Source organism: Dermochelys coriacea, chromosome 2 (assembly GCF_009764565.3).
Source record: "Dermochelys coriacea isolate rDerCor1 chromosome 2, rDerCor1.pri.v4, whole genome shotgun sequence".
NCBI lineage: Eukaryota > Metazoa > Chordata > Testudines > Dermochelyidae > Dermochelys > Dermochelys coriacea.
In genome coordinates this window covers 78392631-78451084 of record NC_050069.1, presented here as the reverse complement: position 1 = coordinate 78451084, position 58454 = coordinate 78392631, and the positions used below count along the sequence as shown (strand labels likewise).

Genomic DNA, 58454 nt, shown 5'->3' with positions numbered 1-58454 from the left:
ATGTGGTAAAGAACTAATAGTGAAGCACAAAGATGTAGGTGACTATTCTTTCTGTGACTGTCTGTTTTTTGTTTTAGGTTTTAACTCCACGGAGAGAGAGAGAAACCTGGGGCCTGATCCTAAGAAGTGCGGGAGCACCCTGCGGACATCTCGACTGCAGCTCAGCATCTTGTATGGGTAGGCTCAAGCAAAATTTCAGTGCACATAAAGTAATACTTTCTTGGAGACAGAAAGCACCTTACTGTATGGGTAGCCCCAGTGAAGTAAATGAGATTTCTTAAGGAGAAAGATGCTACTTAACAAGAGTAAATAAATCTGGCCCTAGCGTAACAACAATATTGTGGTTTACCAATACCTGTAGTTTAAAGTTATTTTGTAGAAAAAACAGAAAAACTTAGCAAGAAGGAGTCTGGATATTTTATATTTATTTTTAACTGACCACTAGACATTACAGAGCCAAACATCATACTGTCTTTACAATTTCTTTGAAATCTACTGGTAGTCATGAACTCATTATTCTAATGTTCATCAGGAGCCAAAATGCCACCCTTACTCTCACTGGGTAAGATTTTTCAAAAGCACTGAAGTGATTAGGAGCATACTCCCATTGAAAATAATGGAACATGTGCTCCAAAGTAACTTAGACTCTTGAAAAGCCCAACCACTGAGTAGGATGTTACTCACATGCGTAATCCCATCAAAATTCACAGGAATACCGAGGGTGAGAAAGATTACTGAAAAAGACAGTGTAACTGGGCATTCACTGAATAATTTACCTAGGAAGTCTTGACTATTCTATACCACTCTTGCAGTTTTTTCTTCTTAACATATTTTATCCTTGATGTTATATCTTTCCTAGTTCATTTCCATTCAGTATTTGCCCAACTTGTGTTATAAATAAGGAAAGAAAGAAAAATATGTTGGACAGATGACAACAAAGGAATAATGGTGGACTCTGTAGTTTCAGACATCACCGGATTTCATTTCAAAGGCTGCACTTATGTAAAATGTGAAAAACAATAATGTTTAAAAGTAAAATTCCAACTTTAACAACTGATAGAATGAAATGCCAAGGTTTATGAAGATTTTTATTAGAGAGCATCTCCTATACACAAAATCTTTCTGATGGCAAATACCCTTTGATAAGTACAGGAATAAGAACCTCCCTGCAATAACAGTTTTTTCTCTCTCCTTCTAGATAATGACAGTATCTTTTCCCTTCATTCTCTAGTAGGACTCCAAAACTTGAAGCCCCTGTTGTGCCTTCATATATTCAGTTTTCATTGTATCTGGTATTTCCTAGGAGTTTAAGCAAACAAATTGGTTCAAATTGTATTTCTTATTCAAATTGCAGTGTAATCAAGTTCTTTCAGATGAACTAATGGGGCAAATCATCCATGGTAAAGTGCAGAAGGAAATCTCTTACTGGATCACATCATGAAGATCCACCATGTCACTCTGTCAGGGCCCTGGGAAGAGATCCCACTAGAAAAGCCATGGAGTCTGCTGGCAAACCTGACTGATCCCCAAAGATCTGCAAGGATTTGGGCTCCCAGGGCTCTCATTGAAACCACACTATCAGGGATCCCTTCCAGCCACAGCTCCCCATTGGGGTGGGGTATATAGAAAAGATAAACAAACTTGAGCTGTATTTACTTTCCCTATAAATCTCCACAGTTTGAAGAGAGGACAATGTGTGTGGTCCTCCAGTCCCTCTGTTCTCCCTCCCTTTCCCCCAAGAGTGGACTCAGTCCCCCAGAGGACTTTCTATATGACCAGAGAGTGGGTGGAAAGTTGCCCTGGAGATAGATTAATCCTCCTTTTGCTTGGAAAAAAATAGATCCACGTGTGGGGGCAATCCAGGCCATTATGAGGGATTTGGGTAAGAAAAAAAATCATAAATTCAGATTACCACCACGGGTACAAATTTCCTGTTCTCCCAGAAAATATTCAGATAAAGGTCCCTAAAATTTTCACCACAGAATCTAGGCAAGAGGATAATTTGGGGTGATTTTGCAGCTCACAATAGTCTCTAGAAAAATCTTGATATGGCTACATTCTACCTGACTGAAAGATAATGGCTCTCACTGTCCTCCACATTTGTACTCTCCAGTCCTTAAAAGGAGATAGGAGTTAGGAGAAAGGATTTCAGACTAAGTGCACAACTTCCAATGCTATCCACCTTCAGACACTGTTCTTTGTCTACTATTCAAATATGCCTTTTGGAATGGACAGTTGGTTTCTGTAGTCCGTTCTGATGTGGGGCTACTGGGATATGTGAAGTTAGTAATGAAAAGCTTGCCATGCAAGTATCAGTATTTAATAGCTTTGGCATGGGACATTACAGAAATTTTTGCTTCAACTAAATGCCAGCTATTATGTACTGCAGAGGAAAAGGATGATCAACATTGTGCTCCTGTCTTCCCTTCAGACCACCTTCATTTAGCACATAGATAGCTGTGTTCCCTAAGGAATAGCTTCCCTGTAGTTAACTCAGGTAATTGGCACTCAGGTCTGAGCACCTGAGTTAGCTTAGCCTAGGTGTGCGCAGCCACACTGCAAAGTCCTACCTGAGTTACTGTGTCCTCACTGGTGCTGCATTCAACCATGTGTGTCACTAGGATTTTGGGGGACATATCCTGTGTTTCTTTTGTGCTGCAGTAAGCTGAGTCACTCTATCATTTTTTCCCAGTGAATTGTGAGAGAACTTATCTGACTTTTGGGGCACACAGGAAGGAATTTTGAGGAAGTACTGAAGATTATCGGCACCTGAGTGGTTTAGTGTGCATCTTCACTGCCAAATGGACAGGTTACCAGCCCAACTGAAAGTGGAACCCAAGTCCTTGCCTTCATCCTCAGCCACGTAAGTTAGCCAGTATTGAAAGCACTACTTACCTTGAGTGAGACATTTTTGTGTGTGGAACAGAGGGGAAATAGGAGCAACACCAGTGTAAGAACCTAGGCTAACTGCAGTGAAGACATATCCTAAGAGTTCAAGCAATTCCCAGGCTAATTCACTTGACACTATGTGATATGTCCTCTGAAAATCTATACAACACTTGCACAGATCTCCTCCTTGAACAAAACATTCTGTTGCATTCAATTTGCATTGGATAGTTCCAAAGAGCGTCAGTCCAAAGAGTGGTTTCAGAGTAGCAGCCGTGAGCTGTAGCTCACGAAAGCTTATGCTCTAATAAATTTGTTAGTCTCTAAGGTGCCACAAGTACTCCTTTTCTTAGTCCAAAGAGTGAAGAAGTGATCAGCACTTCTATGTCTCATTCAGAAGTAGACAGGATTTTCATGTAGTCTTTCACTCAGCTGTCTTTCCCTTTTTCCTCAGCTCTATTGCAAGAATACCAACTCTCTAACCTCTTGATTATTAATACTTTTGTCTGTCTCTCATCCCCTTTTCCAAACTTACTATACAATGAAAATATTATTGCTTGTTTCCAAGCCTTAGTTATTTTTTCCTGGTCTCTAGGTACATTTTTTTCAAGTCCCGTGCCTTTGGCCAGGTATACACTAGAAAAGGGTTTCTGATAAATCTATACTGATATAACTATACCAGCAAACACTCTTAGGCTAAAGCAGTTTATACTGGTAAAAAGTGATTTAGGTAGTATATCTTATACAGGTTTGGTGACCGTAATAAGGTATACTAGCAAAAAGATTTTTATATCGGTATAATTGTGCCTAAACTAGGGTGTTTGCCAGCGAAGAAATGTCACAAAATAATCACCCCTCCTCCAACCAACATTGCTACACTGGAAAAAGTTTCTAGCATAGACATGGCCTTTAACACTAAGGGGGAAATCCTCTTCAACTGGAGTCAATAGTAAAATTCCTATTGACTTCAATGCGAGCAGTAGTAATTTCCTCCCTTATTCAGACTGCAATTTGTTTGCAGAAGCTGTTTATTGAATAACTACAAAGAGTGAACTGATCTGTAAATATCAAAGTCTGTTTGTGAATGATTCACAAACTGAAAAAAGGGATTGATTCACAAAATGTATGTCTATCAATAGCTTTAATTTAGCTTACTCCTTCCAATGTCTGGCTACCCTACCCGAGATTACCCATAAAGAGCATCACTGTGTACTTTAACGAAAGACATTTTAGATAACATACAAATCCATATCAAATGAGCTATGTTGTAGAGTAGATTGAAACATAAATAAATTGTTCTGCCACTCTCTTTTCGGTACAGTGGAAGGGCCTTTCTTTTTCGGACTTCAGTACGTCAGAAACCTGTGTTAAAGACAAGAATTTTGTCAGGTTGAAACAGGTCACTTGTTCAACATGCCAACTAAAATGTGTAATTAGAACTCACATAATTAAAATGAATTATAGTTAAGCAACTTTGCTGTACAAGGGAACAATCAGTTTTCTGTTAACACTCCTGCACAGGGACTGCACACTTCCTTTTCTATATCCGTGCTGCCCAAGCAAAAGCCCGATTCAAAATTTATTGAAATCAATGGGAATCTTTCCAGTGGTTTCAGTGGGCTTTGGATCATGCCATGAAAGCCAAGTTCTGCATTTGGCACCCTGTCCTATAGTATCTCCCAACAGCGTCTCCCTGAATTAGAGGTAAAATTTTCTAGAATTAGCAGCAGCGTTCCCTTTGCAGCCTGCCAAAATCACTGAGCCCAAAGGATCAGAGTATGGCACAGCTGCTGACATCTAGCTACTATCCATTGGTGCCACAAATACAAGGTTGACAAAGAAAAGGGGGAGGAAACGGACAGTAATTATGACAGAGAGAACATAGAATAGGGGGAAGAAAGTTAAGTGGGAAAGAAACGAGACGAGATTGAGTTGAGAAGAGGTAGAACAGAAGGAGGAGGGAAATTATTCCAGCCAGTGAAAGGGAAATAAACACCTGAATTTATTAAAAGATCTGAATAGAGGAGACACAGAAAGAATCAATCAAATACAGTTTATAAACACGGAAGAATCAGAAGCATTTTGTATGTGTCCTATAATCTGTTAGTAGAAAGTAATGACAGTGAACCACTCTTCCCTGTCTACTTTATACTTCTCAACCAATATTCTCACATAGGCCCAACCCTGTAAGCACTTAAGCACAGGCAAAACTTTGTATTAATGGGGTTACGCCTGCTTAAAGTTAAACATGCTTAATGGATCAGGGCTTAATATGAAAGTTTTTCTCCTAATCCTTGAAAATAAATAATAATAATAATAATTAATTTTATACTTAGCCCTTACATACCATTTTCTATCAGTAACTCACAAATCACTTTACAAAGGAAATCAGTATCATTATTCCATTTTACAGCTGGGGAATCTGAGACACAGAGATGTAATATTTAAACTCAATAGGTGTTAAAATTAATGGTAGTTAGAAGCAAATTCTTGTGCAACTCTGTGAAATCTGGACAATGCCCTTTAATTGCAAATTCTTGAACAGATCATTGACAATAGTCACAAGAACTGTGTGGTAAGAATTTTAAAACAATGGACAAGGGTGGAGTGTGATTTTAAGACAATGAAAAATATTCTCATATTACCTTAATATGAGATACAATGAGCTTAGAGCATTTCATCACAGCTAGACACTGGATTTCCTGCTGTAGCAGCACTTGTTAAATACTGTACCTGTTCCATTTAATTCAACAACTTGGTTTTAAAAAATTATAGATGATTGTCAAGTCTTTGGTTTCAACACTTTGAAAGGCATTATAACAGATTTTCATTGATTTCATAAGGAAGAAGGTTGAACCCTGGATGTTTTAATCTAACCTCCCCCCCCACACACACATTCCCTTCTTCCCCACCCCAAGAAATTAATCATATACTAGAATTGTTACTGTAGCTTTACTCAGCAAGAAATGGGACTGGCACTCATGGGTGATCACATGAGAATGTTTCACTGGAAGTACACAGGTCTCATTACTGTCACTCAGAAGATGGCACTGGATGTGCTCATAATAAATACTGTAATACTGTGACTTATTATAAAAATAATATATTTTATGAAATTGTGTATTTGTTGTTCAATCTATATGAAGAAAATATATGGATGTTTAAACTTTTAGAAAGGAATAGCAATTTAGGGCATGCTCCAATGCTCATCGAAGTACAGTAGAACCTCAGCGTTACGAACACCTCAGAAATGGAGGCTGTTCGTAACTTTGAAATGTTCATAACCCTGAACAAAATGTTATGGTTGTTTTTCAAAAGTTTACAACTGAACATTGACTTAATACAGCTTTGAAACGTTACTATGCAGATGAAAAATGCTGCTTTTAACCACCTTAATTTAAATGGAACAAACACAGGAACAATTTCCTTATCCTGCAAATCTTTTTTTTTTCAGCTTTCCCTTTATCTTTTTAGTTTATGTTTAACACAGTACTGTATGGTATTTCCTTTTTTATTATTTTTTTGTCTCAGCTGCTGCCTGATTGCGTACTTACAGTTCCAAATGAGGGTGACTGACTGGTGTGTTTGTTACTCTGCACTTCTACTGTAATTGGAAAGACTTACACAGTCTTCCATGGACTGGATGGGGCTTGGTCATTTGTAGATTTCAATAACAAACAGGGTATTATGCAAAGAAACTCAGCCTGAGCTGAGCTCAGCTTTGGAGCACTTCCGTATTGTTTTTCAGCATGTTTGAACTTTGAACCTATACCAGCTAGCAGAAGGATACAAGCACCTGTATTCTTGTATAGTTTACCTGTATCATGTATAAACTGATTTCCTGAGCCATAATTGCAGACCAGTTTTAGAGCTAACGTTAGTAAAAGTGTTGAGATTCTATTTTAAACATTTGTAATTCTTGAATGGAAGAAGCAAAAGAAGTGCAAATTATTGTAATTTTTAAGGTGTATACCATGTCTTGGAGAACAGGACTGAAGCCCTTAATATTATCTATATTTTTAATTGTGTGAGTTAAAGGTAGATTCAAAGCTCTGGGTATATTATGATTGACTAAGAGCAAAGAGCTCCAGCATCATTACAATGTAAATGAAAGTGTCTCATTATGTCAAAGATTGGTAAGGAAAGATGGGAGGGCTATTTTATAGCATATACCAGTGAAAGTGAGTGGATGGTTATGTGGTGAAGGGACTGGGCTGGAAACAGATAGATGTGAATTTAGCTCCTGAATCTGCCAGATGTCAAATGTGAACTTGGGAAAGTTACCTCCATACAATAGGAATAATATTTTCCTATCTTAAAAGGAAGTTGATATACAGTTAAATTCATAAAAATGTTTAGGTATGTCAATAATGAGTGCTATGAAAATGATAAACAAGAAATCAGGAAGTTCAGCATTAGTGGTAATTGAAAGTATTTGCAGGAGCTTTGACTGACCTATGTGAATGTTATAAACATCACAAGAGCAGGTCCACCAGAAGGAAGTTTCCGGGAGCACAGCTTCCACATACTCCCTGGCTCTAGTGGCTGAACATTCTCTGGCTGGACTCTGGGGGACAGGAGTTACTGCTGCTCCCTGACAGCTCACTATTCCTGCATCTGACACTATTCCTACAAAGGCTTATGCATGTGAAGTCAGTGAGATTACGCAAACGAATAAAGTTGCACACTTGACTAAGTGTTTGCAGGATTGGGGCCTCAATACTTTACATGGGTCTATTATTTTTAATTGATTTTAATTGGAAATGAGAAGGTTTCACTTTATTTTAAATTATTTTAATTAGTTGTAGAAATGTATTCCACTAACAAATGGCCCAAACAAATAATTAGCACTTGCATCAAGGTTCCACTTGGCTACATTGGAGAGCACAAAAAATTTTGTAGTAGTCTATTAATCTGCAAATGAATGAGCTTTCCTTACAAATCTTTGACATGAGACACATTCATTTACATTATAATGATGCTGGAACTCTTAGGCCATCAGTCATAATATACCCAGGGCTTTGAATCTTGGTATAGCTCTCCACTTAAAAATACTGTATAGATCATATTAAGGGCTTCAGGCCTTCAGACAACAGCAGCAGTAATGGCAGGCTGGGAGCCCCCCAGCGAGAACCCTGCTGGGGGGGACATTCTCAGCGCTTTGTTACTGTCGGGTTTTGCACGTGTACTGAAATGTTTTGGTTTAAAAAAAAAAAATTCTCCACTGCACACCTTAAAATTATAATAATTTCCACTTATATTGCTGCTTTCTTTCAAGAATTACAAAACTTTAAAATAGGATCTCAGCACTTTTACTAACATTCGGTAAGCCTCAAAGCATGTTTGAGGAACGAAACCATCAATGCACCCATTCACAAGTAGGTTTCAGAGTAGCAGCCGTGTTAGTCCGTATTCGCAAAAAGAAAAGGAGTACTTGTGGCACCTTAGAGACCAACAAATTTATTTGAGCATAAGCTTTCGTGAGCTACAGCTCACTTTATCGGCTGCATCATGAAAGCTTATGCTCAAATAAATTTATTAGTCTCTAAGGTGCCACAAGTACTCTTTTTCTATTCACAAGTAGCTACACTTTGGCATAGAGAGATTATGTTCCTTGACCAGTGAGACTGTTACTCAAGGGCAGAGCTAGGAATATAACACTGCAGCTGCTGCACTTGGACATGTGGTGTCACTGATTTTTTTCTAAGTAGCAATATGATGTGCCTAGAAAGGCAGCAGCAATTTCTATATCACTATTTCCTAAATCAACAAAAATGAAGACATTCGGAGATAATGCTGGTTCTCTGGCCTCAACTTACCATTTTGTGTCTAACTATTGCAGTTGTATCAGATGGAGTTATTTACGGAGATGCTGCATGTACAATGCAAAATGCTCCTGGGTGGCTATTCCTCTGAAAGAGTCCAAATTCTGTTCATGATACTACAATTGGTTTCTTCAGAAATGATGTGAAAAGGTATTTAACACAGCTGAATCTGACCTAACCAATGCTAATTAATTAGCATCTATTAGCATAAAGGTGTCCAATTCTTGTAAAAGTAGGAAGCATGCTTACCTTAATTGCTCCCCTCACCCCACTGGAAATCATTAGATGCTGGGCTGCTCAGTACTAATTCATCCGGTGGCGTGGAGCAGAGAGCAGTATCAGAAACGGCTACAAAGGAAACGGCTTTCAGGGTATGGAACACAGATTAGGAGTATCCACGCTGGCAGGTTGTGTTGGAGCATTTCTTCCTACTACTTTTCCACGAGGCCATGTTTTCCCCTGGGAAGCCGCATTCCTCATTAATGAAGGCTGCCTCTTTCTGAGAGGAATGGCCGTGAAGCATACTCCGCTCGCTATGACTTGTGGCGTTCTTTCGTGCGGTGGGGGAAACGGAACGAGCCTTCCCTATATTTGAAATCCTCATACCAACACCTGTTCAGCCCAAACCTGCCCAGAGACAAAAGCATGACTGCGTGCGAAGGCTCCTTTGTGAAAGATACTCCCCACTCGCTGCAGGGTAAGACGTGTCGTGCTCTAATAAATGTTAGTCTCTAAGGTGCCACAAGTCCTCCTTTTCTTTTTGCGAATACAGACTAACAGGGCTGCTACTCTGAAACCTGTAACCGATGAAGTGAGCTGTAGCTCACGAAAGCTCATGCTCTAATAAATTTGTTAGTCTCTAAGGTGCCACAAGTCCGCCTTTTCTTTTTGCGAATACAGACTAACACGGCTGCTACTCTGAAACCTGTAACCGATGAAGTGAGCTGTAGCTCACGAAAGCTCATGCTCTAATAAATTTGTTAGTCTCTAAGGTGCCACAAGTCCGCCTTTTCTTGTAACAATCACAGATCAACATAGAAAACAAGATTCAGAGCAGCAGCCGTGTTGGTCTGTAGCCGCAAAAAGAAAAGGCGGACTTGTGGCACCTTAGAGACTAACAAATTTATTGGAGCACGAGCTTTCGTGAGCTACAGCTCACTTCATCGGATGCATTCGGTGGAAACAAGTAACATGTTTATTAGAGAAACTCAGTTCTGACAAGGGTGGGGATTTTTTTTTTTTGGGCCCAGATCCCCATCGGAAAAAAAAGTAAAGCTGCAACATAAAAAACAAAAAAGTTTTATGAGACGTTCTCGCCCTAGAAAAATCCCAGGAGCGAGCAGGCCTAGAGGATAACCCCCCCCCGATCCCCGCAGGACGGGAGGGAAGCATTGCCCCCGCCCAGGCTGTAGCTGTCGGGTGACGGAACAGAGTCGGTCAGCGTCCAGGGCTGGCCCATGCCGTTCCCCTCCCGCAGCTCCGCGGGGTGCGTGTGGCAATACACCGAGGCGCACCCCTGGAAACGGGCCCGGGCTTGCTGGGACAGCGGGGCCTCCCCAGGTACGTGGCTGCGTCGCCTGGGGCCGGCGCTGCCACCCGGCCACAAAACATCCCATCCATCCTCCGCTCCGCCTCCCCGCCCGCGGTAGGGAGCGAGGGGCGGCTGTGGCACAGCCCGTGCTTGAGTTCACAGGGTGTCTCGCCGGCAGCTTGGACGCTGCCTCCTCCCGGCCTCATTTGTGTCTTCCCCGGACAGAAGCCCCGAGGAGCGGTTCCCACCGGGCTCGGCCGCGCCCCGCGGCGAAGGGAAACACCTTCCCAGCGGGACGCCGCGGTCTCTTGAAGCGGCGGCCGAGGGGCCCGGCAGCTTCCAGCCCCTGGCTCCGGCTCTGGTTTGCCCGCAGCCGGGAGGGAAGCAGGGCGGCCGCTGCCCCGCCCCTTTCCCGAAGGGGCCCGGGAGACGTCACCCCCCCCCTCCCCCGCCCCCCGCCTCAGAGGAAGGCGGGATTCACCTGCCCCCTCCCCCCAGGTGTACAAATGTCAGGCCCGCCGCCCCGCCCGGCGCCAGCGCACGGGGGAAGGGCTCCCGGCCCGAGTCTCGTCCCGGGGGGCGGCTGCTTTGGGCCCGGGGAAGCGGGCGGGCGACTCGGCCATGGCGCGGGTGCCGGGAGCCGGAGGGCTGGAGGCGCTGCTGCTGGTCACGGTGAGTCCGGAGCCCCCGCGGTCACGCAGCCCGGCCAGAGGGTGGGGGCGGGGGCGTAGCTGCCGCGCGAGAAGCGCCTCACAGGATTGCCCGGAGCCCAGCGCGACTTGGCCCTCGTCCCTCCCGGCCCGCAGCCTCGCCCCGGCAGGCTGTTCTTGCCTTCGGCCAACAGCGGCGGTAATGGCGGGCTGGGAGCCCTGCTGGGGGGGGAGGGGGGCATTCTCAGCGCTTCGTTACTGTCGGGTTTTGCACGTGTACTGAAACGTTTGGGTGTTTTTTTGTTTTTTTTTTTTTTAAATAGTGGCTGAGTTGCCTGGGGCGCGTCTAGGAATGCGGCGGGCGCGGTTCTTTCGCTCCGTCTTCCAGCTGTTAGATGTGACCGTTCCCAGCCCCAGCCCAGCCCGGCTGGTCTGCCTTGAGTGTTTGGACGGGACTCTTAACCCGTTTCAGAGGAGCAGCCGTGTTAGTCTGTATTCGCAAAAAGAAAAGGAGGACTTGTGGCACCTTGGAGACTAACACATTTATTAGAGCATAAGCTTTCGTGAGCGACAGCTCACTTCATGGGATGCACTCTTAACCCGGTGACAGGTTTCAGAGGGGTAGCCCTGTTTAGTCTGTATCCGCAAAAACAAGGAGTCCTCGTGGCACCGTGGAGACTAACCGATTCGTTCGTTGGTTTATTTTTCACTCCATGCATCTGCTGAAGTGGGTGTTAGCCCATCAGAGTAGCTCACGAAAGCTTATGCTCTAATAAATTTGTTAGTCTCTAAGGTGCCACAAGTCCTCCTTTTCTTTTTGCGAATACAGACTAACACGGCTGCTACTCTGAAAGGCCGGATAAATGTGTTCGTTTCTAAGGTGCCCCAAGGGCGACTCCTTGTTTTAACCCAGGGAGGCTTCCATAACCTTGCCAGTTCCGTTGGTTTTGTTTTCCCCTATCTTGAAGGGATACTGCTAAATGAAACGCAACTTTCCAAATAAAAGAACTCCTTTTACTGACATTATTAATAACTTAGATTTAAAAAAAAAATCTTTTAAGCTAATGTACTTTTCAGTCGTTTTGCTGGCTGTTTATAGTCAGAGTTGGTTGGAAACATAATTCCCATCCTATGAAAGCTTTTGGGGTTGTGGTGGGAGGAGAGAAAATAATCCTGCATTGGGATGAAAAGTCAAAATTTCAAAAAATGCCATGGGGCTGCGCAACCCATCAGGTTAGGAACTGGGTCAACCGGCCTCCCTGCTAGCCTTCCATTAAAAGTTTTGATGCATTTGGCACATTCCCATGGAAGATTTGCTTCCACTGAAATCTCCATTTTCAAATGGAAAACTGTTCAGCTGAAATTTTTTTGACCTATGCCATTTATAGTTTCCTAAGCTTCAGACAATAACAGCAAACTATAAGGACACAGTCAACTTTAAAAAGTCACCTTTGTTGGAAAATGTTTTATTCACTGTTGTAAGAGTTACAATGGGTGAACTTACAAATTTTAACTGGTTTGAAGTTTTCACTAGGGTTTACCAGTATTCCTGATCGTGCTGGGGGATCCACATGTGTGGCCCTGTGTTCTGATGCACAGACCGTTGGCCTTTGCTAAACCAGGAAAAGAGTGCTTTTTCTCAGTTGAGTTAGCTCAAGCCTAGGCAGGACCATAGGCTATAACCCAACTTGTTATAAATCAAGCTAATGGTGCTAAACTGTGTCTATATTAGTGTCAGATGGGATATTCCGTCAAATAAAGCTAGCTCAATTGAAAAAAAGCACCTTTTTTCCTAGTGGTCCATCTGAGCAAATCCAATTGGAAGATCAGGGTCATTTTATAATATTATTTTAAATTTATTATATATAAAGAAGGCATTGAAAGGTTTAAAAATGATTATATATTTAAATTCTACCTGTCCTCTACCTTAGAAATATCAGGAATGTTCTCTCTTCTCTTCCCTGTGTTTGCTGAAGGTATCTTTGGAGAACTGGAAATAATGGGAGATTTCTTGGCTCTTAGTTGAAGGGGCTGGTGTGTGGAATCTGTAACAAAGAAATCTCTTCTTTCAACATTTTGTGTCTCATCTGAGTCAGTGAGGACTTAACAAAAACAAGAGTTTTAAGGAGTGGCTAAATTATGTTCCCAAAACATTTGTTCAAGTTTCACAATCATGACATCACAGGTATCAAGGAAGTGAGAGACAGCCAGGTATCCACAGAGGGTTCTGTTTGTTTACAAAAAAACAGAATGACTCTCCAATGTGAAAAACATTTGGTGGGGCAAACTTTCAGGCAGCCTTCATACATCCCAAGGAAACAAATATGGGCTCTTTCCTTCCCCTCCTTCTGTTTTGTTTTTGTTTTTAACTTTGCAGGGCAAAGTTAGTTTTGTAAAAGATAGTTTTTACAAATTTTAAATTTGGCCTTATGCTGTATCTTTAATAATATTAGTTTCTATCACACTGACTTGTGGTGGGAATAAAACATGATGACTAGGTTGTCCCCTTCTGTGATGAAAGCCATGGGAGAAAACTATTTGCAAAGAATTCCTTGTGGAGATTTTTCCCACAGCATCCTGTCAGGAGCAGTGTTTTCTCCCCAAACCCATAGAAAAGCATCATGCAGCCTGATGGATTTCCCCAAGTTTTTCACAGTTGTAGGGTGATATGTGGGAGGCCAGGACTGTCTGCTTGGAGGCCCTGAACCTCGTCAGGATCTCTGGTCGCTGGCAGCCTGCCCACCTCACTCTTTGACAGCCCAGCTCCACTGGACTCTCTCTTTGGAACAGTAGCTCCCAAAGACTAAAGGCGGATCTACAGAAAAGTTAATACAGTCCTGTATTCCCCATGTCAGTCAACAAGGTGTTAACAATAGTAAAATTTGGCCCCAAATAAAGATTTCAGAATTTGGCTACTATAAGTGATTGGAGCTATATTAACTTTTTGGAGCATCTTCTGTAGGGCTGGATGGAGGATGATGTGCATCAGTTCTCCTCTGTGCCCTTGGCCAGCCCTGTCTCTTCTTACCAGCAGTCCCTGCAATAACTGTCGTGAACAGGTTAGATAAATGTCTGTCAGGTATGGTCTAGGTGTACTTAATTCTGCCTCAGCACGGTGGGGTGGAGATGACCATCCCTTCCAGCCCTATGTTTCTATGATTCAGTTTCCTTGGCTATGCAGTGTCCCAAAGGATGGAGAGAAGTGGCATGTAAACAGAATCAAAGCTTCACACACCAGTCAGCAGAGCGTGCTAGTCATGTAGCAGGCAGACAAGTTCTCTAAACCCACGTAAGAATGTAGCAGAGAGAACATTCCCCTTATACGGCATAGAGTTTGTTCCAGTTTGCTCTGCATCATCTCATTCCCAATAAAGGGATGCATCTAGATGGCCCTTTGTATGTCAAAGTTGGGACTAGATTCTGATCTCAGAAACATCAGTGTGAATGGGGAGTAACTTGACCACAGTTAAGTATATTGGCACTGCCAAGTAACTTTGGAGGAATAAGTCTGTATTAACACCAGTGTAAGTGTACCTCTACACTTGAGCTAGAGGTGTAATTTCCAGTTCAGGTAGATATATGCATGCTAGCTTTGATTGCACTAGCATGCTAAAACTAGAAGTGTAGATGCAGAGGTGTGGGCAAAGAGATGGGCTCGCCACGCAAGTAAGTACCTAGGGTTCCATGCAGTATTATACTCGGGGCAGCTAGTCCATCCTATCACCTGCACTGCTATGGCCACACTTCTGCTTTAAGTGTACTAGCTGGATTAAAGCTAGTGTGCGTACTTCCACCCAAGCTAGAAATCGCACTTCCAGCTCCAGACATACCTTAAATGAGATCAGACTCTGACTCATGGCGTTTAAATAGAGGGCTTTGTTACAAGGGTGGAGTATACTCATTCTCATCCTCCTGAATAGATGATTTTTCTGTTAGCAATTCCCCAGCAAATAATTCTGAGCTTCTGAGTCCACCAACGAAGCTTGAGAACCACCAATGGCAGGTGGTTAAGTGAAAGGCCTTCAGGGATTTCCCTAGAAAATTTGCTTCTGTTAAAGAAATCTTAAACTAACACTGAAGAGGCCTGTGTACTTTGATTTTAATTTTAGATGTTTATGTGAAATCAGAGCAGTAAGTTAGATTTTTTACTACTGAAAAATCTTTACTCTCGACCTTGTGATGTATACAGTTTTCCTAATCCTCCGAAAGCCTTTAATGCAAAGCAATACTTTGGATGTGAAAACAGAAAGTCAGAAGTCAATACCTATTTGGAAACATCACTCTTCACTAACACTTAGAAGAGTTGTAGACAAAGGAAGTGACAATATTAAACCAACAGCCCTTTAAAAGTTTCTACTAATAAAAACCAAACAAAAACCGAAATATCAATCAGATCAAATCTGTGGTTTGGGCTCTTTAAATTAAAAGATGTCAATCCCACTTAGCATATTTAACTGTCTGGTGTTTTGTTTCTATTTTACTTGCTATCCATTGCTTTAAAGGTATTGAGAGGGCACATGGTTATTCATGCACTTCAGAGATTTTATATAATACAATGGTTTGCAAAGGTTCCCTATCAGGGCACACCCTGCCCTTAGCACTCCAATCTAGTCAAAATCTACACAGGACTCTTCTCACCTCCCACTTAAAAATACGGGTAAGAGCAGGGTAACTTCCCTCTTGACACCTATTTGTGATTTCCGTGGTAGGTTACAACCTGGGGGGGGGAGGGAGGAACCAATGGCCAGATTCTGTTCTCAGTGACATCCATGCAGTGTCACTGATTTATAAATAAACTTGTTCAGCAAAGATCCAAAAAGTTTAAGGAAGCAAATTGTCATACAGTTTAAGATTCCGTAGCTTCCATAATATGCATCCTTTATAGAACTTGTTCTCTCACTGTGCCTAACGCCATTGGCATGAATGGTAGTTACGCTGGCCTGTCAAATTTCAGAATATACTCCTTTAATATATGTTAATATAAATGAACCATGACAATGCACCTGAAATCAGAGTGACTAGTTCATTTGTGAACTCAAAACAGTGATTCTCTGGAGGAGCCACTGGGGTCTGTTAAAAGTTTGCCACCAAATGGAAGAGATTCTTTGGGTGAGTTCCCTATCTTTAATGAAGTTCATTCACCTTGTCTTTAGTTACAGCAAAATTACTCCTGCCATAGATGTTGCCCTCTTACTTAGGCGTGGTTCTGAGAAGTGATATTGTTTAAATGGAAATTAATAGTTTTTTCAGTCCTGCACTTCTGGGAAATGGGGTTATCACAGGGAAATTTTGTCAGTCCTACATTGAAATATTGTTTGTATCACTAACTCAATGGAAATAATAACACAGGCACTTTAATCTGATATGAGAGCTAATGTCAGGCAGACCTCCTGAACCCATGCAGATTCCAATTAATTTCAAAGGGATGTCCACAGGCCTAGGACTCCATTTGTATAGAACAAACTTCAGGATTGGGGCTTAGAATGGTCAGTATGTTTACAAATTGTAATTGTAGTAATAAAAGAATATTGAGAGTTCTAGAGATGAATTTCAAATGTGGAATCTGGTTTCATTATTTTTGATAAAAGTTGGCTTAATATTAGTATCGGGGGTGGCCGTGTTAGTCTGTATCCACAAAAACAAGGAGTCCAGTGGCATCTTTAAAGACTAACAGATTTATTTGAGCATAAGCTTTTGTGAGTAAAAACCCCACTTCTTCAGATGCATTTTCACTCCGTGCATCTGAAGAAGTGGGGTTTTTACCCACAAAAGCTTTTGCTCAAATAAATCTGTTAATCTTTAAGGTGCCACCGGACTCCTTGAAACACTGTTTGTGATTGTGAAATAGGCAAATGGTGTCTGTGGAGGATTGTTTCCTGTAAAACAAAGTTCCAACCTGGAACGGACACCTACCTGGGGGTGGATATGCATCTTTCTTCAAGCATGCTGGGGCTTGAGAGAGTCAATGGGTCTATGGTTACACTGACCATGGTGCTAGGCGCAGGGAGATAACAACGGAAAGTGCTTTTAGGTAATGTCAGTTTCCTTAAACAATAGCCTGTAACTAAGTCTTGACATGCAGTGTGTGTGTGTGTGTGTGTGTGTGTGTATATACACACACCCTGCATGTCCGCAGACTCATGCTAGTGGAGCTCTCACTAGTGTGCTAGAAATAGCCGAGTAGATGACCCTTTGGCATTGGCAAGGCCTCTCCCACCCAGTCTTCAGAGCCCAAGCTGCAATGTCACATTGACTTAAATGCAGTTTTAAAACAATCTGTGCTCATGGGTATGAGAACTTAAAAAAATAAATGCAATGTGCTTAAAATTTAATCTTAATCTTTAAAATGTATTGATTAAAAAACCCCTATGGTGGGGATATTCTCAACCCTTCCCCCATTCCAAAAACATAAAGGCCATACTTAAAAAAATAAGATGTCTGAGGCAAACCTATGGTTATATACTTAGGTTGAGTTTCATTTTACTTGCACAAAACCCAAGCGTTCAGGCTCTATGGAAATAGAATATAAAGCAGTTGGGGGGGGGGGGAAGAACACCTGAAGAGCCCAGTGTGGATGATCTGCTGCTGATGTGGCAGCTATTCCTCTATATCAGTTTTGCAGGGTACTGGGGCTACTGGAATACTGCAAGCTCACCTCCCTCGTTCATCCCCATTATAGCTAATGCAGAGACTTTGTCAACAGGATGTAGGAGATGCCCTCAACCTGAGGAGTTCATTCAGCCCTTAAGAGGGGGGTTAGATTTTAGATGGCCTGCCACTTTCCCTAAATTGTATTTGTCAGTTTCACTATTAGTTGTTGTGATAGGATGAAAGCATCAGCAAATGGCTAGCTAGGCAGCTGATTGTAGGAAATGCCTGCAAAAATCTTATACGTGGACCTCGAGCCTCCTAATAAAAAGTGGATCCAAAAGACTTTGTTTATTATGCAATGGACAAGAAGATTAAATTTCTAATTTTAGTTCTTGGATAATCTCTTTATCAAAGGATTTTTACAGCCCCCTCTTGGCACCATCTAATATGCTGACACATGGAGCACAGATTTCACAGCACTATGTAAAATCCTGTAAACACTTATGCATATGACTATCTTTACACGGCTAAGTAGTCCCTTTGACTCTGATCCTGAGCCCAAGCCCAGCGAAATCAAGCCCTCCTTGCAGAAAGTTAAGAACACGTGTATGTGTTTAGCACTATAGTCACAAATTTTGACACACCTGTGAGACTGTGTTTGGAAAGTTCTAATCACAAAGACTATTTAATTATGTCACAAGCTTAATTTTTTCTGAGTGATGCTTGTAACACAAAGCAAATATGAAATATCTAAGTTTTAGAAATGCTGGACTTCTAGATTTAATTATTTTAGGAAAGCGTATAGGACTAAATCTTAGTTTGATAAAACTCTAAGAATTTTTGCCATTGAGATCAATGGGATCGGGTTCTCCCCCATAAAGCAGTCATATTCTTCCCTTCAAACTGCTTCCTTGACAAAAAGCCAGTGATACGGCTTTTGATAATGGAAGCTATTTGTACTGTGTATTTGTAGTGTCTAGAGGCTCCAGTTGAGGATCAAGATCGCACTGTGCTAGGCACTCTACATACATAAAGTAAGAATAAAGAAAAGGCGTACTTGTGGCACCTTAGAGACTAACACATTTATTTGAGCATAAGCTTTCGTGAGCTACAGCTCACTTCATCGGATGAAGTGCACTTGCATTGGATGAAGTGAGCTGTAGCTCATGAAAGCTTATGCTCAAATAAATGTTAGTCTCTAAGGTGCCACAAGTACGCCTTTTCTTTTGGCCAATACAGACTAACACGGCTGCTACTCTGAAAGTAAGAATACAGTTTCTATCTCAAAAATGTTACAATCTAAACAAATGAGACAGATTTTTGGAAGCTTTATATGCCTTTTTAATAAAAGAAAATACAGTCATGACTGAGGCACATTTAATTTTACTTTATAACAGCTTACCCATGAATCTTTGCAAGTGTACATTTTCTACTCATTGGGTGAAATTGTGAGCTTACTGAAACCTGTGGAAAAACTCCCATTGATTTCACTGAGGCTAGGATTTCATCCATCAAGTTTGTATGTGTGTCAAGGTTCTTTCCCCACTCTGAACTCTAGGGTACAGATGTGGGGACCTGCATGAAAACCTCCTAAGCTTACTTTTACCAGCTTAGGTTAAAACTTCCCCAAGGTATAAACTATTTTACCTTTTGCCCTTGGACTTCCACTGCCACCACCAAACGTCTGGGTTTATTTTTGAGAAAGAGTTGTTTGGAAACGTCTTTCCCCCAAAATCCTCACCAAAACCTTGCACCCCCCTGCCTGGGGAAGGCTTGATAAAAATCCTCACCAATTTGAATAAGTGACCGCAGACCCAAACCCTTGGATCTTAAGAACAATGAAAAAAGCATTCAATTTCTTACAAGAAGAATTTTAATATAAGAAAAGGTAAAAAGAATCACCTCTGTAAAATCAGGATGGTAAATACCTTACAGGGTAATTAGATTCAAAACATAGAGAATCCCTCTAGGCAAAACCTTAAATTACAAGAAAGACACAGACAAGAATATTCATTCTATTCAGCACAGTCTAATTTCTCAGCCATTTAAAGAAATCATAATCTAATGCATATCTAGCTAGATTACTTACTAAGTTCTAAGACTCGATTCCTGTTCTGTCCCCTGCAAAAGCATCACACAGACAGACCCTTTGTTTCTCCCTCCCTCCAGCTTTGAAAATATCTTGTCTCCTCATTGGTCATTGTGGTCAGGTGCCAGCGAGGTTATCCTAGCTTCTTAACCCTTTACAGGTGAAAGGGTTTTTCCTCTGGCCAGGAGGGATTTTAAAGGTGTTTACCCTTCCCTTTATATTTATGACAGTATGTTTCATATTCTGTCAGTGAATCGTGATTTCTGTGGGCTGCATTCTTGTGTGCTGCAGTAGATTCTTTTTGCTTGCAAACTAAACTGAAATTAGCAGAGGGGGTAAAACATTCTGCTCTACTAACCATTGTCTTGGGTCACTAATCCAGCTCCCATTGGAAATACTTCAGAATAACCAGATCAGAGCCTTATGGCTCCAATCAGCAGCCCTCTGCATAACCAGAATGCTGTGTGTAGTTACCAGGGAGCAAAGAAGTTTCACAAAGGGGAACTCTGTATCTCCGTCCCTCTCAGAGAGCTGAGGCTCCACACCAATCTCTCTGTTGCAGTAGGGGATTAGTTGGGATGGTAGTAACAGGGCCAATGTGTCAACAAGATGGTTGGATATGCTAGACAATATGTAGGGTGAGTTACAGAAGGCTTTTGTAGGCTACTCCAGTGCTATGGGCATTGCCTCCCAATCCTGGGGGGAGAATGCCATTTCCTGACTCAGCTCAACACATGCATAGTTCCGAACTTTTATTCACTTTCAGTCTTTTGTTCCTGTATTTAAAGTTTTTGTGGGGTTTTAAAGCATAGGGAGATGTTCAGCTATCTCTCTCTAGCTCCTGCCAGCATTTTTGTCACTGTTCAGGTATTGCAATTGCATTTTCTGTTACCCTTTAGCAAATGCATTGGTTGCTACCTCTCCCGATATCAGACTTCAGGTTCTTTCTCAGAGTGGCCACCCTGAATTTATACCCAATTTAGGTTTCTGCATCCAGTTCCAGTTAGCACAAGTTAAACCAGATTTCACTTTGCAGAATTATCTTTCAGGATACATATGCTAGGAAAGACCTCTTCAGGAACAGTTTTTTGGCTCTCAGTCTGAGACAACATTCAGTCTAATCTCCCAACAGCACCCACGACATAGTGTGTGAAAAGAAATAAAGCCTCCTGCAGAAGTTGAAAGAATAGTTGTAGAGAAACTGAGAGCAACTAATTCTGAATCGGAGGAGAAATTAACTTTCAGAACTCAGTCACAGTCTAGATCCCAGTTGAAGAGAAGATAAAGAACTACTCACTGAATGACTTGAATCTGAAATCACGCCTGAGATTGTCATGTGAGGCGTTCTAACAAAGCCAAAAATTATTCCAGGGTGCAAAATCTAGGGGGCTAGAGGAAAAGAGTTAAACTACTCTAATCACCGTCTAAAACACTCAAATTTTCAGGTTCCAAAATCAAAACAATCACACTGTCTCCAACAATTTAACTCCTTTCCTTTTAATTTCTAAATAGCTAATATTGTTGCACCTTGTAGCGAAGCGAAGACTCACCACTGCGGTGCCTCCTAATTCCCAAGACGACCAGGAGCTCTCCAGCCTCCAGAGCACCATCTGCTGGTCAGTGCCTCACCTGCCTCATGGCCCCCATATCCTTCCCGGACCCCAGTGCCTTTGGGGTTCTGCCCACTGCAGTACCCCCACACACTGGGTCTCCCCTCCCTGGGGAATTATAGAATATCACGGTTGGAAGGGACCTCAGAAGTTCATCTAGTCCAACCCCCTGCTCAAAGCAGGACCAATCCCCAACTAAATCATCCCAAGCTTTGTCAAGCCTGACCTTAAAAACTTCTAAGGAAGGAGATTCCACCACCTCCCTAGGTAACACATTCCAGTGCTTCACCACCCTCCTAGTGAAAATGTTTTTCCTAATATCCAACCTAAACCTCCCCCACTGCAACTTGAGACCATTACTCCTCATTCTGTCATCTGCTACCACTGAGAACAGTCTATATCCATTCTCTTTAGAACCCCCTTTCAGGTAGTTGAAAGCAGCTATCAAATCCCCCCTCATTCTTCTCTTCCGCAGACTAAACAATCCCAGTTCCCTCAGCCTCTCCTCATAAGTCATGTGTTCCAGTCCCCTAATCATTTTTGTTGCCCTCCGCTAGATGCTTTCCAGTTTTTCCACATCCTTCTTGTAGAATGGGGCCCAAAACTGGACACAGTACTCCAGATGAGGCCTCACCAATGCAGAATAGAAGAGAACGATCATATCCCTCGATCTGCTGGCAATGCCCCTACTTATACAGCCCAAAATGCCATTGGTCTTGGCAACAAGGGCACACTGTTGACTCGTATCCAGCTTCTCATCCCCTGGAACCCCTAGGTCCTTTTCTGCAGAATTGCTGCCAGCCATTCGGTCCCTAGTCTGTAGCAGTGCATAGGATTCTTCTGTCCTAAGTGCAGGACTCTGCACTTGTCCTTGTTGAACCTCATCAGATTTCTTTTGTCCCAATCGTCTAATTTGTCTAGGTCCCTCTGTATCCTATCCCTACCCTCCAGCGTATCTACCTCTCCTCCCAGTTCAGTGTCATCTGCAAACTTGCTGAGGGTGCAATCCACGCCATCCTCCAGATCGTTAATGAAGATATTGAACAAAACCAGCCCCAGGACTGACTCTTGGGACACTCTGCTTGATACCGGCTGCCAACTAGACATGGAGCCATTGATCACTATCCATTGAGTCCGACGATCTAGCTAGTTTTCTGTCCACCTTATAGTCTATTCATCCAGCGCATACTTCTTTAACTTGCTGTCAAGAATACTGTGAGAGACCGTGTCAAAAGCTTTGCTAAAGTCAAGGAATAACATGTCCACTGCTTTCCCCTCATCCACAGAGCCACAGAGTTATCTCGTCATAGAAGTCAATTAGATTAGTCGGGCATGACTTGCCCTTGGTGAATCCATGCTGACTGTTCCTGATCACTTTCATAGAATCATAGAATCATAGAATATCAGGTTGGAAGGGACCCCAGAAGGTCATCTAGTCCAACCCCCTGCTCAAAGCAGGACCAAGTCCCAGTTAAATCATCCTAGCCAGGGCTTTGTCAAGCCTGACCCTGAAAACCTCTAAGGAAGGAGATTCTACCACCTCCCTAGGTAACGCATTCCAGTGTTTCACCACCCTCTTAGTGAAAAAGTTTTTCCTAATATCCAATCTAAACCTCCCCCATTGCAACTTGAGACCATTACTCCTCGTTCTGTCATCTGCTACCATTGAGAACAGTCTAGAGCCATCCTCTTTGAAACCCCCTTTCAGGTAGTTGAAAGCAGCTATCAAATCCCCCCTCATTCTTCTCTTCTGCAGACTAAACAATCCCAGCTCCCTCAGCCTCTCCTCGTAAGTCTCCTCTGTGCTCTAGACCCCTAATCATTTTTGTTGCCCTTCGCTGTACTCTTTCCAATTTATCCACATCCTTCTTGTAGTGTGGGGCCCAAAACTGGACACAGTACTCCAGATGAGGCCTCACCAGTGTCGAATAGAGGGGAACGATCACGTCCCTCGATCTGCTCGCTATGCCCCTACTTATACATCCCAAAATGCCATTGGCCTTCTTGGCAACAAGGGCACACTGCTGACTCATATCCAGCTCTCGTCCACTGTCACCCCTAGGTCCTTTTCCGCAGAACTGCTGCCGAGCCATTCGGTCCCTAGTCTGTAGCGGTGCATTGGATTCTTCCATCCTAAGTGCAGGACCCTGCACTTATCCTTATTGAACCTCATTAGATTTCTTTTGGCCCAATCTTCCAATTTGTCTAGGTCCTTCTGTATCCTATCCCTCCCCTCCAGCGTATCTACCACTCCTCCCAGTTTAGTATCATCCGCAAATTTGCTGAGAGTGCAATCCACACCATCCTCCAGATCATTTATGAAGATTTATTTATTTATTCATTTATTTCCTCTCCTCTAAGTGCTTCAGACTTGATTTCTTGAGGACCTGCTCCATGATTTTTCCAGGGACTGAGGTGAGGCTGGCTTGTAGTTCCCTGGATCCTCCTCCTTCCCTTTTTTTAAAGATGGGCACTACATTAGCCTTTTTCCATCCGTCCAGGACCTCCCCCAATCACCATGAGTTTTCAAAGATAATGGCCAATGGCTCTACAATCACATCCGCCAGCTCCTTTGGTACTCTTGGACTTGTGCTCATCCAGCTTTTCTAAATAGTCCTGAACCACTTCTTTCTCCACAGAGGGCTGGTCACCTCCTCCCCATGCTGTGCTGCCCAGTGCAGTAGTGTGAGAGCTGACCTTGTTCATGAAGACAGAGGCAAAAAAAGCATTGAGTACATTAGCTTTTTCCACATCCTCTGTCACTAGGTTGCCTCCCTCATTCAGTAAGGGGCCCACGCTTTCCTTGACTTTCTTCTTGTTGCTAACGTACTTGAAGAAACCCTTCTTGTTACTCTTAACATCTCTTGCTAGCTGCAACTCCAGGTGTGTTTTAGCCTTCCTGATTTCACTCCTGCATGCCTGAGCAATATTTTTATACTCCTCCGTGGTCATTTGTCCAATCTTCCACTTCTTGTAAGCTTCTTTTTTGTGTTTAAGATCAGCAAGGATTTCACTGTAAAGCCAAGCTGGTCGCCTGCCATATTTACTATTCTTTCTACACACTGGGATGGTTTGTCCCTGTAACCTCAATAAGGATTCTTTTAAAATACTGACATCCCAAAATGGAGTCAAGCACCAGATGAGGTATAACAAATATACCAGGTGAGCAGCCTCACAAATGTTGTGAATCTCGACTGATTCGTCTGAGGCCCTGGAAATAGAATGGTTTGTTCTAGGGGAGCTAAACTTCTCCTAAGGCCTTAGCCCAAGAGAGGCGCTGGGAGTCTACAGTGGTGCGCTTAAGGGATCGCAGAGGGGGAATGCAGGTGCAGTTCCCCTGAACTGTGTACACGCTGTAGACACGTATGTTTGGAAAAAATATCTAATACATTTTAGAGTATAGGACATGGAGTTGAAGGCTATTATTGTAAAGGTTTCTAGGCACAGAATTACCTCTTTCACTTCATAAATATAAATGAAGTTATTTTGATATATTCTTGCTTTAAGACATTACCTGAAACCTTTTTGATGCTCCTACATGATCTGAGGCCTAACAGGGCAGAGGTACTCCAGGAGAGACAGACACCCTAATACTGCTGCTTTCAGCATTACTGGCCTGATCCTACACCCATCTTGAGTCAATGGAAGGCTCCCATTGACTTATTGTTGAACCAAGAGGTGATCACTTATGCATAAGAAAAAGAGAATTAATGAATTCTTGCTTGCTTCCTTGCTTTCTTAAAATAAAGGCTTGCAAAGATCCTAACCTTATTTAATTTTCTAATTATAAAATATTTGTATACCTTATATACTATGGGTAAAATTTTCAAAAGCACCTTAATGACTTGCAATGAGGGTGGATAAAAAGATTAAAAAAATGACTTTTTAAATAAGTTTTTTCCTCAAAAAGCATTTTATCTAAAGGTAGTTTTAATTAAGATTCACTATAGTTCAAAGATATCTCATCATGGAGTAGGAATTATAAATTCTAATTCTATAGTATGAGACAATATATTCACATAATGTTTAAGAAACATTTTGTAAATGAGTTCCAATAGTTCATGGATTAGGGACCCAATCTTATGGGGCTCCAGGGGCTTCTGTATAGATTAGGTTAATCTTTCTATCTATCCAATGGAACTCAGTGCTCAGTCTAGAAGATACCATCACAGATGCTTAGTTTTGCAGTTCTCAAACTGTGGATTTTTGTCTCCAGAGATAACATGCTTGTTAACAGCAAAAGTGTTTTAAAATAAATAAATAATAGACCTCAATCCTATTATCTCTATGCAAATTTGTGTACACAGAGTCAATCCCTAACCTCTCTCTAAAAGTGCAAAGTTTCAAAAAGTTCAATGAATAGAAGATTGTTGGGGGTGCAATAGATCTGGACAAGGAGAAGTCTGGAGATAAATGTGAGAAGAGAGGAACAGGCAGTAGAAACAAAAGTGAAAGTGTTGGAGTAGCATATTCCAGAAGTCTTGAGGTCTTTGTGAGTATAGCCTTCATTGATCTGAGATCTACCATACCATTCTCTCACTAGAAAGGAAACCTATAATGGCAGCAGGCTGTAAGAGACCCAGTGTGGGAATATTTTAATGAAGTTCCTTTACCTGTGGGTAAGACAGACATGCGTGCAAAATGCAAACAGTGCAACAAAGAAATGCAAGGCCTGCTTGCCCGAATGAAACAACATCATGAGAAGTGTTCCATCTCAGGAGGAAGCGGTGCTGAAGATGAAAGGAACATGTCTGAACATGCAGGATCTTCAGGTTGGTAAACTTTTTTATTTCATACTTTTTTTCTTGAGGACTGCCTATCTTCCTTCTGGACTATTCTTGAATTCTCATGTTTGAGCAAAAAATATAGTTACTCTATGGTACTATCATTTTAGATGCAGTTGTGATTTAAAAAAAATAGCTGAAATAGGCAGATCTTCCTTTTACAGTTTCACCTTTAAAGTAGTACTGAGTGTCAGTGATTACAATGAGTAATACTAAATGAGCAGTATGGTAATAATAATTAAATAACTGCATTGACTTATTTTGTTTAGGAGAATCCATCCTCAACATACAGGATTCTGAAGACTCTATCCACCTTCAAGATCACCACCATAATTTTCTATAGTTTGAGTTATCTGCCAATGATAGTGTTTCAGTCACATCATGTATGTCACATAGCCACGGTACATCACCTGTACCAAAAATAAAAAAAATCTCCATTATCCAGAAACAACCATAGATACATTTGTGATAAGAACCAGCAGATTACAAAAAGAGGCGTCACCAAAAATTGGTGAAAAAATTGCCTGGTTTATGCAACAAATTTTCCTTTCCATATGATTGAGAACCCACACTTCATCAACATGCTTCAATCATTAAGACCAGTTTACAGTCCACCCAAGAGAACAGATGTCATAGGCCAAATTGCTGGATAAAGTGTATGAAAGAGAAATTGAGCAGTGTGCAAAAAGTCTAGAGGGTGAAATTGTTAACCTGAGTCTTGATGGGTGGAGCAATGTCCACAATGATCCTGTTTTATGTCCTTGTGTGACAACAGAAGAAGGGAATGTCTTCCTTACAGAAACAATTGATACATCAGGAAATGCTCACACAGCAAAATACTTACAAGAAGTTGCAGTAAAAACTATAACAAACTGTGGGGAAAAAAAAATTAAATGTCTGTGACCAAGCTGCGTACTAGACAATGCTCCAAATGTATCCAAGATGAGAAGAAATTATTTAGAAGAGTCCAAAGTTGCAGTGTTCCTTTGATGCACCTTCTATTCAAAGACTTCAGTGTTCCAGAAATAAAGGTTAATGTTGAAATTCCAAAATACTTCCATAACAACCACTTTGCAGCAGCTGCTCTGAAAAATGTGGGAGGAACCAAGCTAACTCTCCCACAAGACATGTGATGGAACTCAGTAGTGGACTATTTTGAGCATTATATCAAGAACTGGCCTAATCTGATGGCAGTTTGTGAACAAAATCATGAAAAAATAGATGGCATTGTCACAGTCAAAGTTCTCAACATTGGGCTTAAGAGAAGTGTTGAACACACGCTGAGTACCCTGAAGCCTATTTCTGTAGCCTTGAACAAAATGCAGGAATATAGCTGTTTTATTGCTGACGGTGTTGAAATTTGGAAGGAACTGGGGTGAGATCTCAAAGAGAAATCTGCAATGACAGAGTTAAATTACAAGCATTAAAAAAACAAATGGGACAAGCCCTATCTCCAGCTCATTTTCTTGCAGATATTCTCAGTACTCAGTACCAGGGTCAAACCTTAACTGCTGAAAAAGGAGGAGTTGGTTATGACATGGACATCCATCAATCATCCCTCCATAATGTCAACTCTAATAAACTTCAAAGCTAAGGGTGAACCATTCAAGAAATATGTTTGCTGATGATGTTTTAAAGAAAGTCACACCCGTGAACTGGTGGAAGTCTCTTAAGCACTTGGATTCAGAGACTGTTGAAGTGATAAGCTCACTTTTAGCAGCAGTAGCTTCTTCAGCCATTGTAAAAAGAATATTTTCTTCCTTTGGACTAATTCATTCCAAATCAAGAAATGGTTTGGGACCTGAAAAAGCAGAAAAACTTGTTTTTCCTTTTCCAGATTACGAACAAACAGGTAAATGAAGGTGAAGACGACTGAGTTAGCTGCCAATATTTTAAGTTTTTCATGTTGACCTGGCTGACACAAATAGATTTAATTGTTTTTTTTAAATTCATTTAACTATTTTAGTTCAAAACAAGTTTAACAAAAATAAACCTGATTTTAAAAAAACTTGAATGTTTAACTAAATTCAAAAATTCATATGCTTGTTTTGTTAAAATATTGTTTGCTGTTGAAGAAAAAAATCCAGAACACATAACATTGTGTGTGTTTGTTAAATAAAACTATTTAAATGTCTGTCTGATGATGATCTCCTCCTTATACAGCACAGCAAGAAAATCCTCCAAATATTAATGATTAACCTGTTGAATTGGAAGTAGTTCACCCAATGACTTCATAAATATCTGCTTCAATTACCTTTGAATGATTGTTTGGTTATTTCATTTACCATTTTCTGATATAGCTGTAAAACTAATCTGAAGAGTTTTCAAAATAAATCACTTAAAAAATTTATAGTCTACATCTATCTCTGAGTTGTGAAGAATATGTATTAAGGTTATAACAACCAAAAAGAATGCACTTTGATGGAGAAATCCATGATTAAATAGTCTTCCTGACTAGTGACTTAAATCAAATCCACCCTGCCTTGCAATATCAGACTTACTTGTTTTTTATATTTTGAAGTTTGTTTTGGGTGTTGTTGTATAAGCTGTACCTTAATGCCACTAAATGGATGCAGAATGAATAACATTGACTATATCGTTTATTTGACAGATCTGTTTGAACTTTGGACATGGACTTCACTTAGAGGTAGGCAATGGTTGAGAAATAAATACAATGTCCATGTGTAGAAAAGATTTTTCTGAGCAAACAGTAAACAAGAAAAGACCACTTTACTTGTAAATAGCTTGAGTTGCTTTGATGTAGACACAACACAAAAGTCATTATCTACTGCTTACTGCAGACATATAATTGAATAGGCCTAGTCCTAAACCCATCAACATTAATGCTATTTTCCATTGGGAGAAAACTTCCTTAGAATATTATGGTTGTGATGAATCACCTTTGAGATTCTCTGAGTTAATGGTAGTGACTGTTTAGTTTCTGGCTGGTATCAAGGTGAGAGTCACAAGGGGGACTTAGGCACTGCACCACCACCATCTTTTGTGTAGTTTTAGGTATGCACAGAGCATTCCTACTGCCCCGGGCCCTGAAAGCAAGATAGTGGAGGAACACCTAGCCTTGAGAGTCCCACTGGGGTTTCGGCACGAGTAAGGAATGAAACTGCTCAGCAGTGTCGAGTTAGGGAGCTGCCTTCATGCTCAGCAACCAAAATTTAGGCACCTCTGGGACTTTAATGGAGGAAACGTAGGTACCTAAGGAGTTTAAGCAGCTCCAGGAATAGGCAGCAGCTAAGCAGAGGTTTTGTGAATGCCAGTGGTGCCTGTATGTTGGATTTAGGCATCTAGCTGCCATTTTACTAAGACTGTCATGAATCCCACCCCAAATCTGAATCTGGATACTGAGAGCCGCTGCACTGAGTAAGCCAGGCAGGGGTAGAGAACAGGTGGATTTCCATGGGAAAGAGGATAAGGTAGTGGAAGCAAGTAGTTCGCAAGTCTCTGGGGTTGACAAGATTATAACGCAAGGGTGGATGACAAAGAGCCAGCGGGAGGATGGATATGGAGGCTTTATGGACTGGGTGGAAGGAGCAGTAAAGAGAGAAGATGGAGGTAATTTGATGGGGGTGAAGGAGGTTTGAGGGGAAGGCAAACAAGGAAATGTGAGAAGACTCAGCTCTTTAAAATGGACTGCACAGAACTTTTTCCTCTGGTCTGATAGCTACCACTTTAATTCACACCCATTCTGAGAGATTTGACTAATTTCCAGTTGTCGCATAATTTATATTTATTTATTTGAAACCTGGCCTTTTTAAGTGAGTGTTTAAAAGAAACAGATACATTTCCTTCTTATGTGGGTTTTCAGGGAAGAGTCTGACCCTTACTATTAAAATAAAGCATACTTATTAAGAAAAAAAAATTACAGTAAAATCAGTGTAAATTTAAACAATCAGCTTGTTTAATTAAAATTACATGTGGAATTGCATCCAGAAGTTCTAGGCACAGCAGTGGTCAATTGAGAAGAGTGTTAGTGTTTAATGGCTAAAATGTAATGTTGGAATTTAAATCTGCTTTTTTCATAGGTTTTTAATCAAGCTGCCAAAAATGATCATCTGTCTAATCAGAATAGTAAAATCAGAGAAAAGCGGGAATGGGTTGTTCCACCTGCTGTGATTTCAGAAGAGGATGACAATTTGAAGATTAATCCAATTGCTAAAGTAAGTCAGAGAATAGCTGAAACACAGTAAGATGGGGAAACATTATTGAAAGTACATTGTTGCATGTAAAATATGGCTGGGCCCTAATCTAAACACATTGTTAAAACCACCCTCCAATTCTTTAAGCCAGCAATTTAAAGGAAATGTTACCTTTGCAATAATCCTCAAAATGGAATTTTGAGCATGAATGCTTTGCAGGATTAGGCCAACAGTAACTGTTGCTCTTATGCCTTACAGTGGTGAAGAAAACCCCAATTTTGTATCTGTTAAACAATGAATAATATGTAATAAATAACTAAAAATCAAACAAATGTAACCATTGCTGTAGGTTCTACACAACATATGAGCAACTTTATTTGTGCAGTACTTAGTATATGTATCAAGTTTTTTTTTTTCTTTTAAAAAAAAAATGGTGTCTGTGGACACTGTTTAATGTTGGTTGGCCTCAATTTTTACCCATTTTTTTCTTTTTAGTTCACAAAGTTTATACTCACATAATCTGTTTAAAAAAAAAAAACCTGTTTAAAAGAATATTGACATTACAAAGTCAATAACTGCAAGTTAAGAAATGCCAGGAAAAGCAACCTTAATTTGCCCCTCCTGCCTTCTGTGTATGTATTATGATACAGTGTTTAATTATCTGATCAAATAGTATTTTTTCCACATGACCCTGCCTCATTCAGTGCACAGGAAGATTGGTGCTTTATTAATGAACTGTATGTGTGTGTGTCTACTCATTATTAAATATGTGACCTCAGGTCTTATTTACTGCACACTATTCAAACTCTGATCTGAAGAAGGAATTTTTAATTTTCCTTTGGACTTTTATATGGTGCTCATCACTGGAGTATCTGAGTGCTTCACTAATCTATCTTCATAACCCTCTGTGAGGTGTTTGTGTGGAGGGGTGATATCCCCATATTACAGATGGGTTGCAGAGGCACAGAGATTAAAATCAAAAGTATTCATGTTTCGGGTGCTCCACTTAAGATGCATAAGACCTAATTTTTCAGAGTACTTAATAGGAGTTGATTGCTGTATAATACTGACTTCAGTTACAGCTGTCAGTGCTCAGCACTGCTGCAAATCAGAATTCACAGTGTCAAGTTGGGCACTCAGAAAATGAGGAATGCACAGTTATTGGCCACAAGTGAAAAACTTGTTTTAAGTGACTTGCTTAGCATCACATAGGAAGTCTGTGGCAGAAGGAAGAGCAGAATCCAGTTCTCCAGGGCAACATCCAACTGCCTTAACCATGAGATCCTCAATTCTTTTCCTGCAGTTCCCTGCCTCCCTCACTACGCACTTTTCAACTTCCACAACAAATGAGGTAGCGGTTCTACAGCCTCCTTCTCTACCCTGAGTCATCCTTAAAGCAGGTCTGTCTTATTCATTGAAAGAGGCAGTGGTCCTATGGAAAAAAATATGATGTAATTAAATACTGTCATAATGCGTACACTCAGGGAGCATTTCCTGACTACTGAGTGCTTGACTTTGAAAGCACAGGAAAGCCAGGCTCTCTTCTCTGTTACAGTGCCTGGCATGATCCCAAACCAGAGTATTAATTAAAAGTATTAAAGATTCATCAATCTTGGATTCCATTTCGGTCTCTGGAAGGAGGTGTGCTGTGGTAAACGTAGACCCTTCTTGTTTCCTTCCCTCCCCACTTCTGTCGTGTCTAGTCAAACTTCTCTTTTCTACCCCAGTCATTCCTTATCCCAGTCTCCACTTATCAGGTTTCGCATCCCAAGCTCTTTGCTCAGTCACATTGTCTCCCACTCCAGGCTCCCCAGCTGAGTCCCAGTCTCCACCTCTCCTCCCAGTCTGTCTTCTTGCCCAGCCAGTTCCAGTTCTTCCAGTTTCCCAGTTTTTTCATCTGATCTTGGTGTTTCCCCACGCCCACCAACTAGCTTCCAGTCATTCCCCCCACCAGCTCTGAGTCTCCTTGACCAAGAAGTCCCAGTCTTCCTGCCTCCTCGCCCCGTACCTGGGCTCCCTGCCTTGCCAGTGCCAGTAGGGGATGGTCATTGAAAGCACAGGAAAGCCAGGCTCTCTTCTCTCAGTTACAGTGCCCAGCATGATCCCAACCCGGAGTATTAATTACAAGGGAAGTCTGACTTTGCTCTTTTAGCGCTGGGCTACCAGAGCATGCTCAGTCATTCTGTGGTGATGGCACACGGTAATACTCCATCATACATAGGAACCGTGAGAGGATGAAGCATGCTCATTAAGTCTGGAATCTTCAGGGGATTCAGCTACTAAGCTCTAAGACACTTCGGCATGGACTGATATTTTTCAAAGGCTTTTCACTTGGCCAAATTTGGGCAGATTTTCATAAGAACTGCAAAAGGCATATTCTTGACATAAAAACAACCCTTCATATCAAATTTTATGCCCCTGGTCCGTAGCATGAGGGCACTAGATCTATTCAAAAATGCATCCTTAGAACATTTTAAATATTGCAAAATATTTTTTCCAACCATGTTCTCAGAAATGGCTGAACTGTTTTGGTGGAAACTTTCAAAAAAAATTCAGCCTGATGAAAACACCCAGCATGAAGAATTTTAGCCAAATGGTTTAAGTTTGGCAAAGCTATAAGCAATTGAAAAGAGGATCTTATAATAGGAAGTGTTGGGCAATCTTAATAATAGATGGTGCTGTCAGCCCTGCCTATAATGACATAAAGCAAATGTTTTAGGACCAGATTGTATAATTTGCATTGTAGGTGCAGCTCTGAGAAGGATTATGTCTCAAGGCCTGGTCTACAGTGGGGGGCGAGCGAGCTAAGTCGGTCTGAGTTACGCAACTTCAGCTATGAAAATAGCATAGCTGAAGTCGACATACTTAGAGCTACTTACCATGGTGTCTTCACTGCAGTAAGTCGACTGCTGATGCTTCCCTATAGACTCCGCCTGCGCTTCTCGCTCCGGTGGAGTACCAGAGTTGACGGAAGAGCGCTCGGCGGTCGATTTATCGCGTCTTCACTAGATGTGATAAATCGACCCCTGCTGGATCGATTGCTCCAGAGGTAAGGGTAGACATGCCCTCAGGAGGCTCCCAGATACACAGCAAAGTGCGCAAAATTGCTACGTTCCTAATGATGGTACAGTACATCCACTGTGGCATACCCAATTAGTACTGAGAATCACTACAGAGTGGTGGGGGAGGCCGTGATTCTTCTCTTCCACACCCCTTTTGGTGTGATTTGTGCTTCTCGGGTATGGTAGGAAGAAATAGTACCTGCACTCTGTCCGTGCACAGGACATGTGAGATTCCAGCTCCTTGCATCCTTCACTACCTCTTTGCACCTAAAGAAGGTACAGGCAAAAGCTAGCCCTTAATTTTGTAGTTAATTATTGTAAAAATATGAGTAACATCTTTTCTTGTCCTTCTTTTTTTAAACATTTTTTCCTGAAAATTAAAGAGAATGCAGCTTCATAGTAAGGGCATATACTACTACATGCAAATATCTCTTGCTTGTTGTCCAAAGTACGTTTCTATGTTTTTTAAAGAACTTCCGTTTACTGAGTGCAATTAACTCTGTTGTGTTCCTGTTAGATAAGTTCTGATCATGCAAAGGATTCAGGAATGGTAATTACTTACACAATTTCTGGCCAAGGAGTGACAGAACCACCTTATGGTTTGTTCGTTATCAATGGAAAAACTGGAGAACTGAACATAACAAGAAAAGTTGACCGAGAAAAAACTCCAATGTTCTATGTAAGTTGAATTAGTGGGCTATAACTTTTTTTTTTTTTCCTATATGTGCTCTCTAACTTTTCAAATTAATTGCCATCTTTTTGTTTTAATGTCTTGACTTTTTCTCCAATGCAAAGTGATAATTAACAATTTCTATCAACGATTCCTATTTTCCTGTTATTTATTTGTCTATTTCAGCTTAGAGGTCATGCACTTGATCAGAATGGGAAAAACGTGGAAGAGCCAATAGACCTGAGAATTAAAGTTAAGGATATAAATGACAATTACCCAGTGTTTTCAAAGGAAATTTTTATTGGCTCTGTTGAAGAGTTAAGTGAATCGGGTAAAATACTATTTTTCTAATTGTATTAACATATTAAATAATGGTGCTATGTGGTCACTTAACCTCTCCTGCCATTACTTTTTTATAACTGTCCTGTATGGTATGCTTTTCATTACTTCCTAACTAGAGCGGTATATTTAATTTTACTTATTCTCTCAGGAAAAAGACTCTTGAAAGTAAACAGACACACACTTTTTTTAGTGACAGTTAAGGTTGCATCGGGACACACACCACCAACTCAAAACCTGAAAAGCTGGAAATAATTTAAAGGAAAAGTCTCCTGCATTCCTTATCACTTCATATAGCTCATAGCACTCTTAACACTACATAAAGCTTTCATGTCCACATCCAACAGATACTGAAAAACAATAGGGACTCTTGCTTCATTAAGCCTGCAGTATAGCACAAAATCTTTACCGTGACCCCAGACACTTTTGTATCAGCAGATACAAGCACTGTCATGCTGTCTGGAGTGGCTCACAACTGAGTGCCAGCTTCAGAGCAGACTGTCAAAAAGCAGGGCAGATACCCCAAACAGATTGGATTGAAATTAGATTTCACAACTCAATAACAAATGTGAACTCCTGAAACACTGTAACAGTCTTACCATAGAGTTACAGACACTCCAGTCTATCTTTCCATCCAGCTTGCCTTGGTGGCAAGATAAACTAGCGATAGTTCGTTGCTGTACACCAAAGATCACAAAAGATTCAGGTTGCTTCCAGTCCTAAGAGACCAGTCATTTACTCCAGATCAATTTGTACCTCAGATCTCGCTCCAAAGACAATGCTTATAGCTGATCCTATAGTAAATCAAACTGACACATGACAATGTGGGCTTTGGAAAAGCCTCAGGACATTCAAGTGGCAATTTGGGAGGGTGGCTGAAGAGCAAGTAGGCAGGGGAACTCCACGCACCCCTGTGATGCTGCAGCTGGACTCCTCGTGAGCATTACATAGCCCAGCATATACAGCTGGGCAAGTAGGTAAATGGTCACTGAGTCTGAGATTACCCGTATCCAGTGACCACAAAACCCTTTAAGGAGTGTGCAGGAATTGCAGCCCCATTCCAGTTCGGCTTTCAAGGGTGGATCACATACCCTCATTCCCATTTCAGTTCATCAGGCAAAGCATATTCACTTGCATGTTTAACTGTGGGTTAGAGAGGAATATTGCACCCCTACCAAATGCTGGCCTCATTCAAAGCCCATTGAAGTCAATTACAGTCTGTCTGACTTCAGAGGTTTCAGATCAGGCCTCTGGGAGGTGAAAACATCTGTTGTCAGTAGTTAAGAAAGGAGTGTTTTGGGAAAACAGCTTGATAAATCCTTTACACTGTATCTATTTCAGCCTGATGGTGATCATATGGAAGAGGTTATTGAGGGTCTGCTCTTGTGAGGTGCTGAGCTCCCTCAATTCAAATGGGAGCTCTGTAATGATCAGCTTTGAAAATCAAGTAGGATTCAAGTAGCAAAATTAGATATAGATTTAAGTGTCTAACTAGAGACCCCAGTTTGAACAAAGATCCGCCTTCTTCAAAAGCACAGGCTCCTGTCACTTGAGCTAAGAGACTTTCCATTATATGCTAGCAGTATAAATTCTATGATGTATAAATGAGTTCTGACCGTGAGCTAACAGAGGGTAGTGGCAAACGAACATAATGGTCAAAGGACTGTTTTCAGCAGGCAACCGGTTTTAGAGAGTCAGGCCTGGGAGATGGGGCAGATAATTTAAAAGGACTTTTTTGTCTCCGTTTTCTGTTTGTATTAAATTATACCCATTAAGTTTCTATCTTTTTTTTTTTTTTTTTCTTAAACTTTTAGGTAAATAACACTCATTGGGCCATTGTCATACTGAGGTTGTAGTTGTATATCCATGATGTGCATTTGTTTGCTTGTACACACTATCTAATGACATAGTGTTAAAAAATAAAAATAAGACATTTCTCCATCTCTTAATAAAAGCAGTAATTAGAAGTACAACACAAAACAGTTAAATGGGTCTGAAAACTCTCCATTTTGTATTCTATAAATGATACTTGCCAATACATGAACAAGGGCAATGTAAATCTCTCTATATATAATTTTTTTTAATTCTCAGGTACGCTTGTGATGAGGATAAATGCAACTGATGCAGATGAGCCGAATAATCTAAATTCCAAAATTGCTTTCAAGATTTTTCAAGATTCTCATTCGCCACCTGCATTCAGTATTAAGAAAACAACCGGTGAGGTTGTAACAGCAATGTTGTACCTCGACAGAGAGGTAAACTACTGTCTTATATAGGCTCTTTACCAGAGTTTTAACAACACACTTTCAACGCTCTTCCCTCATTGCTGCTTCATCCTGCCCACTAGGTGAGGATTGGATACATAGATCTTCTGACCCCCAACCTCCATCTCCATATGGAACTGGAACTGAAGACCTAGCCCTTTTCCTACATCGATTTTCTCCCTTGGTCTGCTCAGCTGTGCTGGCTGGTGCAGTTTGGGGGGTTAAGAGTTAAGGCTCTGCTTACCCAGTTGTCCTCAACTGCACTGGAGGGGAGTATTGGCCCAGTGATCCCTGTTCAATTCCCTTCACCTCATCAGGCAGAAAGGGGCTTGAATGGAGGGCCTCCCATATCCTGGCTGAGTACCCTAACCACTGGGCTAATGGTTATAAAGGAGGTCCTCCTCTTTTCCTTCCCCCATTTGTTTTGTGTGGAGTTAAGCAGGCTTTTGGCACACTTACGGATTGGGCCCCTCAGACAATTGAGGTGGAAGAAAGTGTATTTTCCCTCATCTGTGGATCACTCTGGGGCATAGGGGGGAGACAGGCACCTGGGTGCCTAGAGTGAAGCAGCAGTGCAGAGATGCCCAGAGGCAGAAACGTAGGCACCTAGGGAACTTTTGCACCAAAAACTTAAGTGCCAATAGACTTAAGGTGCCTTCAGTATTAGGTAGCAGCTGAGCAGGAGTTTTGTGGCTTACAGTGGCACTTAAAAAGGGGATGTAGGCACCTAAGCCCCTTTGTATATTCCACCTTTATAGCAGGCCTAGCTCTAGCCAGTACTATCAGTCTGTCATTTTCCTGAATACTATAATCATGAAGTTCACTAAAAACTGAAGGGAAATAACTGAACTATTAGTCTAAACCTGTACTAATTTCTGTAATCTGTATGTAATAATTTAACAATAATTATTTTATCATGTATAGTATTCACTATAACTTTCCGTTTCCTCCAGTTATGGAGTGACCATTTCCTAGTCCCAATTAAAGGACAATGATAAAATTCCCAAAGCTGTTTGTGCTGGGGTGGTGGTTCTTGTTTCTTTTATGTTTCTCAAATTCTTTCCACCCTCCATTTACTCAGTTATTTGGGAAAATGTTAAGTGCATTCCTGAGCTCAGGACTCTGGTGGAACAATTCAGTTATCAGGATGGTTATGATGAATGGAATTTAATATTAATTAAACATATTGCCATAGTCAGCCATTCCATATCAAAGAAATAATAGAGATAATGTACTGGAGCAAAAAATGTTTTATATTTTGTAATTGGTTTCTGTATAGATTTAAATATTTTTGAATGTGACACAGGAACAAAGTAGCTACACTTTGACTGTGGAAGCAAGAGACAGAAATGGAGAAAAAACTGGGCTAGCTACAAACTGTACTGTAAAAATCAAGATTTTGGATGTCAATGACAATATTCCTGTTCTTGAAAGGCAGACAGTAAGTATGTTTAACAGCTTCTGTATATTCCTGTGTCTGATAGTAACAGATAATTTACTATCACATGGCACGCAAAGGACTCACTTTGCCATAATGAACTAGAGTAGACTTAACATTTTTTTAAAAGACATGTTGTATGATTGCAGTATGAAGGCAGTGTCGAGGAAAACAGAGCAAATGTGGAAATTATGCGACTGAAAGTATTTGACAAAGATGAAAAATTCTCTGATAATTGGCTGGCAAACTTCACAATTATCTCTGGGAATGAAGGGGGTTATTTCCGTATAGAGACAGATGCTCAAACAAATGAAGGCGTTTTGACTCTTGTGAAGGTAAGTGTATACTGTAGTGTCTTTTTTTTAATTGTAACTAGACTTTTTTTACATATTAGAATAAATTACACTGGATATTAATTTTAACGAAAATGATTTGCATTCTACTAACATGTGAATAGCAAATAATGTACTAGTGGAACACTCCTCCATTTCTATATTTTACCTCTATGTACTGAGTAATTTTATGTACATAGTATAAAAACAAAGGAAAGCATGTTTCCCGTCCGTTTAGGAGATCTGGGTCCCATTCTTGACTCTGTCATTGATTCTCTGTGTGACATCAGGTAAATCATTTTAGAACCTGATTTTGTGGCTGTTGAGCATCCTCAGTTTCCCCAAAAGTCCACACAAGTTGAGGATGCTGAGCAACTCTCAGCATATCAGGTCTTGTATCTCTGTGCTTTGGTTTCCCTTTCTTCAATTTGTGGGTAACGAGGCTTAACTATGTTTTTATAAAGTGATTTAAGACCTACAGATGAAAAGCACTTTCAGTGCTAAATATGATAATGATTAGAGGGCAAAAGCTAGAATATATGACAGCTAGTATGAAACTGATGCATTCTACTTCCTTTTTTCCAATTGTGACGCATGGAGTGAGAGTCCATCCCAAGGCCAGAAGATAGTGTTCTCTCCAAAGTCAGCAACCTGAAGCTATTACTTTGAATTTATCCATACAAATAACAAGATACTGTATCCTTATTCTGTATACTATTTGATATACCCGACATATATTGAAAAGAGACTTGACAAATTTAAATAACACTTATTTTTTCTGGTGCTGTCAATTGGGCACCTTAAATAGCCTTAATCCAGTCATTTTTTTTGACAAAGAAAATATTTTTAAAGATTGAACTTTTAAACATTATTTGAGTGTTAAATTCTGTGTTTACTTTTTGAGTGAAGTTTGTTTTTGTGTCTGTGTGTGTGTGCGCTTGTTGCAGGAGATCAATTATGAGGAAATGCAAAGCATGAACTTAAGTGTTGTTGTTACAAATAAAGCAGCATTTCACAAATCAATTAGTAGTACCTACAAAGTAAAACCAATTCCAGTCACAATTAAGGTGAAAAATGTGCCAGAGGGCCCTGTATTCAGACCCCACACAATGGTGATTAAGACACATGAGACTATGATGATAAACCAGATTATTGGGAAATATCAAGCCTATGATGAAGACACTTCAAAAGTAGCAGAACATATCACGTAAGCATCATATTTTATTAATTAGCAACGTTGCCATTTATAGAATGTCATATTAAATCTTTGTATCAAATGATCACAAGGCTGAAATTATTTCATAATCATGCTGTTTGATAGATGTCTAATAATTACAGTATAAATGAGATGGGTATTCTACAGAGTTTTATGTAGAATACCCATCTCATTTATACTGTAATATAAAAGTATGGACTTTTTAATTTTTAAATAATTTGGTTTTATGTTAGTTCATATAAGTGCATCTCCAATACAGAAACAGTCTGTATTGATGTATCCATTTAGTAAATCTACAAGTATACCAATGAATGACGCTTTTTTGGTTTCAGCCTGTGGACTGAGATTTAGGATGAAACCTGTAGAAATCCCATGAACATGCAGATACAGTGGTGTAGAGCAAATATTCGGGGGGGGAGGGGGTGTGTGCGTGCAAAGCAGCTTCAGCCCCCATGATTGTCTTGCTCATGATTTTTTTTTAAAAAATCAACAGATATTTCAAAAGAAATGATGAAGATAATTGGATCATGATAGATTCTACTACAGCTGAAATCAAGCTAATAAAAATACCCGATTATGAGTCACCTTATTTAATTAATGGTACCTACACCGCCAACATTCTGGCCATAACTAATGGTAAGTTGTGAGGCATTAGATGTCATGTCATGTGTATTCATAAACCTTTCTTTACAAACTTTCTGTATTGCTGAGGTCTGACCCTAATGTTGCACAGCAAGAGAGCAGTCATACCATCTGATCAGTACCCATTTCGGGCTAAATCAGCAATCGACATCTTTTGGCATGCGGCCTGCCAGAGTAAGCCCTCTGCTGGGCCGGCCTAATTTGTTTACCTGCCGTGTCCGCGAGTTGGGCCGATCACAGCTCTTACTGGTCTCAGTTTGCCATTCCAGGCCAATGGGGGCCGCAGGAAGTGGCGCAGGCCCAGGGATGTACTGTCTGCCGCTTCCCGCAGCCCCCATTGGCCTGGAGTGGCGAACTGCAGCCAGTGGGAGCTGCGATCAGCCGAACCTGCAGGTAAACAAACCAGCCCTTCAGCGAACCTGCAGGTAAACAAACCAGCCCAGCCCGCCAGGGGGCTTACCCTCACGGGCCACATGCCAAAGGTTGCCAATCCCTGGGCTAAATATTACACCCTTCTCTTGATGAGCACTCCCATGAAAACGAAAGCAAATGCTCACCAACGTGCAAGGGCTGTATAGTCTAATCCTTAGTAGTGTAAAGGTCAGGTTCTCTGGCATAAGCGGGCAGGGCTCCTTTGGCTGCAATGTCTATGTATATGATAGTCACTTCCTTGTACAGTTTGAGGTCCTTATGCATTCTGGAAATGTGTCTGGAAGAAGTTTTTGCTGTCACTTTTAACACCACATATAAATATAAAAAGGTTTCTAAATTCTGTACATTGTTTTATTTCAATATTTTGACTTATTTCCTTTTTTAGCTGTTTTGCAAGTTGATTAGATTAAAGTGTGAGATTCCCACCCCACTCTGACCCCTGTATGCTAGGTAAAAGGGTAGGAGCAGCGAAAAGGGGCTCTGAAAGCCACAGTTCCCACTGGGGAGAATTTTCCTGGCACAAAAACTGTGGAAGACCTTGCAAATACTGGCCTGAAGTGGGAGTGAGGCCACAGCACATACCACTGTGAAGATTCTACACCTGTAGAAAGCCAGGGACAGGTTGTCATAACACAGACAGTTCCCCAAGACTGTCTAAATCATGCTGGGGGCTGTTCTGGCCCCCCAGAGCAGTCCAGAATCTAGGAAGTATAGAAATGGCTTAAAACCAAATAGTACTTCCTCCCACTGGTCTGCAAGTTATGTGCTGTGTGATGAAAGGTGTAGCTAACCACAAATGATAGCATGATTGTAGCACAGGTAGCCATACCTGTACCAGTTTTCTATCTAGTTAGCACAGATAATATTAGCAGTGAAGATACAGCAGTATGCACCCTGGCTCAGGCCAGCAACACAAGCACATAACCAGGCAGGCTTCTTTTTGGGAGACTAGCCCTGCCAAAGCTCCTGCCACCACATCCCCTCTATCACTGTTACCTGCACCCGCAGATTAAAGATAGTGGAGGCATGCCTACCGGGCTGCATTCGCACCTTCATTTGCAATATAGATGTATCCAAATAGATGCATCTCAGAATCTGACCTAAAGGCTTTGTTGACCGTGTTGAATTTGGTTGGTGTGTTGTGTGGTTTTTTTTTAAATCTGTCTTTTGATCCTAAACCCTTTTTGCTTAGGGGCTATTACCTATTTATTGATAGGACTACATTGCAAAAAATGTTTGTGTCCAGAACAGGCTTAATTGAAATACTGCTTGAAGTGGAAGTGTTGAAAACTCTCAGTATTATGAGTAGAGGATTTGAAAAATCTCAGTAGTCCTATGCTGTTTGAATACAATGCAAAAAGAACTCTCAAATACATGGTCTTTTGTCTTTTGAAGTATGTGGTTCGTGTTCTCTTTGTATCTCATTTGTTGTTTGTAATGGTACTTTTGAACTATAGTTCTGTTTTACTTAGTTTTTAAAATGTATTAGATTTAGAAAATATAACCTTGCAGATATTTCTGTAAATATTAAGAGTTAAATCCTGACCCCATTAAAATTGAAGGTAAAACTACCATTGACTTCAATGGAAGCAGGATTAGATCCTAAATCCATGTTACTGCTTTTTATAATCCTGGAAAAAGTATGAAATATTTTTAAAAGCAAAATTTTTTGCGCGCACAAGAATTTAAGCTTTCATGTTTATATTTGCAGATTATTCTAAGAAAACAGCCACGGGTACCATTGTAATTCAGGTTGTGGATGCCAATGATAATTGTCCAACCATTGTGACTCCAGCACAGACTGTGTGTTCAGATGCAAAGTTCTTCAGTTTTACAGCTGAGGATCGCGATGCTTATCCAAATAGTGCTCCCTTCACTTTTACTGTCATTGATGAGCCTGAAGGGATGGCAAAGAAATGGGTAATTGGAGACATAAATGGTAAGAAAATATCAATTTGATTTATAATAAACATTTTAGTAAAATCATTTTCAGTTCTTTGAGTTCTGCATTTATGTCACATTTTGTTAACTCTGGTCAGATCAGAATCTTAGGGCTTGATCCAGCCAAAAAGGACATGCACATCTGCTGTGCCACACCAGGAGACACATCAAGAGTTGGAAGTTTGTCTCCTCCCCCGTTCATTTCTAATGCCCATGGAATACAGAATTATGCATTTTGGAGTTGAAATGGTTCTGTGTAACCTGATCACCTGTGTATGTTATAATTGGGCTCTTGAGAATGATGTTGGAACTAAGACGCCTTCCCTCCCCGTGTCCCCACAACATTTAGGTGACAGATGTTCCTCTCTGTGTGACTGAATTTGCAGCCATATAACTGCAGTCAGCTGCAGGGCTCACATTCCTAAATGGCAGTTCAGTTCACGAGTTGAGCTATGGAGAAATGGGAAACTGCCATGCGCCTTGTAGATCAGTGTTTCCCAAACTTGGGACACCACTTGTTCAGGGAAAGCCCCTGGCGGGCCCGGCCGTTTGTTTACCTGCCACATTCGCAGGTTCGGCTGATCGCGGCTCCCACTGGCCGTGGTTCACTGTGTCCAGCCAATGGGGGCTGAGGGAAGTGGCGGCCAGTACATCCCTCGGCCCGCACTACTTCCCACAGCCCCCATTGGCTGGGCACAGCAAACCGCGGCCAGTGGGAGCCATGATCAGCCGAACCTGCAGATGCGGCAGGTAAACAAACTGGCCGGGCCCGCCAGGGGCTTTCCCTGCACAAGCGGCATCTCAAGTTTGGGAAACACTGAACTAGATCCTTAATCGGTTGTCCAGGATACTCCAGTACTTTAGGAGAAGGAAGAGGACCCTCACGACAATGTCTGTCTGGGTTGGGAGTCCTACTCTGCAAGAATATATTTGCAATATGAAGTAGTGTCTGTACTCTGATTTGGGTGAGGCAAGAAATCCCCCGTTCACAGGCTATTTTCTTTAACCACATCACAATGTGATGAGCAAAGCAGCCGTCCACTGCACACTGCCACACCCAAATACCTGTGCAGGTCCTTTGAAGAAGTGCTCCTTGTAAATCAAAGAGCTCTTTTGCTCAACTGCTGATCCTCCACTTTCTAGGCAGCTCTACAATTCACCACTGCAGAGCTTTGCCAGAGGGCTGCCACAGCAGAGTAACACCTTTCCAGAACAGATTAGCTTACTTGCTGCCTAACTAGCATTTACAGTCTTCACAGTTGCTGCAGCCCAGATAGTTGCAGCTACATTGTTTTGGATGGTATGTTAAACATGTCCGTATTATCCAGAATCAGTCCCGCAGTGTCCAGCCCAAATAATACACGATCTCCATGAGGGCATGGCTGGGGAGAAATCCTCCCAAGCACTTGTGCTCACATCTAGTCAGGGAATGAGGGAGAATCCTTTGATTCCCATACCCACCCCAAAAAATCAATGCATACAGACATGTTGCAGAGCTGTTTTTCATTATACCTATAGGGATACTCCTAGGAATCTGCTCCCACCTTCTCAGCACAATTGCAGTGTTTCCATTATGTCAGGACCCTTTTTACCTTGAAAGTGGGAAAGGACTAGACAACTATAACTTGTTACGAAGACAAATAGTATTTTGGGGGGGTTCATACAGACAATTCAAATTTTAACAAGGCTTTTCCACAGTCAATAGAAATTAGAAATAAACATTGGTTCTTTTTTTTGCCAGAGTGTGAATTATATGATGAAAATAGCAATTGGTTGTGAATTAGTCAATTCTGTTGCTTTGGTAGAATTTTTTGTTTGTTTTTCTTTAGTAAGAGAGTGATTACTAACTTTCTCTCCACCCAGTTCTTGTTTCACTGATTTATGTTTTTCCTTCACCCCGGTCCTGTCCCCACAAAGCAACAACCATGCAGCTGTTACTACCACAAGATGTAAAGCCCAGCACAACTAAAGTTCAAATTTTAGTGAAAGATATGCAAGGTTTAAGCTGTGCTGAAAAGCAGATCCTTACGCTGACAGTTTGTACCTGTGTGAATGGGGGTTCGTGTCAAGACAGACTAATCAACTCTTCAGTTGTGCTGGGAGCTGGAGCAATTGCACTAATTATCTTGGCAATTTTATTATTGCTACGTAAGTAACTGTTTTATATTATTTCTTAAGCACTGACTGCATGTTCTATGGAATACAAGACACCAGAGAAGAAATGGTCCCTACCCCAAGGGGTTTACAATCTAAGTATACTCTGTTGGTGAAATCCTGAGCCCACTGGAGTCGATGGCATCGTTCCCATTGACTTTCAGTTGCACCATGATTTCACCCTGGAAGTATTAGAACTAGTATGCGGCAATAGGAAACTTTCAGTGTTTCTAGTGCCTTTTAAACAAGCAAACAAACATTTGCTTATGATATGCTAAAGGACAGATAATAAGGCATTGAGAAATCCTTTTGGTTTTTCTTAGGGCTCCTCTTATGGTCCACTGAATCACCACCAGACCCTTCCCATTTCCTTCAAATAATGTCACTGTGGCTGCCCCTCTCCACTACTCTGACCCCTCTTCAAAGTGTCAACTCTGTTTCCTTACTCCAGTAACCCAGCTGAAAACACAGGCCGAGTGGGGTAGAATCCTCCACTTAGGGAGTGGCAAGATGTTGTGTATATTGAGTCAGCTATTTAAAGCGCCCCCCCCCCCCCCCAAAAACTGGAAGAGGTGGACTTAATGGTATTTAGGGCTCAGTTTGGCAAGATGGTGACTTTAGTGGGACTACTTTATATGTACATAGTTAAGCACATGCATGAGTGTTTGCAGAATCAGAGCCATAGTACACATTCATTATCTATTGACCATAACTAACTAAACTCTGCATTAAATTGCTGAATTTCTGGAAAACTTGCATCTACCCTGTGTGCATGCACACACAGGCCAGATGTTTATTACCTAACTAACTACAGACAGTTACCTAAACATGATTTGAGTTCTAATTATCAGACATTTTAATGATACATTGTGTTCCCTTACAGTTGTGCCACTCTTACTGCTGTTTTGCCATTGTGGATCAGGTGCTAAAGGATTCACAGCAATACCTGACAGTAGTGAAGAGATGTTACGTAAATGGAACAGTGAAGGGGCAGCACCTGAAGACCAGGCAAGTATACCTTAGCCCAGTATCACCTTTCTTTTCTTTTAATCTAAGTATTTCAGTTTCTCGCTTGGTGTCAGTTTTAGATTGTGGGTTGAGATTCCACAGCAGTGCAGGAGATTTAGCCACATGTTAACATTAATTAAAAACATGGGTGGCTAAATTCCATACGCCACTCTAGATATATCAGCCAAAGTCTCTAAATTGCAAAGGAAAAGAAGAGTGAAATCAACCAAATAGTGATTCTCACAGTTCATGACAATTGCACCTGTATTTCCTCCTCGTGGTCCATCAATGGCACTTGCTTTTGGCCTTCTGGCTCCCCATCCATCACCTCTCCTGGGTGGAGACCTAACAGGGTTTTTTCAAAGCTGCATAGTTCTATCTACACTGTGAGTTCTCCAACAAGCCAGACTGCCTAACAGGGTTGCATCTATTCTGTGCTTTCTTCCCAAAGGCTATGACTGTTACAGTTTCCCACAGTTACAAGTTACCGCAAGCTTTTCCTAAGTATACACGTGTATTCTTAAGGTGAAAGCATTCCAGAGAAAACATAGCACACGTGTAGGTTCTTTTATTGTTTTTTACTAATAAGTTTACCAGAGTTCACCACCCCCTCTCCCCAACAACTCCAGTAGTAGCTCTGGTAAAAGTCACTCCTTCAAACCCTTCTACAATGATTGGGCACCCTCTCCCTCCTACCTGACCACCTTGGATAAAAGGTCCTTCCTGTCTCTTTTCTGGATCAGAAAGAAGCCCTAAGAGTCAGTGTAAATTCAGGATGTTTATTCAAAAGCCCTTTCTTTGTTGGCCTTTGCAGAATCCAGTTTGAATCAGTATATGTGAGCCTTTGCAGATGTTACTTCTAGGGAGGTGTTACAACCTGAGTGAATTTGCCTAATCATCCCTCACTGTTAATTCCTGGAAGAACTCTGGTCATCCTACCCCATGGAATTACATACAATCCCAAGCCCACAATGACACCTGTGGGCGATTTAAATTTATGTATTGAAGGAAATTGCCACATCTGTCATGATGATACTTTTTTTCTGAGTTGAAAATGAGGAGGGGGAGTGTAGGAGAAATACTGGTGCAATACCAGTACCTGATCCACAAAAGTGTTAAATACTTCCATTCAGAAGGGAAGAAGTGTCAATTCCAATCAGTGGGTGTATTAATGTAGCAGAAAAATGGTGGAATGGGAAGCGTTATAGCCTTTTAATTAAAAGTCTGTGGGCTGTATCCAAACTTAAGTGCCCAGTGTTCCCTTTCAGTGAGGTATGGAGGAGAGCAAATATGATTTAACTAGATCAGAAATGGCTGCATGGAGGAGAAACTGAGGGGGAAAATTGAATACTTGGCATGCTGGCTGCCCCATAAAGCCCCGGTGTGTCAATTGCATAAGGCTGAGGCTCGTGTGGGGTCTGTGCAGGACCGATGAGTAATTACTAACATTGGCATCATCTCTCCTGACTGGTAAATATCCAGGTGGAATTAGTGGGGTGTTAGCTTTTCCTTAGAGCCTGCATCCACCTTGGAAAAGCTGCTGGTGAAAGAAAGTGGCAATATGGCCAAGCTGCCGTGAGAGAAAAGGCCAGGCAGCATCACAGAAGGGCCGGCAGAACCTGCAGAGGCTCTAGGTGAGGGTTTAGGGTGCAGCATGAGATCACATGCCTTTCTCACTGAAAGGAGCATTTTGAAAAATTTTGCCAAGTAAACTCGCTGGAGTTTCCCCATTCTCTCTGATCGCTCAATAACAGACCTAAAAGTGGCAGTTCTTCTTCAACAACAAAAACTTAAACAGACTCCAATGTGAAACTTCAGAACTGGAATTAATTTCTAAACTGGACACCATCAAATTAGGCTTGAATAAATACTGGGAGTGGATGGGTCATTAAACAAACAAAAAACTATTTCCCCATGCTTTAATTTTTCCCCCTACTGTTACTCGCACCTTCTTGTCAACTGGTTGAAATGGGCCATCCTGATTATCACTACAAAAGTTTTTTTTTTTTTTTTTCCTCCTGCTGATGATAGCCCACCATAATTTATTTTTCTCGTTAGTTGGTATGGCAACCCCCATCTTTTCGTGTGTTTGTAATTTTTTATATATATATATATATATATATATATATATATATATATATAATATATATAATAAAATCTTCCTACTGTATTTTCCACTCCATGCATCTGATGAAGTGGGTTTTAGCCCACAAAAGCTTATGCCAAATAAATTTGTTAGTTTCTAAGGTGCCACAAGAATTCCTCATTGTTTTTGCTGATACAGACTAACACGGGCTACCACTCTGAAACCTGATTTTCTTACTTCCCCTTATTGGTTTTAGTAGGGAATGATACAATGTAGCCCTAAAATGGCTTTTGTGAGCTTCCTTGGCTACACAGTCATAAAGGCTGCACCCTTTTTCAGGGGGCAGTTTACCCTTTGTAACAACATGTCTAATGCCAAATCAAACAATCATGCCAACCACCTCACTCCTGGACTCCTCAGCCAAACTGCTTAGAGAATTCTATGAGCAGCACAGAGCACGTTTCATGTTGTATTTTAAATTATTCTTCTAGGCAATGCTAACCCTTCTTGCTCCCACTACGTTGGACAACTCAGCAGCAAATGTGTGCAGTGGAGCAGCAGCAGTGATGGGTGCCAAGGCATCTGCTACAGGAGGAGGCAGTTCTCGATTTCATATTGACGGACACTATGGTAATGCTAACATGAGCAGTGGGAGATGGGAAGAACAAAGACATCTCTGTTCTGATGCAAAATATGGAGCCATGTCAGCTGGTGGGACCATGGCAATGGGAGCTGGAGGAACCATGATGATAGGAGCTGGACGGGCCATGATGACAGGACCTGAAGTGGGCATAGATGAAGAATTTTTCAGAGAATACTTCAATGAGGTAAGAGTCCTGCTTGAGAACATCAATATATTGATGGTTTTTTATTTTAAAAAATAAGTAAATTTTGTGTAAACAAGTTGTTAAAGGCCATTAAAATATTTTTAGGTTTGAAATAGAATTATCAGGATTGTTTATATGATATGAATTTTGTTTAACATAAATGTTGTCATCACAATCTGCCATGTTTTCCTTAGGCCCAATCTGGCAAAAGACATAACCATGTGCCTTTATTTTGGCTTCAATAGGATGATTGCCACAAGTAAAGTTACACATATTAAGTCTTTGCAGGATCAGGGCTTTAGTGTTACACAAATGCTGCACATTTAAACCAGAATGCACTGTTTTCCAGTTCCATTTATTACACCTTGTATGAACTGAATGATTTGAATACATCATAGAAATTAGTGATGAAAAGCACCAATTAAGTTTTCTAGCCCATCTCCAAAAGAATGAAGGGATACATTTTTTGGGGAGATGAGGGAAGGAAGAGCATAAATGGACACCAGTGTAATAATAGTTGATTTGCTCCAAAAAAGTGAAATATTTTTATGGGCACTATCAATTTTAAATTACTCTCTAGGGAGTACAAACTGGTTTTAGCTACTATCTCTGAATCCTGCTGATAAATCCTGGGGGATTTAGTCAAATTTTCCTATTTGCTTTACATTTTTTTTTCCTCCGCACCGATTGCTGTGTGAAATATCCACTTACAAAGAGGAATCCACAAACTGACTGACACCAACTGCTGCCATCTACACAAAAACAGAAATCTTCTTTTCTTCTGCTGGCTTTCAGTTATAGTATGTTGAGGGTAAGTCTGTACTACAAGATAGGGCTACAATTCCCCTGCTCATGCACACACATTTGTACTGGCTCTCCCTGAGATATGATGAAAATAAACAGCAGTGTAGCCAGGGTTGCATGGGTAGCCGCAATGGAGGCATGGTTGGTTTGTACTTGGCACAGCTAAACCAGTTTCAGGTGGGTTGTAATCAGTACAGCTTGTGACTCTGCTGTTGCTACCTGTGTTACCATGGCTACACTATGATTTATACTTGTCCTAGAACAAGGAGAGCTAGTGCAAATATATGTACGTTAGCAGGGCAATCGCATCCCTAGCTCATAGTTTAGATGTGGCCTTAGATGTTGTTATAACAATATTGAGTAAAAAATATTCCAGCAAAAATGCAGTTGTTTTTTAAAAGTTGGTAATGTCCCTTTAAAGTTTTGAAACAACATTTATTTTTGTTTCCTTTATTTTAGAAAGCTGATGCTTTTGCTGTCGAAGATGAAGCTCAACTAGCGAAAGACTGTCTCTTGCTTTACTGTCAGGAAGAAGCAGACTCCTCACATGGTTCCATTGGCTGCTGCAGCTTTATTGAAGATGACTTGGATGACCGTTTTCTGGATGATTTAGGAGATAAATTTAAGACCCTAGCAGATATCTGTCTGGGCAAAGATGCAGAAGTGGAAGTCAGCCAGCATAGTTCACATGTGTTGAAAGACAGGAATGCTAGTCCAGCCATGAATGAGTCAGGTTTGTGTCTTAAAGATGCATTGCCACTGTTCTTAGATCAGCAAAATGCTTTCAGTTCAGAACATACCTATTCTTCAGGCACCAGCTTCCAACCACCTGAACCTGTGCATAGAGTAAATGGCATAGGTTCAGAAACTGTGACACGGGAGGTGGTCATTGAAACATTCTATGCCTCTAGGCCTGGCCTGCAACAAGTTAGGCCTATGGTTGATCCCTTGGCTAATAGCAGTGTTATAGTGACAGAAACATCCTATGCTGCTGTCCCCACGGAGCGACCCACCACAGGTGTTCTTGATCCTCAGTTTAAGGAGAACATTCTTGTAACAGAAAGAGTGCTCACCCCAGCTTCTGGTTTGCAGGACATGTTAGAAATTCCTGACTTGCCAAATGGACATAATGTTAGGCTGGTTAGGTCAGATGACACTATGCCTGGACTTCTAAAAGTTCACGACTTCCCTGATTCACAGTATGTTGTTGTGAGGGAGAGGGAGAGGCTGCTTGTACCTAGTTCAGATCTAAAGGCCTCGCTAAGCATTCCAAATTTATCAGAAGGACAGAATGTGGTGATAACTGAAAGAGTGGTTACACCCACCTCAGGACTGCAGGCTAGTTACACAACTCCAGCTGAGGTTTCAGGGAGGCAAAGCATAAGAGGGCAGACCACCATTTCTGGACCTGGAAGGCAGGAGAGTATACTAATCACAGACCCCCTATTTAACCAAACAGGCTTAGCTTTGGAGGATTCTTCTACCCTGAGTAAGTCTTCAAAGGTCACAAAATGCAGCACTGTACAGTATACTTGCTCATAAAATACATATCCCTCAGACAGCTCTGCTAGGCATCATTTATATCTCTACCAGCAACACTGGCAACTTTTTAGTATCTCAAGATCTCAACTTTCTTGTGCTTGTAAAAATGGCATGAATTTTCGTAGTCATTTCTGTAAATAAGAAATGTGACCGGGGAAAAAAGCAGCTGACTTTAGTGTTTTATAGCAATGGTTTCAAGGTGGACAATTAATAGGAATAATGTTTCCTTGTTTTTTCCTTCTACTACTGTATAATTCATCATATGTAAGATATTGCTGGGTGAAGGCTAAACCCATCACCCACATGCAGAGACGATATAATTAGAAAGCCATAAAAGTCTTGAAAAACATTGTAATGACCAACCAAAAATGTTGTTAAACTAAATTTCTATGAACCGTTTGTCTCCTATGTTCTAAAGTCTCTTGCAGGAGCTCTGGACCTTAGTCATCAGTTTCATTCCCTCTCATCTAAAAGGGCCAGAAACAACCCATCTCCACAGAGATGGGGGCTGTATATGCAATATCCCAGACTCTAGCAGATTTACAAATGGAAGAATTTGTCAGAATTTCAGAAATAATTTGAGTCAGATAATGATCTCTAGCTGTGAGGTGCACGCTGCCTCAGAGCTAGGAAAACCTGTTCCTGTGAATGCACCCCAAGTAATAGTAAGTTTGCCAGTGTTTGGCACATGTTCACCTCATATAGGAGACCAGATCTTTCAACATCTAATCTGAATTTTGATTTCTGACCCATCTTTCCCTTACATATTTACCTTTTTAAGAAATATTTTAATACCATAGCCTTGAAAATAACTAAACTTGAAAAGAGAAAACTATTTAACATGTTACCTTGAAAAAGTAATTTCCATTGGGCAGGGATGATGTCCATAGCCTCTGTTTGCCAGAAGCTGGGAATGGATGACAGGGCATGGATCACTTGATTACCTGTTCTGTTCATTCCCTCTGGGGCACCTGGCATTGGCCACTGTTGGAAGACAGGATACTGATCTAGATGGACCTTTTGTCTGACCCAATATGGCCATTCTTATCTCTTCTTTGTGAAATTTTGGTTATAGTTAGGGTTTAATGCTTACATAATGAAATTAAAAGGAAATTTTCCCTGCACTGATTCCAGCCCAGGCACCGAGAAAAGTGTGCCTTTATATATGAGAATTTGTGTTGAAACATTTCCTCAAGACTCCTAAATAATTTGCAGATCTTGTCTGTGAAGATCTTCTTTTCACACTGTGCCAAAATAAATGTGCCACACTGTAAGCCAAAATAAAAGTAAAATAGAGGGGCACAGTCCTGCCGAGAAGCCAAGCAGCCAAACCTGTTATGTTCCCAGAAATGCTGTTTATGGAACTCACAGGAGTGATAGCTAGAAGCTGTGAAATCAGCATTTCCTGTCATTCAAAGCAATGCTTGCACCTTGGCACATAGTTTGGAGAATAAGTAGCAAGACAGCTGAGCTGTCTGCAGACCATTGAATACTGAAGTCAGTTACTTTTTGACATATTGCACCAGCTTTGATGTAATGCACATAAGCATTTTAATTGTCCATATTTTTACTTACTTTTATTGGTCATGAAATAACACATGAAAGCAAACATAGCTCTCCCTCTTCTTTCCACCACTGTGAGCAGAAATGTAGGGCCAGAGATTCAAACATAATTGAGATCACTTAGACATCTATAGGACCTGATTGCACCTGCGAATCAGGTCCTAAGTGACCTAAATCATGTTGTAAAAGTGCAGTCACAAAACTGGAGGTGCAGGTTAAAATTTGACATCAAGAGCCAGATCCCACTTCCACTGAAGTCAATGCTAAAATTCCTGCTGACTTTACTGCTGCCTTGCTTATACACTATTTGGTGAGAAATGAGGGAGCTCACTACAGTTTTTACAGAACTTTCCGTTAGTCAATTCATTTTTTTTCTTGATATTTAAATATTGGCAAAAGGGAAATGCATTTACTCGGAAGAAGGAGGGGAAAGTAATGTATATCTGAATGTAAATATTTATTTTTATGAAATTTGGGAAAACCCAAGTGAATTTTGTTTAAAATCTAAGCTGGAAGGTGCTATGAATAGGAGAAGTCACCTTAATGCTTTTTGGAATAGTTATGACACTAAAAATATTACTAGTGTTGTTAATTACCATTTAGTGCCTATGTATTAAGGACCCGAGCTTGCATACACTTATGCATGTGACAGATATGGGACTGCTCACAGTGGTTAAGTGAAGCACATGAATAAGTATGTGAAGGACTGGGGCCTTTGATTGCAGAGACAGGACTTCAGTGGTTCTGATTATTACTTTCAGTTTCACTCCATTTCTAATCAAATTTTCATCCAATTGCATTGGTGTGTGTTACCATGTTTTCTGCCTGAAATTTTTTTAAATAAAGCTATATTTGAAACGGGGGAAAAGTACCAAGAAGTGTGTAGAAAGCAATTTAAAACAAACTTGTATTATATTTAAATAGGGGAAAATATTAAAATGAGAACTATGGTCTTTGTTCAGCACAAGGTATGTAAGCTCGTGCCTAATTTAAGCACGTGAGTAGTTCCATGTAAGTCAGTGAAAATACTCATGTGCTTAAATTTGGCACATGCTTAAGTACCTTGCTGAACTGGGGTCTATATCTCTGGTTTTAGTTTTTAATGTTATGGCATCGACTTGTATTTCATTCCAAGCATGAATTTTGAATGGATAACTGCTCTTTTTTCCTATATGTAGAGGAAATGGATTTATGCTGATTTTATATGACCTTTTTTGCTGTGGTTTCTATATTTTTTATGGAACTTCAAATAAAGGAAAATACTGATATTGTCCTTTTCATTATTTATTTAGTTTAAAATGCAGCCACTTAGAACAAAAATAGTGACTTTTTATTAACGTGTTTTTTTTAATTCCTTCCATTTATAGTAACGAATGCTGGGCTTTTCAAGGGAGATGAAAGGTAGCCAGTGCCCAAATCTCAATGAAACTCAATAGGAGCTGTCTCCTACTCACTTAAATGCTTTTGAAAATCTCACTCTATCTAGTTGTTGTTGTTAATATTACTTAGCACTGATCCAGAGCCTGCTGACGGCACCAGAATGCTGCATATTGACTTTCATGGGCTTTGACTCATAGCCATATAGCAGTTTTACATCTTCAGCACACTTTACAAACATTAACTTTTCATCACAACATCTGCTGAACTAGGCATTATCTCCCACTTTACAGTTAGGGAAATTAAGGCACAAAGACTTGACGTAACAGGATGATAACACAGAAGATCCTGATGCCCAGTATATACATGTATTCTGAATTGCAGCTAGTCATCAGTTTGTCATCAATAATTGTATAGGATCTTGTGACAAATGCTATGAACAGCTCATTTACTTTTAATTTAAAAATTGCCTAAACCAATGTGAGAAACAAGTTAATCAGAAATTAGGGATTAAAAAGGACTGCTTATATAGCTAATTTCCAGAAGTTCACAATCACAACATCTAGCCAAAATTCTATCTTTATTTTTTTTTCCCCAGAGTTCTATGGGTAATTATTAACTTACTCCATTTCTATTAAAGTTTATTGACTTTACATAACAAATACACGTCTGAAGTGCAGAAAAGCAAATATTCAGAGCTAATCAGTATTAAAAGACTGGTGGCTCACAAATTAAATCAAAGTTCTGTATAATCAAATAATTAAGATATTTGCCACTTCTATATTGCATTTCATCCAAGGATCTCTCATTCACAAATAAGTTCAGAGTTTTTCCAGTAATTACCTTCAGTACAGAGTATGTGATTTGCCAACAACTTCTGCTACTCTTTGAACGAGAGACATTTTAGCCAATGTTTTTTATAATTTCTGAAAACTCTAATGCAAGCAGAACATCTACTAGATTTGACATTTTGATTTTGATAGATCTTCGTGTATCTGATTATTCTATGGGAAGAATTTACAAGTCTAGATTAATGGAAACATACGGTCAGTGTTCAACCACTTAACTCTGTATCTGGGACCACATATACAAATATATCTTCATTCAAGATGCCTCATTCTGTCTTTAAAAGATAATACAAGATGTCTAGTTTCGTTTATCTAAAACTAACCAGATAGTATTCAGAACGCATTTATGTTGATGAAATATCAGTGTCAAGGGCTATAATCCAAATTATTGTTCAATGATTTAGTTTTTCTGGCCAGTATTGACCAAGCACATAATATTTCACAAATGTAACAGGAAATCTACTCTAATACTGCAAATTAGCTGTGTGTGCTTAGCAACACAAGAAGCTTGAATATACTGTGTTCAGCTGGCAGCCATCTTAAGTAAATACTTTGTTTATTAGTTTACTACCACATGTTCAAAGAGAGCTCACACTTAACATGTCAGGAACTCGCATCTTTCCTCCTCAATTGTCCTTTATTTATCAATACTGGGTTGTGTATTCTCATTTTTTAGACTCTCAACTTTGGTGTCATCCTCAATAGCTCTCTTATCCATGCTGCTGTCTTTTTCTTCCACAGTACTGACAGTGTCACTAAATCCTTCCCGTTATCCCTGTCTAACATCTCCACAATCTATCCCTCTTTCTGTTTCCATTGCAAAAACCCAGATCCCAGGTGCTGTTTTATTTCTCTTGTTGGCTACTACAACCTACTCACTCTGACCTTGTTGCCTTTCTTCTTCAAGCCATTCAAAATACAGCTGCAAAAATCAACTGCTTCACCTGCTTTTATGACTGGAAGATCATCATATCCTGCCCCTCTTCAAATATCTTCTCTGACTGTGTTACCCTCATTAAATTTGGATTCGTTCAGTGAAATCTGGGCCCCACTGAAGTCAATGGCAAAACCAGGATTTTATCCCTTGTCCTCACCATTAAAGTGCTACACCCATCTTGACATTAAGGTACTCTAGTGATGACAGAGGGTGAGGGGGTGTATAAGTATACATATTTGCTAACTGTTGTTGTTCAATATATGTGATGCAGGATTTTTGAACTGTCTCTTGATCTACAATACAGTTAGTGAAGCTCAACAAGATGGCATTTTGCTTTGTATATATATATATATATAGTCCTAGCTGTTTTAGCATTTTTCCTTTAATTATTGGAACAAATTGGTAGTATAATTTTATTACCCTTAAAATAAATAATCTCATTTTAAAATACATATGTTGCTTGAAACTTACAAGAGAAAGCTTCTTCATATAACTGGTAGGATGGCACTAGACTGTACTACAATAGACAGTGTATGATTTGGAAAAAGTAGCTGAGAAATAGATATTTTCTTGTGCAGTGTGCTCTCTTGGCCTTCTATAATCCCCATAATTTACCTGTGACATAGTATTTAATCAGTACCTCTTTTTATTTTATTTTTTTTAAGAATCTATTATCTTGAGTAAACAAAGCCCAAAGTTAAGCTATGAAATATCCTGGTTGTGAAGCAATTGAAATAACTGATTCCTTGGTTAATTATTCATAAAAAGTGTTTGGACCACAGATGAAGTTTAAACTCTCTGGGAGTAATGGAATGTTAGAGGACAGTATCTATATCTACTAAAGGGCCCTGTTGTATCTGAGCACCTCACCAACATTAAATGAATTCATCCTTATTCCCCTCGTTTGAAGTAGGAAAGTATTATTAACCCCCATTGACCAATATTTTACATTGGTACTGCTCAGCAAGTATTGCCAACTAAATTTTAATAATTTAATCCAAAGTTTTAATGAAAAGTAAAATTAGATCTACAAAACATACAGAGCTACATTGTCAGGGTTTTATCTTTCAGACGAAACCAAATTATGCCTCCCAGATAACACTTTATGTCAGATGGAAATTTGAAAGGAAAGTTTTCTACCTTTAGACTTGTGGACTGCAATGATTATTGGCATGTGAGAGAGTTTTTCTCTGTGTGCACTGACATTCAGAAGGGTCTGCTCAATAATTTTCCTAGTGTTGCTATTTATCACCAGAGATAAATCACTCAACATTTTGTCCTGCAGCGAAGAAGCTTAATTTTCTCCTAAAAGAAAGATGCACTGAAATATTGATGCAAAAGGTCAAAAAGTATCTCAACCGCCTCCTTAAGACAGTATCCCGACAGATCCTGCCAAGACAATATGAGTGTGAAATGTGCTTACTTGCTGCCTGTAGTGCCTTTTCTTGGGTTCCTTAAGAACAATAAGGGAGCATTCATAGAGACCGCTGAAGACTGGTCTAAAAGAAGGTAAAGGAAATGTACATTGTTGCACGCATAGCTAGAAGAGGGGCAACGTACCACCCACAGTTTTATCAGTTGAGACAACGTCAGGAAAATAATCCACTCAAGTAGGCCAGGTAAGTAGAGAACTGTATAGCTCTTCAGAGACTAGGACGATCTTTTAAATGAGAGGTCCACATACAAACATAGAAGTTCTGCTGACTCAAGCATTATGATGTGCTAAATACCACTGATAAACAGGCTAAGACAGGCCTTCAATGCATAAACCATCAAAAAGCTTGCCCTTTTAACACTATTTCCATCCTGAAAATCTCACTGGCCAACTCTGTTCCATTGTAACGTCCCTAGCAGAAAACTGCTGGAGCATGGGATTAGGGCCTCATGCAATTGGGATTTTTTATTAACTAGATGGTTTCCTTTCAAGTTTCGCTTTAAACATTATATTTTATACTCCTTTGAGAAAGCTCAGTGCTCTAGCGGAGTTGTCTGGCAGGTGAGATAGGGCAAAATATTGTGATTTGAGAGACATGGCCAAATGAAGTGGAGTTTATAAAAAGTTGTTTCCACTGGTGTATGTACTGAATGTTCCTCTTTGCCTGAGTTTCTATAGTTTATTTTGTAATTAATGTGAAAAACCCAGCTGCTGGGAAGGTCCCCAGCACTTCCAGTTCAGTTTATGAAAATGGAATTAGGCCTTATCGCAAATGAAGTACTATCCAGTGCCATGACGATCCAATTCCTCTCTTTACAATAAAACACGCTTTCTTAAAAAAGTCTCCTGCTTTCTTTTCCCGCCAACTCACTTTTCTGTCATGCTTTAGGCCCAGCACCAGAGAACAAGCTCCCAGCCTCTGTGACATGCTTTGTGTATTTTCCATTCTGATATTTAGGTTCTTACGCCACACCTAGCTGAGTGAGCTTGGTTTCTCTATGGCTAGTGGTCCATAAGAAAAAAATATCCTACCGTCCAGTCCTGCAGACAAGATGTAGAGCTATTCTGTAGATAATTTTCCACTTCAGTGCCACAAAGAGTCCTCTCTGATTATAATGGGCTACTGTAGTGGCTGGGCTTCTGGAGGTCCCAAAATACAAATGCTTCATAATTAAAGGGTTAAGGCAGTGTTGCACTGATGGAATCAAAAGCCACATTTGACCTATCATATCTATTATCAACAGATGACTGGCTACTTTCCTGTAGACACCAATGATTTAGCGTATTTCGTGAAATACACAGGCATTCAAAGCAGTTAAGTCTTCTTGTATAGGAAAAGATTTTAGGTCAAACCATATTTTCTTTAAGTTTGAGAAAGTCACTGTAGCACCACTAATGTAAACAGCTGCTTCCCAGT

The 58454-nt window shown here is 40.6% G+C and overlaps 1 protein-coding gene across 1 annotated transcript; it reads left to right on the top strand.

Annotated features, from left to right (window-relative positions):
* Positions 1–10758: 10758 nt before the first annotated feature.
* LOC119852084 (desmoglein-2-like) lies at positions 10759–53706 on the top strand. Its single transcript, XM_038392967.2, has 15 exons — positions 10759–10914; positions 28578–28613; positions 30007–30141; positions 33700–33861; positions 34039–34183; positions 36283–36446; positions 37762–37896; positions 38043–38228; positions 39173–39432; positions 39935–40077; positions 42227–42454; positions 44374–44604; positions 45494–45618; positions 48196–48531; positions 49795–53706. The coding sequence occupies exons 1-15, from the start codon at positions 10864–10866 to the stop codon at positions 50875–50877; spliced, it is 3420 nt and encodes a 1139-aa protein (XP_038248895.1). The 5' UTR covers positions 10759–10863; the 3' UTR covers positions 50878–53706.
* Positions 53707–58454: the final 4748 nt, after the last annotated feature.

Excerpts from the sequence above, each read along its gene's own strand:
- LOC119852084 (XM_038392967.2), top strand. The coding sequence starts at position 10,864 with ATGGCGCGGGTGCCGGGAGCCGGAGGGCTGGAGGCGCTGCTGCTGGTC. Across the intron at positions 28,614-30,006 it reads GACATGGACTTCACTTAGAG|GTTTTTAATCAAGCTGCCAA; the intron begins GTAGGCAATGGT and ends CTTTTTTCATAG. Across the intron at positions 45,619-48,195 it reads GGGCAGCACCTGAAGACCAG|GCAATGCTAACCCTTCTTGC; the intron begins GCAAGTATACCT and ends TTATTCTTCTAG.